This window comes from Topomyia yanbarensis, chromosome 3, assembly GCF_030247195.1.
Source record: "Topomyia yanbarensis strain Yona2022 chromosome 3, ASM3024719v1, whole genome shotgun sequence".
Classification (NCBI taxonomy): Eukaryota; Metazoa; Arthropoda; class Insecta; order Diptera; family Culicidae; genus Topomyia; species Topomyia yanbarensis.
Genome location: NC_080672.1, coordinates 377,590,844 through 377,662,932, shown reverse-complemented (window position 1 = coordinate 377,662,932; position 72,089 = coordinate 377,590,844). Strand labels below are relative to the sequence as shown.

Genomic DNA, 72,089 nt, shown 5'->3' with positions numbered 1-72,089 from the left:
CCGACTACTCTTATACAGTCGAGCTCACTCGAAACAACACGTGTCGGAAAGAATTCCACATAAGTCTGAGAAGCCACCTAGCCAACCACGAAAAGACACAATATTTCTTGTAATCCCAAAATTGGGCAGCAGGTTTTGCCAGCTTAACATCCGCATCTCACCACGTTAAGAGGCACGCCCTGACTCACTCCATTCAGGAACCACCGCGGCGAACGAAAAATAATCCGATTTGCATTAGGGGGCATTACATCGGTACCGTTGAAAATAAAATAAAAAAGTAGTAACAAGAATCCAACCGACTCGCTGTCGATCAATTGCCACACGCTTGTTCTTACCATTTTCGTGAGTAGGATGCGGACATGATCGTTCTGGGTATTCTTGAAAGCAGACATCCGTGAACTGTTCCAAACGATCGATAATGGAGTGGTAGTGCAGTATATTGAAGGGGCAGAGTCACATAAAAGGATTTAGAACGAGTTAATGGTATACAATAATTAAATCAATCATCCCCCACTATGTCCGTCAAACATTAATACGCGGATATGTTGCTAATACAGGTAATATGGCGTAACAAGTGGAACAGTTAATGGCAATCGCGGCAGCAAAGTGCTACTCCAACTAAATCAAGCCAACATGCAAATTAGAGCTAACACGCTGTGAATTTATAGGAACACTGATCTACTTAAATCAATAATGCATCCATGCAAATTTGCAACTAAATCGCTGAGATACTTTTAACAGCCATAATCACTTTGTTGTACAGCTGTGTTGTGACTAGACCCCGATCGGCGCTTGACGCCTTCCTATGATACCTTATAAGGTTCAACTGAAAAAGCTTTAGAAAGGGGCCATCGTTGAAAACGAAAAAAAAGCAGATTTTTTCGCTATTATTAGCACAATATTCCTGAAAATCAATCAATGTATTTTGGGCGTTGTTGGAATTCTATTGACTCATTTCCATGAAAATGTGCAAAAAAGCTGCTTTTTTCGTTTTCAAATAACGCCACTTTTCGAGGCTTTCTCAGTTGAACCTTAAGCTACTTTTGATGCTTGCGCAACCTGCTCCAATTTAAAGTGACCAGCGATGATAAGTTATAATATATAGAGGAAAATGCGCTGTTATGGACACTGCAGGATGGACGTTTTGCGCCACAAACAATGGAAAATGAGACAAAAACGGTTCTAGAAGATTTCAAATGCATTTCAACAATACTGCACACCAAAAAATTATGAATTTTATCATTGACGTAATTGCAAACATGACACAATTTAACAACCTGTAATTCTCGAAATGACGAAACATTACCGTGTTCCGTTTAATTTTACATGAAACATATACTTTACATGCGCAATGACACAAAATTACACTTACTGCCATTGAAAACAAACGCCATATGTTGAGTAAAATTACACGATTTACAAAAATCAACGTCATGTAAAATTAAAACCAAACGTAAAACTAAGTCATTTTTGATGCTCGTATATGTCAGGGTCAGGAGACGTTAATTTACACGACTTTTTCTAGGTGTGTGTGTTGTGATACACCGTTCATGGACGTCCTTTACAGATTACTATGATTTCAGTTATTATTGACTTGTTTGTTTTGATCTTTGGTGAACACAGTACAGATTATAAAAAGCTAGATCTTACTATCTAAATTGCTGAAAAATTTATTAGGCGTGGAATAGTTTGCATATTTAATACCAGTGCAGAGGTCGTTTATAAATAAAACGAAAAATAGTGGCCCTAACTGGCATCCTTGAAGAACTTCGGTTTCCATAATAAGCAAACCAGAACGTGTTGAACAAATTTTGACTAAAGCACAACGATCAGACAGATAGGATTGCAACCATCCAAGTCTCTGCAGTTTCAGAAGTGGTACTTTATCGAATGCTTTTGAAAAATCAAAATATATTGCGTCCGTATGTGGAAGCATCTCGACAGAGGGGACTAAGGCGTATACGTTATCAAATACACCCCCACAGCATAGTGTTTCGATAGTGTTTAAAATGGGATCAACTCGTGAAAACGCCACCATGGAAATCATATGGTGATGCATAGTCCGGTAGATCCCACAACAAGCAATATTTTTCTATATTTACGAGTTTTTAAATCATTTTATAGTGTTTTGATGGTTGTGACAGTTAATATGGTCCATATTTATGGTCATTTTAAGGGGCTGTATGGTGTTTCCTCGGAGTTACAAATCCGTACTGACACTCGTCAATGCTATGAGAAGTAGCACCGTACATATAATTGTAAATTAACTTGCCAAAGACTTTAGACAAACAGTTCAAAAGCGAAATTTTTATTGTTTATAACATTATGAATTTCTCCATCCTTGTGAATTGGAATTATAAGCTTGTTTCCATGCACTCGGAAAGACGTTTTCAGTGATTGAGTGGCTGAAAATTTACCAGCAATGACAGCAATCGGGCGCATCCTTTTATGAATACTCTCCTTTCAATTGGTCGACATTATAACAAAAAATTGCAGTACGTCGGTTTCACTTATATTCAGGCAGGGGAGACTAAAATTGTACGATGGTAATGTTTCCATATACTCTTGTAACGAAAAGACAGCTGGGTTGTTAAATACCCCAGGAAAGTGTTTTGCAAAAAGGTCCACGGATTCGGTTCTGGACTGCGCGCTCGGATCCCCAAAATAAACATTTACGGGAATATCACCAGCACGTTTCCTACTGGTAACAAGGTTCTAGCATGTCCAAGGGTTGTTCCGAAGGCAGCTTTGAATATGACTAACATTCTCGCCGAATGTATTATTCCGGATCGTTTCGAATGGACGTTCGGTTTGGCGATGAATGGCTTCATTGTTGTCGGTCTTGTGACGGAAGCATCGCTTGCGTTGTTTCCGAAGGATGTTGCGTAGACGACTATGTTCGGAATTCCATCTCAGATACTTAAGTCCGTCTTTTTATTCACTCGTTTCTTAGGAACTATACGGCGGAGTATCTTGTACACAGTTCCGTAGAATATCGTGACTGAATGGTCTAGATCGTTTCCGCTCAACAAGTTACACCAGTCAACAGCATCAAAGGTCACGAAAACGTCATTAAAGCTGCAACAGTTAATGTCAATATACAGTGAGTGACTCGGAAGTAAAATACCCACCGTAACTTGTTCCAGCATTCAAAACAAGGTAATTTCAGTACAGTGCTGTGATATTATTTAAATATTATGATTTGCCGCGATTAGAACGTCGCCACCGCAACCCGGTTGACTAGAAGAAGCGTTGCGATCACAACGATAAATTGTGTACTTCATTAAAAGTTCTGAGTTGACTATGTCAGCGCTCAAGCAGGTTTCTGTGTGGACAATAACGTCGTAATCGCAAGAGAAGAGGGCCGGCAAGAGGTCCTGAGTTTTTGGTCTCATTCCTCGTACTTTTTGATAGTAGGACGGACAAAAAATTTACTGCCGGTTATCGCGACTGCGTCGGAGCGCTCTAGACTTAGTACAATATAACAGGCGTTCCGGTGATGACAGCGCAGCGTGAGTTAGTTGGAGCAGACTCGGTGATGACAACGAAAATATGCCTGGTTCAAATAACGGCAGTACAACTTAGCATCTAGAACCCGATGATAGCGCAGTCTCGGCAATGGCAGCGTAAATGTCCATATAGATAACGGTGCCACGTTATCTATATAATTGTATCGTAAAACGGGGTATCTTTGATCACCGGGGTAAGTTTGATCAAATGAGACTTTTTTCATTAACGTACGATAAGATGATTCCCTCTAACAAAATCATCGAAACAAAAATCAAACCATATTCTCAACGTTCAGCATCTATCACTAATGATTATTTCGTCTTTTTATGTATTATTATTTATTATTGATGAACACAAATTCAAATTGAAAATGATACAACATATATGAGAATATCATTTCAATCTGTTCAAACAATACCTTGTATATTAATGAAATCAGTCAACATCAACTAAACTGATAATTCTTTAGGAACTGTAAATATTTTTGTTGAAAAATTCATTTCAGAAATTCGAGATTCGTTGCTAACTATTTCATTTCGAATATTTTCCTGAAAAAGAACGATAAAATTTTGTTCTCGTTCGAGACGTCACAATATCGAGCCATGAAATTGCTTGCAGATATACAATTTACACAACATTTCAAGCGTTATCTCTCATTTCGATAGACATATTTTGGTGATCAAAGTTACCCCAAAAGCAACGAATGAAAATTTTCAATAAAGTCATTTTATTTTTATAGTAAAACAAAATAAAATACCCAACTATTTGAACATTTTCAATCTATGATTGCCAGTAATTGTTTTAAAAATGCAAACAGTTACATCTACTTGAAGTGAAGATAGTTATTCGAAAATCTTTTGAAAAAATGATCAATGCTCCCCGTTTTACGGTATGATGAATTACAGCAGATGCGGGGGAGCGCAACCGGATTGGGATAGTGAAATTTCAATCGGTAGGTAATCTTCGGTGAAACTTTTGCGACCAGCGGCTGACTGTGATGGGAGGCTCTCTTGAAGCTAGGCAATATCTCGAGTATGTGTGAAATCATTGTATGGTTCAGATATGTGCGGGCATAGAGATTTTTCGATCGCATGTATCATCGCGAAGGCATTGAGCATTTGTACGTTAACGTGTTTGTTGATGGCGCTACCTCGAGCGACAAACATCTTGGCGATGATATGCAGCGCGACAACCCGATGAACGTGGATGGGCAAACTAGTGATAACAATCAGAACGTGATAGCAATCAGAACGGAGTGAATTGATCGATAGTGCATTTATATATATCTATGAATTTATTATAGCTAAATACCTATTTATACCTATAACTAATGGTGTCAAGGAGATTAAGATAAGAGCGCTAAAATTGAAGATTTCACCCATAGATTACAACTGATCACCAACGTGTTGGCACTGATTATCCGTAACCAATCTGAATTTTCTTAAGGACGGATTAAAGTAGAAGCGTCGTAGGCTGGCTTAGCATCACGGAGGCTAATTGATTGTATTTATAAGAGAAGGCACTAAACGTATGTACACATGAATTAACTGAACTGCCTCACCAAACTATTATTAATTGTAGGAGATTTTTAATCCCGCTGGGATTCCAATACACCAGTGATTAACAACTCGGAAATCGCGTTTTCTTCCGATCAAATAACAGTGTTTAATCGCGTGTGCGCTTGTATGTTGCGTGTGCTAACGTGTACATAACTTCGCGTGTATAAATTTAATTTCATAACTGTGTGCCTTTCACATATTCGCGTGTGTTCTTGGATGATCGCGCGCGGACCGTGAATCTGATTCTTAAAGAAGAAGAAAGTAAAAACTTCCATATCGGTCATGTTGCCATGGAACGTATTGTCTAGTGGATATGAGCTTTATTTTTTGATTAGTCCAACTGAACATATGAACCTAAGAAGGGAAATAATTTCCGGACGTGACCGATTCATGATCGCGCGAACACGGGCGTTTGTAGGTTTGAGTTTGAGACCGCGTTTGAAACTTCGTAGGTGCCAAAACGTTTATCTTATTACCGGGCTGTTATTAAGTTTGCGCGATCGCGGGTGTAGATGTGCGCGGTTGATCGCGAAGGGCTTAAGCGTTTGTATGATAACGTGGTTTGTCTCGTGTGCTCGCGTGCCTATGTCTTCGCGTGTACACTACTCGATTTTGTAACCACGTGGCCATTCACATATTCGCGTGCGTTCTTGGATGATCACGCGGACCGTAATTCTGATATTTAGTTTACGGTGTAAAATTCACAGTCTTACCCAATATCACTGAAGTTACCGGTCATGACGCCATGGAACGTGTTGTCCAGTAGATATGAAAGCTTTCTTTTTTTAATTGGTTTAATTGAAGGCATAGATCTGTTGATACCAAATATAGAAACTTCCGGAAGTAACCGATTCATTATCGTGCGAGCGCGGGAGTTGTTAGGTTCACGCTTGAGACCGCGTTTGAAAATATATAAGCGATGAGACGTTCACCTGATCACCGGGATGTTATCATGCTTACGTGATCGCGCGTGTAGGTGCCGTGGATGGTCGCGAAGAGCTCAAGCATTTTTACGTTAACGGGTTCAAATTTCAAAAGACAGTCTACATCACTTTTGTAAAAAACAAAGTATACAAAGTGGCTTTTTGTGAAAAAGTTTCATTAAAATCTGAGAGGGTGCTGCTAACTCTCAATACGATTTAGCGCGAAATTCGTCTTTTAGTAAAAGCTTTCAAACCATGAAACTTTGCTACATTTTTTGAATTAATGAATATTTCAACTGTGACATGACCAGTGTAGGCATATATCAAATATTCAGGATTTCCCTCTATCTTGCAAAACTTTTCCATATGTGGAATTTACCCTCTTATTCTAAGGTGGAATGGAATTGTAAATGATGAGAATGATTTCAAAACCTTTCTGTAATTAAAATACCCAAGTAGCACGCTTTGTTACTGTATAGTATTTGTAACTCTCTTGGTAACAACTATGTTATGGAAAAAGCGCACATTGTTTGTATGTTGTGCAACATATTCCTAATTGCAGCAAAATAATGAAAACAATAGCTGTACCATTTGTCGAGCACTCGGTAATTGGATAGTTCTGTTTTAGGATGGAATGGCAAACAAAGAGGCATTTGAAACTTGTTAGACTGTTTGTGCAAGTTAGCAAAGTTTCTGATTAGTTTCACAACTGTTATTGATGTTTGCATACTTAACACTATTGGCCAGCTAGTTACATAGTTGCACAATCAGTTTAAAAACCACATCGCGACCAAGTTGCGTCGTATAGTAGACCAGGGCCCCTTCTCCAATATTCATTGACGTTTTTTTTCTGGAGAATAAACATTATGTTTTTATTAAAAAAATACTGAATTCGCTAAAAAAAATTTGTTTTCTAACTACATAGCTGAAAAAATTCTCATTTTTTTTTATTGAACACCCGTTATATCCAAGGACTCTGATTTTGACTAGCATATTGTGCTAAGAGTTAAGAAGGAAACTTAAGGGTTAAGTTTTTAACGTAAGGGAAAGGGTACAAATATACTCATTTGCACTTAGAACCTATTGCCGTGTTTATCTAGATTCCTTATGGAATACAAGGCAGAATGCCATCAAATTGCATAACTTCGGGCTACTTCTTACTAACACAACATTGTGATATGCCAAAAGATAAAAAAAAGGTTGATCTAGTTGCGTTTCACTTTTTATTGTCCGATAACCATCTGTACCGAATGCACGAGTCCTTCTTTCCTATCATCTTGCCCATCCGAATTTTGAAATGACGGTTTTGTGCCTCTTTTCTATATTAGTTACTATATTAATGAAGGAATACTAGGGATACGATCTCAACCTCAAATTGCGAACAATGCAATAATGGACGAGTAAAATTTCTAATTTTTCCTTAAGATGTCCGTCTTTATCTACTTTCCCCTATAGATGGTGCATAAAATGTTCACAGCGATCTGGAGCTTTCTGCGTGAGTGAGTCAGGGGTGTGTTACCTACGTCACTGAGTCTACTTGTCTTGCTGACCATGACTAGTTCAATGTATGGAGCGTTTTTATATAGGATGTAATCTAATAATTCTGAACAAGGGTTCATGTGTGAGGATAGTTGGCGGTGTTTTCAATTTTCATTTTTTACCCCTTTGATTTAAGTAGATCTTGCAAAATAGAACACGCTGCATTAAAGGGCAGACTATTGGCAACATCTCTGATCATTTGTCTTTTTAATAGACATAAATGTGTGACGAGGAAATCCCGCCAATTTAGGTAAAAATCGGCGGCGAGCCGGCACCACGCCGGCATGCTTATTGTTTTTACATGCAATCGTCAGCTTATCGTGGCGGCAGCGGCACAGAGCGCGCCTCTAGTGTGGAGTAAGTTGACGGTACGAAAATAAGAAATCAAATGGAAATTCTATTACTTTAGGAGTTCTTGTGACACGTGTGGAATGTCTTTTCAATAAAACTCTATATTAGTCAACACTTGCCCATATATTTCCGTCTCAATTCCCCGGTCTTTTTAATTTCAACGCGTACTCCATGTTCAAAAGCAAATTTTCGAAAATTTTCAACGATTGGTCAAAATAAGTATCTTCTGCATTAACGATAATCTCAAGAAGAAAATTCTCTTGCTTTGAAGTGGATTCCAGAAATAAAAATAATTAATGATTTGCATATATTTTCCGCAAAGGAAAAAAATGGATGAACCAATTAGCGCATGAGGGCACAGCACTTAACTTAGAAAAGTTGGATTTGAATGTTTCGTGCTCCACTCGTCAGTAACTGACACCAACTTGCAGCAGTTGCTTTAGGCGTTCACATAGGCGCCAATTTGGTATTAGCTTGGATATATAGTCTAACTGACAGCAAGTTGGTGTCAGTTACTGACGAGTGAAGCACAGATCATTTAAATTACTTTGTTAAAGTATTACATACCTTTTTCAGATCATTTTTAATCGAATTATAGTTGCTGACCAATTCGTCAAAAATTAGATTGTTCATCAGTTTGTATCATTTTTAGTATTGTTCAAATGTCTAAAGTACCACATAGAGTAAAACATGTAAACTAGTTATTTTATGAGACATACGTTCTAAAAAGTACTAAAAAAGGGTGCTATGGACACCCATAGTGATTATTTTAGTTTTGATCGCAAATGACAGGAAAAGACTGGTAGTTTTTAAAAATCGATGAAAATCTTCGAAATCAATACTAGTATGAAATCTACAAGATGTGTTCTGTCTAAATACTTTTCCTGATTAAGAAAAATAAAAGCAAAAACGTCCTCAAATAGTACATCTATTACCAACCGGATCATATGGTACCCAAGCATGCAGTATAGCTGAAACCTGCCTTGAAAGGAATTTTGTCACAGGCTTCCACCAGTAGCCATATGTATATCCAAGTTAGTAAATAACCCAATCACATCGTGCTCGGACTCACCAACCACTCACCCAAGCAGTTTAAGCTCAATGATCGGAGCACGAACTTGATCGTTTTTAGCGCAATGACGCATCGATTTAGCGTGGAATTTATTGTATCCTTGTGGTGTACCTGGACTACTAGAGGCTGTCGCATTCTGCGCTATTTACAGGTGATGCAATAATCGAAGATCACTTAAGTTTCTAACAGCTGACATTAAATGTCGAGCAACTTTTTTCTGTCGACCACCATACATTTTGTAGTAATCCCAGGAATACCGCACAGGGAACGTGTGTGCGGTGAGGAGTTTTACCATTGAGCTAATATAGCTCAACTGAACTGAAAGCGGTAATGAAATTGAGTAGCACTCGGCATCATTCATGACAGCAGTAGTGCGATTACTGGACATCACAACACTCTGAGAGAAGCAGGTTAAGAATGTTTACCACCATGAACGGATAATTGTTTTCTAAGCAGGATATTATAATTAGTGTCATAACCGCACTACATTTAATTCATCCTTACAGCAGCGGCAAGATCGGTTCGATCACGACCAATGGATTGATGTGAAGGAGGTAATTCATCTTACTGGACGGAGGAGGGTTGAAACTAGACGACAGCAAAATTATGGTTTCCATAAGGTAATAAATCAAAAAGTGTTGGCCCCCATGGCGATGAGAACTGATCGTGGTACCGTACAATGAGGTTTCATCGGTTTGCAAAAAAAATTTGCTCAGTGTATTGCTGTTTTATGATCGCTGGATCCGAATGTTTAATCTAGGTCGAAATGATTAACCAATGAACTTGTCGAACAAAAAACTCCATTCGACGGTGATCTTAATTAACCAATAAAATCACAGCACGTTGCGTCGGAGCTTGTTGGGTTAAAAAGCATGTGCATAAAAGTACAAGAAGTAAAATACTCGATGTTCACTCTCATGGTTTTGTAGGATGGCACTGCTATGCGAATTGTGGGGGTATTAAAACAGATTAAATTGGTTTCAGTTTTCACACCAGAAACAAAGCTAGCTGGATAAGTCTATTTAAATCATAGTTGTCAACTGTCCGCACTACTTTTTTAACAATTTGTAAGCGAAGCTAAAGTATCAAAGTATTTTTACTTAAACATCTCTATAATGTTGAGTTAACAGAAATGTCCCAATTTTCTACAAAAATGAATGTAAATGCTCTATTTTGTGCATACAAAGGGTTACATTGCCGGGAAACTAAGCTTACACATATAACCCTATTCCACCCTTTTCTAATCTTTCTTCCTTCAACGCCTTGCTCTTCTTTGAGTACTATGGCTCTTAATATTGAAAAATATTTCACTCCTTCCAGTCCCTTGCTAATTAAATGTCGTTATAACACAAAAAAAGAATATATGTTAAATTTCCTACTCCTACAAACTTAGTAAAGTTTGTCACAACAAACTTTGTCGAAGACATCAATTCTTTGCATCGAACTGTCGTCGAAATCGCAATACTCATAATTCACTTGAAAGAAGATTTAAATGCAAAACATTTTAAGAGGGAACGGAGACATTATAAGTTGAAATGAGCTTTATTTGTGATACTCTGTGAATAATAGCCAATATTCATCTAACACAAACAAATAAACTAAAAACACCAGCCTATTTCCAACCATCAAAGGTATCAAAGGTCACGATACTCACTGTGCTTCTCCTTCTCTTCGAGCAAAGCAGTGCAAATCAAACGAAAAAAATAGTTAGTACTGTGCATTATCTGCATTTCATCAACAAAACAATCTATCTAAAGCGGCTTTGAACAAGTTCATAAGATTGCTCGCAGCAACCTTTATACAAAGAAGTATCTTGTCTACGTACCCGCCCGGGAAGTAGAGATTGATGGTGTAGTCTTCGACATGACCTTTAATTACGAAGATCTGCTGAAGTATTGGGTTGGTTCCTTCGAGATCTCGAGAACTGTATTTTCATTTTATGTGACTGTGAATCCATTTAAACTCAATTTCTTCACTGGATGAAGACCGGTTTTCGCTGAAAACCAGTTTTCGGGTTGCTGGTGACCAGTTAGCCGAAAGCCGGTTCTCAACAAAAATCGGTTTTCATCCAAGTGAAGAAATTGGCCGTTAGTATTCCGCTATTAAGAGTCTGGACAAACGAAGCTCAATCGAATAGGTCAGTAAGAGATTTGTATTAAGCGGTTTGACAATATGTACTTACACTATCGTACACTTCTTCGGAACGTTTCTCGCATTTGCAGACTCGGTTGCGAAGTCTTCCAAACTTAGAACGAAAAGCTAGGGCCAGACAGACTCATATCGGCATGATGGAAAGTATTCCGTTCTAAGTTTATAACTGATTCACTTTAAAACAATAATTTTTATCCGGGGGATTTTCACCCCTGTTATTCCAACATTCCCGTAGAAATATTTTATCTGTATATTGTTTTAGTGTCAAGAATTCCGATGCTGGCAAAGAGCGTTCAGGAACAAGTTTCTCATTGAAAAAGGTATAATGCTCATCGATTGGTTTTACTTTGTTCTCATATTCACATCATTTTGTCTTTTCGACTTTCAGCAAGGGGTTACATTTTGGTCATTTTTCGGAAAGGAGTGCACGGGACGAAAAAGTTTGAAAACCACTGCTCTAGAATATCGGCCTTTCAATATGTATATCTTTCGTTTATCTACTAGTTTCGCGAGTTTTGAGTTGTATTCCGAGCAATTTCTCATGAGACACAATACAATATAGATGGGCCATTCGTTCGCTAACGGTTCAAACGAACTGGTTCTTCAAAAGGAATGAGCGAACGGAAGTTTTTTAAAAGAATGGTAGTTCTTAATTCTCTTCAAAGCGAATGAACTGAACATCACCTAAAACCGATTGTCGAATTCCTCGGACCGATTTTTAAGCGAACGATTTAATGAACTGACTTGCCGTTCCATAAACCGTTGTCGGTGCTCTCCCAGTGTGGAACCGGACGAAGAACGACACACAAGAAAAAATAATCTCTCTTTCAGTCATTAAGAACTCACCATCCTTGGTGAACCCGTTCTGCATACAGAGATAAAACAGTTGAGGCAGCAAACCTTCTGTGAGAGCTCTCGCTCAGAAATTGTATTGCATCTGTTGCCTCTCTCAGATTCGAATGTTTTGAGAACCATTCGTTTGATACAAATCAGCTGAACGGAAGAACGGTTCGTGTGAACTAGTTCTTTTTACAGAACTATTCAGTCGCGAATGTTTCTTAGAAGTGAAATGTTTTGCCCATCTTTACCATACAACCCTTTAAAAAGGCTCTAAATATGATTCGTACCAAATTTACAACCATGAAAACACCATAAAATGGTCTCAATAACCCATAAATACCTCAAAATATGGTTGTTTGCATGTGATCTATCGGGCCATGGTGATGGTGTTTCCATGGGTTGACCACATTTAAAACGTTATTAAAACACCATGCAGGGAGGAGGGTTTAAATTGGACCATGGCCACGGGGTATAGTCGGCTTTTCGTTTGCTCGGGATTGTCAAGTAGGAGGGAATATTTAAGTCTTCGCTAAGTGAATAGTGTAACGAATTCTACTTTTCTGTATTGCGACAGGCATTTTACAATTAGCTTATGAGGGGTATGCGGTGATAGGTTATGTAGCCTTACTTCTATATTGTCATTTCTCATGTACACGAGAACCTTAATACCTACGTTATCATTTTCACGAATCTTTCTGCTTGGCCTTGGCGTGTTAAATGAAATGAGTACTGCTTTGCACAGGTGATGGTTCTGAAGATAGGCGACTTCCGTAAGACTAAGCTCCATTGGAAAGTGGTGTAGATATTTTTAACATTTTTGCAAATTATTGATTTTAAAGGAACGCTTCAGATTCCTCCAATGCTGTTTGTATGCAGGGCTTTTAAGTATTCCCAATGCAAGAGTTATACTGATGATTCTCTGCGCAATTGTCTCACCGAGCTATAGTGTTACAAGTTCCCACTTGCTTGTATAGAGTACAATGATGCAATGCATGATGTGCAGTACAAACAGCCGAACAGGCAGGCGATCCTTGTAGAAGAAGACGTCAATAAATGCAAAGCAATCCCTTCAAAAGTTACCCGATACGAGTTTGAAGCGACACACAATTTAGACCCGTCCAGCACCACTGCCGTTCAAAATCTTCGCTCTCAAGGGGTCATTGAAACAACCAACTACGTGCTTCACTAGGTTTACGCATGACAAACTCGAATCAATGACCACACCGTCATTCTCAACTTTATGTATGAGCATGTAGACACGGCAGTCCTTAATAAAAGACTTGTCACCAACAACTTAATCTGCTTGCTCTAGAGAGGATATTATAATTCCGAGCTTATTTGGTATGATTAGCGGAATATATTTAATTCGAAAGATAATCAGTTATGGTCCGACCGAGTTAAATGTGTATGATTTTAAACGGGAAGTCGGAGTCTTTTATGGTGAATCTGTTCAACATCCATTTTACCATCAACTGTGACTTGTAAGGAAAGCTTATTCGTACACGAACCAGAGCACTGCGCAAAATGAAAACTTCAAGAATACGAAAGTAAGGAGTTAAGCAAAAATGTTGCTAAAATTCCTTGTTTTCTTAGCAACGGATACGAAGAATTTCTAAAAACCGTGACCAGAAACAGATAGCAAAAGTATCTTTGTTTCATTCGTATCTGCAAAAGTAAGGGTGAGTAATGCCAAGTACTGAACTGAAATTTCGTGATGGAACTTCAAATCTAACGATACGAACTAAAATTCACAACCAACCTAGGTTCGAATCCTAATTCTCTACAAAGATATTTTTCTCTGGCCTGTAAAAGAAGCTCTAAGATAAAAACCTCTATGATAGAAACAAAAAATGTGTGCCATTTCTTTAGGGGAACCCGGGGCTATTCGGTCCTACTTAAGCAAATCGCCCTTTTAGGTGGATAGAAGTGAAAAAGTTTACCGGTTAAAGGTCCTAATTGCTAGTTTGAAACCTCAGTTACAATTGGTCGGTGTTAAGTCAGACCGGACTAAGTCGCAAAACATCAAAAAATGAGATAACGATAACACCGGATAAAGAATTTCTTCAGCTACATTCGACTTTTGCCAGATTTGAAATACGTAACCATAAACAAAAATTATTGCAAAAAATAATTTCTAATTATAACGTAGAGGATTCTGCGATTCAAACTTTAAACCCGTTTTTCTCGAAATCAATATTTTGTCACTTAGTCCGGTCTGACTTAACACCGACCAATTCAGACCGTCATTTTTCTTTAATTTTTTTTACAATGGAATTATGTTTACCTATGAAATATTTATAAGAGACACTCCTTAAGAAGCAAAAAAATTTCATTACAAAAACGTTCTGGTAAGTCACAGCTGTCGATTGGCGGCCCATGTATTTTCTTTGCTGTGGCGTGTGCAATGGTGCCACAAGCCGCTGAACGGTGGTTGACGGAATAGGGGGTCCTAATAGCCCCGTACGCTCATTTCGCACAAAAGTGGTGAGCGTCTCGGAAATATCTATGTTTTCACCCAAACAAAAATAATTCCATAAAATAGGAGCGTTAAGCTTTCCAAAACACTTACCATTTATTTTTTCACTTTTATTTGTTGATTTAATCACGGTTCTTCCATTATAATGATTTTTGTTTTGAAAATGGCAAAATAACGAAACAAGTTGTATCTCCTTTCTACAAACAACAAAGAATCAAACTCAGCTCTCAAAATTAATGTTTCAGAAGAGCGGTTCCACGGATATGTATGATAGTCAGAAATTCCAGCTATTTTCTGAGAAATAGAGAGGGTCCGAATTACCCCCACTGTCTTAATAGCCCCGGGTTCCCCTATACACACCAAAATTATTGTTCGAAAGTCTCATTTGAAAAGAAAGCCAAAGTAAATAACAAAGAGGCGCAAAGCTGCGTTTAGAACAAAATTCAAAGTCAACGACCGCGGCGTTGGGTCGCATTTTTATCAACTTTACTCAATGATTACAAGAATAAATACATTGTTTCCTTTGATCCCAATACAACGTAAACTTGATAGAGAGGCTTCTAGTTGTCGTCCACTTTGCTTGATGGTGGGACTGACTCGGGTAGAAGTTGAAAATCGGCTGATAATTAGGTCACATTATTTTAACTGAGGGGAACTGTGTTAGCATCGGTATTATTATTAGAAACTCTGATTTGAATTCTCCTTAGCCGTCGCCATTTAGATTCTGTTAAAAATATTTATTTTAATTTTAATAATGTTTTCTCATATATAATTCATTCCAATTTCAAAACCACTGTGTTACACTGAAAGTTATTTATACCGCCAACAATATCGTGATCACCGCCACAGCCCCAATACCTATTAATGGACCAATCGACTCCCAATGTTTCCAATAAACAAATAATCACCGCCCCCTCTCTTCGATTAGCCAAATCTTTCTCGTTGTCTATTTTTAGCTCCAGTGGCTGCATTCAAGCATGGGATATTATTATCACTGCTTGCGTCCCCATTATCTGGCTCAGACACCACCAAACTTAGGTGGTGAATAGAGCTATAGAGAAGCATATTGAAGTCTGCCCTCAAAGCCTATCGGCAAATGGTAACAGCTAATCCACCTGTTGATGGAGGTTACATATATTTCTTGTTTTGATGTGAGTCATGTTTGTCGGACATTTGTGATGACATTATTACAGTTCTTCGATGGCGGAGTGGTTAACGCACCTAACTAGAGACTGGGGAATCGCAGGTTCAATTCGTGCTTTTCGAAGTGCGTCTAATAAAAAAGTGACTTTTCACTGTATCTTCATTCTCACCGTTCAAGTCATTCTTTATCTGTTTATTTTCCATTCAATTAAAAGATTCATGTCGTATTTCGGAGAAGTGAAATCTATTACAGAGGACACATGGAGAAACTACTTTCCAGATATCGTCGCTGTTGTGCTATCTTATGACAAACGCCATTTTGGGGTGAACTGAGTTAGATATGCCACATTACGTGTCGAAAAAATCTCTACAAAGTGGCGTTTTCAGAATTTTAACATTCTGCTTGGTTACTGAGATATTGCGAGAAACGTGCTGAGAAATTTTCTATTTTTTGCTTCAAATGACTGTGTTTGGGGATTGGCTCAAATTATCATGATGAATAAGATGTTTTTATATGTAAAACTCTCTGAGAAAGACAATGGCATAGTCATTTTCAAAAGAAAAATACACGAAGTGTGAGAAAAATGCAGTTATAGTTTTAAACTGAAAATTTTGCATATTTGGCAACACTGTAATCAAAAATAACTATTTTTGCTAAATTCCCTGACTAATTTCCTTCAAAATGCATCTCACCAATTGTTTATAGACTAAATGAAGCCAAAGATATGAATAAAAGTTTATAATTGATGCTTTTTCTCTATGGAAAATTTTCCATGCACGATTATGACACGCCATACAAATTTTGTCATCAATACACACCTATGACACGTGCGAGTGCGACTTTTGTTTACATTTTTAGTAAATACTCGCAACATAGTCAACCGATCTTACTAATATTTGAGAAATTAACACAGAATAGATAGAAGCATCAATTGTTTTCATTGAATTGTTTCTACCATTTATAAGTTTCACAATATTCAATGTCAAACTTTAAAAATCGTTTTTCTCGAAATGTGCTAAATGGCGCTTGTCATAAGATAGCACAACAGCGATGATATGTGGTGATAATGCGAGTAGAATGAGTCGCCCTTCTACCTTACCAATCAGTACAAAACAAAAATTTGTGATACAATTACTGCTATCTTTTTATACGTATCAAGAGCAAACAACTACGTGCCAATTTTGTGAACAAACGGCACAACACAAACAACCCTGCCAGAAACTGCTGAGGAATGCTTATCTCCGGAAAGAAATGCAAACACCCAGGCTTCAATATACCTTTAGCTGAACCACAAATAGTTCTCAAATTTATGGATAATCAAGCAATAATGACAACGGCAAAAGCTGCGCAGCGCACTTCAAACTTAACAACCAATGCCACCAGTGAAGAAGCTACTACATACTAAACATGGAGAGTTCATTCTCGTGACCCGCATGGGAAAGAAGCTAGGAAGAACATCTGATCGGGAGTATCAGTGCAGTCATCAATTTGATGATACGAACGTAAACGACAACTAGAGAGATACGAATGACTCCGAAAATGTAATAGACAAGAAAACAAATATTTTCCCGCCGCGAAAAAGGATCTCCCCTCTCAATGGAATGTCGCGTGCACGGGATTTGACAGGCTCTAAATGAATGCGATTGTATTTTTTTATTTTTTATAGCTTTTAAATATATATAAAAGACCCAAGTAGGTCAAAAACTTTGAGGTTTACTCTAGACTTTCGATAAAATCGATAAAATCGCTCTTCAATTTCCCGTTCCCCAGCATCGAAAAAAGAAAGAAATGAGATTATTAAAAATGCTTTTGGTGATATTTCGTTGAAAACAATCAAATGTTTACAGGACATGTTGATATTCGGTTTATTTACTAAAACTAAATTGCGTGCCAACTAAATCTACAAGTGTGCTTTACCAAGGCCGAAGAAAATAACATGAAAAGTAGAATGTGGAAAAAAAATTGGAATGGATTGCTTCATGTAGCCACTTTTCCAGATGCTTGTAAACCAACTTTCAAAAATAGCTAATTTTTTTTTTTTGATTGATTTTATCTATTGATATTTATTCCCGTGCGTAATTTCTATAGTCAATAAAAAAATTCTCAGCTTTCCAATGAAATCCTAAGTCTTTTAAGCACTTTAAAGTCGACAACAGAAAAAGTTTGCTTATTAAATTTCAAAGAAAAGAAAGGAGATACGAATGTAACGTTGAAGGACAAATTACGGATAGTCCTGAAATTCATCTTTAAGGTAATAGGTATTGGTTTGCATTATTTTGAGAAAACTACCAAAAACCTTATCAAAAACACTAACTTTTGACTACTTTCGCACAAAAAATTGCTACTGAAATATATGCTCAGTTCAGTAGGAAATGTTTATCTTTGCATTAGAACTAAAATATTTAAAATGCACAGTACCCTTTTTGAGTTAGAGGCGTTTAAAGCCAAATAAGTCAATTACTGGAAAAGTCCAACAACTCTGTAAGGTTGAGATTTGATAATATATGTAGAACGATTTTTCCCCAAATATGATTTTCTATCATCCCTCGAGAGATTCCTAACCATGAACGAAATACCCTATATGTATAAGCTCTCATCTTTATGTAAAAAAGGAGTGTGGAAAATTTGAAAAAGATTAGTCTAGAAGAGTTTGAGTTATGATGTACACCGCAAAACAAGTTTTCGACGAGGCACCACCGTAGATTTTTTGCCGCACAGTTTTTAGTATTTTGCAATGAAAATTTAACAAAATATTGTTCAATTGTGGCATCATTAAATGGAAACTGAATCGCCATTTTTCTATATGTGCCTTTTTATTCGTGACCCAAGAAACCTTATATTTTTTCCAGCCATTATGGACTTGAAATCAAATTACTGAATCGCCAACTGGTATTCTAGCTAGTAGCACTCTTTGTTTTCGTAATAACATCTCGCATTTTTGAACTTGATTTGCGGTTTCATACAATCTCAATTATCGTACCAGCCTCGCAATCGATTCCGAACAATATTAAAAAAGTTCATTTTGTTCTTGTACAGGATGTAATTGGTAACGAGGAACGAGCAAACGAACAAGTGCAGGAAGCATGTAACACGCGAATCATTACTTCTCCCACCATCAGTAAACAACAACCAAGTCAATCTCACAGGAGATGCCCATTCCAATGTTTCATGGTCGTGAACGCGACCCCCTCGGTCTCGGCTTTCATGATCATTCGCTGTGTTGAAACTGGTAATATATGCTCCTTTTTTCTTGCACCGCGTCTCACTCTCGACGGCGGCGATCTGCTTAGCCGTGTCGGCACATCTGTTTTAACTGTAACCTCTGCCTTGCTAGATCACGCCAACCCTACCGACCGTATGACATGCTGCTGCCTTGCTACACTCTACTCGGACTCTGCGCTAGTATTTGTCACTAGTGTATGCGCTGGTGCGAAACCCGGTAGGAGAGGAGAATAAAAACGAAGCATGATCGCATTCTTGCGCTGACTGGCGGATAGGATTACCAAATCCACAACTGCCGGGTCGTTCCTTATGCTAGTTATAGTACTTCAATAATAAAAAAGACCAGTGCACGAAAGTACGCGCGCCGCCAGCAAGCGATCGTATAAACGGACAGTCGCGTGTAAAATGTAAATGCATGACTATCGCATAAAAGTAAATCGCACGAGCCGAGAACTCACTGAGCCGGTTGTGGACAATTTCGGTGGGAAAGCAATAAAAGCATAGATATTACAAACGAGATGGATCAAAGCAACTAGTGAAGCAAATTTCTAAACCCACGAGATTTTTTTACGGGATAATGGGTTCGATTATGTTCGTGTTTAATTGGTTCCCGAAATTGACAATTTTAAAGTTATTGGTAGTAAGTGCAATTGCATTACTGTAAATTTATGTGAATTGGGATGCTCCTTTTATGTGCATCTGGCAAGATGTAAAGTTACATGATTTTTTTTTACTGTGTGAGGTCCCGGAAAAACAGAAGTGCTGTATTGCTGTTATCTGCTTCTAAGGAACACATAGTATAATTACTATGATTGCTCTAAATATCGAACTGCTGTTCAATATTCCTTATACCGTAGCAATAATAATATGAAATAGGTCTTGGAAAGTTGTTTTTCGTCGAAACCACAGCTTTCGGGATGACATTTGATCCCGACGATCCCCTCGAAAAATTTGAAATTCCTGCTAATATGGGAACTTCTTCTGTGGCCGATTAATTCAACACGTATTTTCGCAATAATATCGGTATGATCAGTATGGACCGCACGAAATTCAACAGCAGTCTTTGGGTTGATTGTACCTTCCATTTGAGACCAAGGTTGTAAAAATCTACCTATCCGATGTGACTTTGATTCTAGAGTACACCCGAAGCTCGATACTTCCGGTATTGTAGGTATTGTTTAATGTATCCAAAAACAATTCTAATAAGTTTTAAACCTGTTAGGTATTTTGATGGTGTCAGTTTTCATGGGAAACTTGGTGATCGCTCTAATCAACCTATAACTCCGAAACCAAAAGTTTGATCATAATGAAATACGATAGCAGTCAATGAGTGCATCGTTCCTTTCTGTCAAAATATTTTTTTTGAAAAACGGTCGAAATTCTCCGCGAAAGGAACCAAACTCGTCGTGTCCGGTCGACTCTAATAGAGCTCTGTAAATTCGATCAGATTTCAGCAATACTAGTTTGGATTTTCCCCCCTGTCAAGTAAGGTGCGATCAAACATGACATTTCGGTGTAATTCGGGACCAAATTGGGAACTAAATGGCTCACGAAAATGAGCATTGGTATAGGGACAAAAGGCCGGATAATATCCGAGTAGATCTCGATAAAGCTGGGAGCTGAATGGTTCAAGAAAGCGGGTATCGTTGTCGGGAGAAATTCTTCCGTAGATAAACTCTCAATCGGAGTAGGCTGAGTTCACCGTCGGGAGCTATCCGAGTAAATCGTGATAAGGCTGGGAGATAGATGGCTCATGGAAGCAGCAGCTAAACGGTTCACTGAAACGAGAGCTAAATGGCGACGTAACAATTTCAGCTATCAATCAAGGAACTGCAAAGATGCTGATAGATCCGGGCTGTGTAGGTTATGTGGTGAGAAGGGATACATTGCCAGAGACAGCACGGATCAGCCGAGATGCAAGTGAACGTAGCCAGCCATAGCACCGAAGGGTCCACCCGGAAACCAAATTTACTATTATTATTTCATTTACTAATTCTAGTTCTAATACTCAGGATTTACATGGTAGATATTTATTTCGGAAGAAAATAGAGAGAGTTATTAGTTGAGATATTAGAGCATTTGATGAAAAATGTGGCTTCAATACTAAATGTCAAAAAATTTGATTCTTCTGAATTTTACCGATAACGAATCTATTTCTGTTTTGTTCCTGAGAATTGTTTACGCTCAACAAGCTACATTTATTAAAAATTGATTGAAGAATAATGGAGATATAAGCACGAAACTATGATTAAATTGGAAATGAATTACATAACTCCCCCTCTCGTATTCTGACAAAGAATGGCTATTAAGAATCAAGGGTTTTTGGCTATTAAGAATCAAGGGTTTGACTGCCTTTTCCAACATTCAATAATGTATATCAAAATTTGTTTGCGAAACAAACATTTTAGTTCCATTTATACTGACAGGTACGTTGTGTAAGAGATTATTTCTATTCCTATACATTTCAGAATTGATTGTGAGATTTAATGATAGGGATCAAGAGTACCCAGTGTTACAGGGATCAAAGGTTCCTGTTGTATGAGGTGAACGAAATTTATTTTTTTTTGAAGAAGTTGTGTAACTATTTATTCGAAAAACGTGTTTTTCTAGATAAAAGCCCTAATAAAGTAATTGTAGTTGAATATATTCATAAATAATTAGTTCGACGAACTCATACAATCGTTCCAAAAAATCGTAAAATGATCTTCGAGATGAATTTTAACCCATATTTTCAAAAATATGATACAACTTTTCCGAAACAAATGTAATTCATTTGATTTGTTTTTTAAACATCATAAGCTACCAAAAATGTCATTTTCTTTTTATATTGTTATATTTTTTTGTGTTTAGATTATGCGATATGGAAGAGGAATCAAATATCCCCAAGGATCAAGTGTCCTCACTCTCCCCTATGCACAAGAAAGTGCTTCTTGTTTCAGAAACACATGTAGTGGTTTTATGTTCAAGAGTGCCTCGAGAGCAGCAGTAGGTGTTGTCGAGAACGCACCAGTCATCGCCATCAAGACCATCCTCTGAAGATGGTTTAACTTGGATGGATTGTCATGACTTCTCCCTTCTGCCACCAAACAAGGCACCCGTATGCCAGTATTGGTCTAACAATTGTTGTGTAGATCCACTGAATGTACTTGGGTTTGAGTCCCCAAGATTTGATGTAGACGGGCTACATTGGCCAAAGGCCATACAAGCTTTCTTGATCCTGAAATCGATGTGAGCTGTCCAATTAAGTTTTGAGTCGAGAATTACTCCAACGTACTTAAGTTGATCTTCGACAATAATTTCAGAGTCAAAAAACTGCAATGGACGAGCTCCGGTTGTAATCCTTCGTTGCGTGAAAAGCACCATTAAGGTTTTATTTGGATTAACTGATAGTCCAACATGAAGGCACCACCGCTCAACAACACATAAGGCTTGTTGCATCAAATCAAAAAGTGTGTTAATGCAAATACCGGTGATCATTATATGATAATCACCGGCGAAATCATACGTCGGAAACCCAAGCTCATTTAGTTTTCTCAACAAACTATCGGCGACAAGGTTCCATAGAAGTGGTGACAGCACACCACCTTGAGGACATCCGCAGACACTCAGTTTCCTCATCTCTACTTGTCTTAACGATGAGCACAGATGTCGGTTGCTAAGCATTGTGTGTATCCAGTTCGTGATATATGAAGGTACTCCATGACGTCGTGCTGCTTCCAAAATGGATTCGAAAGACACGTTGTCAAAAGCACCTTTAACATCAAGAAAAACTCCTAAACTTGATTGTTTTTGTGAAAATGTTGTAGACAACATTGTGTAACAGGGTGATAGTAGGCTTCCCCCGCTGATATGCATGTTGCATTGCATGCAGCGGGTGCTCGCCCAAGCTAACATCCCGAATGTAGTGGTCGATTAAACGTTCCACTGATTTGAGAAGGAAGGAGGTCAGACTGATCGGTCTAAAGATCTTTGCCTCCTTCTAAGTGGCGCGGCCACCTTTGAGAATGAATTTGACAGTTATTTCCCGCCAGGCTAATGGAATGTATCCTGTTGTAAGACTACAAGTAAGAACCTTTTTCATAATATGCTTGAAGTTTTCATATCCTTTTTGTAGTAGAACTGGAATAGTTCCGTCCTTTCCCGGAGACTTATACGGAGCAAAACTTTCAATCGCCCATTTGTCACAATTCTACGAGCAAATGCCCAAGAATCAGAACTACCGCAGTCGTCAGTGATGGCTCCGAAAAGCCTGGAAAGTGTGTGTGTGTCAAAAAGACAGTTGAGTACTACATCTTCGTCAGACGAGTATTCACCATTAGCAGTTCTAATGGAACTGACATGAAAGTCTTTCGATTTCGAAAGTAACTTATTTAATCTACTAGTCCCGTTGAGACTTGAGACATTTGTGCAGAGGCTTTTCCAACCACTTCGCTCAGAGGATCGAAGGGCATTTCTGTATGCTTTGCGAGCCAACTTAAATGCCTCCCACCCGTCCCTGCGTCTGCGATTCCAAGCTCTCCTACATAACTTTTTGAGTCGAACAAGTTCGGTATTCCACCAAGGTGTTCCTCCAGAAGCACGCATAACTCGAAGCGGACAAGCCTCTTGGTATGCTGCTACTATGAGTGAGCTTGTTTTATCCACGACCTCATCCAAATCACTTGGAGATTCAATCGTCGGAAGATACCCATGAAACCTAGTCGCCAAGCCCTCTTCGTAGAGGTCCCAATTCGTAGATATGGGATTACGATAGGTGACGATATCTAGCGAGACGTTTAAATGATCAAAGACGATGTACTTATGATCAGATAACGACGGTTCCAGCTCGTTTGGTACGAGCCGTTTGTCAACTCATGCGTAATACTGTCAGAGCAGAGAGTTACATCTAACACCTCTTCTCTGCCAGCTCGTGCAAAAGTTGGGCGGTTTCCTGCATTAAGAATGTGCAGATTTGTACTACTTAAGTATTCCATCAATTCGGTGCCTCTCAAATTGATATCAGAGCTGCCTCAAATTATGTGGTGGGAATTTGCATCACTGCCGATTATGAGAGGAAACCCATTTCTGCCACAGTATGATACAACCCTTTTGAAATCATCAGAAGGTGATGGTTCATTATGCGGCAAATATGCCGAACAATAGACGTATTTCTTGTTTATGTTGGCAACAGTCATATTTACCATGACAGTACAAATATCACGAGTTGTGAGGTCCGATATAAGACAAGCGTCAATTGCACTATTCGCAAGTATACATGCACGAGGCATTTCACGTGGATTTGTCATACCATTTTTGTTGAAAGCTACGAAGACGGGGTTAAGTAGCTTTCCAACATAAAAGTTTCCTTTATGGAAATACGGTTCTTGAACCAAAGCTATGGAAGCTTTCCCTTCCTGCACAAGGCGAGATAGATTCATAGTTGCTGTACGTTTATGCTGAAGATTAATTTGTGCTACTCTAACCATATTCGATTACAGCACTACACATTTCATCATCAGCACTTGTTGTACAGCAACTAGAAGATACCAAACACGTTGGCTTATAATCGCATATAGCGAACCCCGAAATGGGTATTAGGGACATGAACATCATTTGAATCCCACGATTTGCGAAGAAACGAACGTCCACTGTGTCAGAGATTCGCATAACACAGCAAGGGTAAGACCCACGACACTCCGTGCGCGACTGGCATATTTTAGTCCTGCCAGCCATTCAGTCCTCTGCACGGAGTAACACCTTGACTTGAGGACTCCTGTTTTCAGTCGCCCCCTACGACATAGGAACAGGAACCCAGTGAATCAATTCTTGGTTGACATACTTCAACCCGCCGGATGCCACACGGCCTCTAGGCTGGTTTTGTCCGGAGAAAGATGATAGAGTTATCAACCTCCTAGTGGACCACAGCCAGTTACTGGGGAGTTCGCCCGGCTCTTCCCAGGCTCCGTTCGCCATTGAGAATATTTAAACCCCCTCAACAATTTTACCCATAGCACGGGTCGCATGACACTATGGAATTTGGGTTCCCTGTTTGGTGTTACCACCGGAACAGGTAGTCCGTAGTGTAATTCTTAGCCGGTTGAAACAACCACTACCGTCACTCCACGGCTTATCTAGGCTGTTCGGAGAAAGAAGCTGACATTGATGGACAGCTCCCATAGATGGCCGAACAGCCTGTCATGTATGATTTGCAGAATAGAGCAGAATGGCTATTAAGAATCAAGGGTTTTTGAGACAAAATGTCCCAATTTTCCAACTCTCCCTATCTTTGAGAAACAAAAGAATTTTCAGCGAGCGAGCGTTCCGCTGCATTCCCAGACTCCGTTCGCCAAAGGAAGATATGTGGAAGCCACGTTGCTAGGCACCGACTCGCTTGTTTACATTAGCAAAAACTGAAATCTGAAGTGAAAATTCAAACGCACAAATGAGAGTTTCCGAACATTTTCCTTTGGTCATCTGCACATTGGCAGAAAATTTGAAGTTTTGTTAGTAAACGATTAAAGTTTCGCGAGTGTTTTTGCAGTGGTTTGTGAAAAAAGTGCATTTGAAAAAGTGCAATGAAAACGAGAACAAGAGTGTTACGAAAAGAAACTCCAAGTAAAGAGGGGTGATATTTTCGCACAAAATAGGAACTACAGATGGCATTCCGTCAAAAACTCGGATTGATTGCATAGGAAAATATTCTAGATTCCTTAAGTAGCAATTTCGTGGCACACCAGCAAGGTTAGTGTGTTGAAAAACGTATTTTTATATTTACTCATGTCAGATACATGGTTAGGCAGGGGAGAGGGGTGTGGCGTAGGAGCTATGTTGTGGCTCGCATGTATAATGTCCTTAAGAATATTTCAAATCCCCCTCAACAATTTTAACCATAGCATGGGTCGCATGACACTATGGAATTGGTGTTCCCTGCTTGGTGCGTTTTTGCTACCGGAACAAGATGTCCGTAGTGTAATTCTTAGCCAATTGAAACAACCGCTACCGACACGGCTTATCTAGGCTGTTCGGAGAAAGAACCTGACATTGAAGGACAGCTTCCATAGATGACCGAGCAGCCGTTTGTGGCCTTTTCGAAGACAGATTCGTCAACAGTACAACAGTTAGTATACAGTTTTTCGTCAAATCATTACCCGAGATTTTGGGATCAGACTGGATTCTCCGAATGACCATCAGTTATTCGAAAGTGTTGTTGACAATAAACGGCTTCACTCCGATGCTTCAATTGAAGTATGAGGGTAGTTTTGAGAGTTTTCTTCTACTTTTCAATCACTCTCGTTGCTCGCAATCAAGGAAAAAATCACTTCTCAAACCGTTCTTTCGCCATTGACAAGACAGCTTACCTCACCTATTACACATTCTGCTAACATAGCAAGTGAAGCAAAGCAACCTGGCGCAGCGAACACACCCGAGCCGATGCTTCAACAACAAGTAAAGAAGCAAATCAATTGTTCTGCTCCATCCATTCCCAGAACGGATGGCTTTTCTCGAGTGGCTCGTAACATCAGTATTTCATCAATAATTCTATTTGGATTATATAATATAATTTAATCCCACAATACAATAAATCCTTGGATAATCATTTATCGTTTATTAGACATTAGCGTAATCGTAGAGAGGCTAATGTCCACTAGGAGGTTGATATTACAATTATCTTCTTCCGGACAAACCAAGCTTAGAGGCCGTGTTGCATCCGGCGACAGAAACCAAGGAGTGATCCACTGCATTCCTGCACTTATGTCATAATAAGCGATAAAAACAAGACAAATTCTTCATTACTTATAACTTTGAGACTTTCTAATTTTGTGTATCAAATTAGTAAAATATTTCTTATATTCCTTCTTGTCTATTCCCAATAAACCTACTTCCTTCTTTTTCTGGTAGCTGGTCTGTCCTTAATGCAGCTGGTAGATAGTATGTGCATCATTCAAAGTAACTTGCAGTTAATGCACATTTCGGGCCGCTCAAAATTATTTCCTATTCTCGTCGCGATCACAAAAGATCCCAAAAACAAATAGTGGATTTTGGATTACCAGAAGTTACCAGGAGTACATTGAATGATGATTTGTTACTCCCAGACATTAGTATCTACTAATTCTCTGTACAATTTCAGCTCTTCTGGATCAGTAATAGAATTGAAACCCGGCCTGTTTCGCCCAAGCTCATGCTATTAGATATCCGATAATGGTCGATTTTTTAGATTAGCGCTATTAAAAGAATTATTCTGACATTACAGTATAAGTCCTAGTATAACCTACCTGAAATGCGATTCGCCAATAAATAATCGTTTAATAAAAATATTGCATGCATGTCATGATCGTTCGCAAGCAAAGATTCTACGATGTTCTTAGCAGTTCCGGTTTCATCGTTCGTTTGCAGTTCGCGTGAAGTTTTTTCAATCCATTTGATGGAGTTGTCAGTGAACACACTTTGGACTATTTTGTGAACAACAGTTAGCAGCTGCCGCAGGCTTTCACGTGCTTGGTTGCAAAACTGGGCATAATGCAAATTACTGTCTTTTTAGTATACCGGTCTTGTTGCATAGCCCCGGAGTAAAAGCTCTGTCTTATTCAAACAGCTAGCTACCAATGATGGCATGGGCATCTATTGAAACATTTATCACCATAAAGTAAAACAGTATAAAGCACTATTTACATCTATCCGATCCGATTCATTGACGGTTCAGTACCGTGCATGGACACCAATATTTTTTCATACACATCAAATGCGAGCATTCACACTTGTCCGGCACGGTACTGAATCGAACCGGAAAGCTGTATATATGGCTGGACTTCCGCTAAAAAATTGTTTTGCTGCGTGCTTGATGGTAAATATTACATGCAGATGGAATTGTGGAAGAATATACTTTTATTACAATGAACGTTTCATTGAAAACTCACCTTTCATAGAACATGCTACGAAACAATTTGGAAGCTATCCCGATCAGAAAGAAATAACAAAATTATAACAGACTGTGTTACTTTGTTATCATAACAAGTTGTGTTATAACTCTGGTCTCGTTAGTTGGTAAAATAACAGAAAACATAACAGAAATTCTTCTAGTATATATCAAAATTATAACAACCTGTGATAGGCTTCTATCAGAATTATAACAAATTTTGTTAGGTTCTCCCTCGGCAAATATAGCTTGTATTACCTATTGTATAGTATCAACAAATTTAGCGTGCAGGTCTAAAAATAGAATAGAATAGAAAAATATAGCATACATTAAGGCGTTTTCGTTTGGAAGCAAAAAGCTTCTTGTAGCAAAAGCTTTTTATAGTTTGGTCAAATGATTGCATACATGCTGGCTGATTGTTATTACGAATATATGACACGCTGATGGTTATTTGTGGATTATAAGCGATTTGAACCTGGGTATTCTGAGTTTTATGTGGATGCTTCCTGCATGAACCAACGACGTTGCTTTCGACTGATGTTTAATGTTAGCATAATATTCCTCGCATCCGTCAAGGGCAAAACGATTATAGATGCATCTTGTTTCCAGAACGCACACATTGAACTTTGCCAAAGCCTAAGGACTGTTTGTTTTCCTTGTGTCATACGCTTTGTTTTCATGCAGTTTTACTCACTACTACAGCTGCCTATATTACGATAGACTGAATAGCTTTATAGTATCTTTGCAGATTAGGAAAGTGGGGCTATTTTTAGATTCTGAATAGTGCACTTCGGCGCTTCTCTTGTACGTTATCATGTTTTACACGATTTATAGTAATAATGTCGATGCGATATGGTAACATTGAACGGATAATTTACATACATTATTTAACGGAGAATACGACAAATGTTATTTATGATTCCGAATAGATTCAAAGAAACAAATATCAAAGTTTTGAGGTTTGCATTTTGAGATTTCAAGAAAAGTCGCTTTTGAGGTTTTGTTATTAGCACTTTTAATATGGGGAAGATTAAGCAAACCAGTATAATTATCTCAACCAACCAATAAATTCCTAGAAATACTAATCTTTTACGGTAGGGCAATGTATCAACTGCGAATATTATAACAGATAATCAGAAAATTCGAGCAATTGTTGAGGACTCTTCGGTGTGGCGAATTCTAGAATAGTTCATGTTTTTCTAAAATACATTTTCCATTCTAAATTTTATTTTATTTTAAGAAGAATTATTCAATGCTTTTACCTTTATTTTATTTAGCTATTTCAAGCATTATTTAAAACACATTTAAATTGTAACAGCGAACAATAATACCAGCTGGGATATGTATATAATCATATTTCTAGGCAATTTTGAAATATTAATAGCTTTATGCAGCATACTCACAAATATTAATCTTTCAACAATTTGAACAGGTCGCCTTATTTTTTTAACTATCTACAAAATGAATCAAGTATCTTGACTATTACGAAAATTTGTCAGCTCGATGATTTTTAAAAGGAACGAAAACCATCGAATACAGCGGAAACATTAGAACATTGCGCATTCAAAGCAATTGTTAGTTCAACCGTAAAATGTCAAAGTTATCTTACATGGAATGAAAAGATACAACAATCAAGTAAATTCAAACATTTTTTTGCGGGGCTTAAATAAAAAAATTGCAATGCTTTGGTAATTCGCAAAACGCACAAACTGGACAATTTTAATTGTTTATGAAAAACCCGCATAAATTGGAGAAATCGGACTGAAGATCCTCGAAGATCCTCAAAATATATAACGATATTGTAGATATCAGTATACATCAGAAAGTTTTTTAGCTCTGAAAATTCGTTTTCGCAATATGCATATCGATTAAAAGAAAATTAATTATATAACCATTTGACTACACCATAACAAATAAAAATGCTTTTTTATTTCAATTCGCGTTTTATTATTTCATCTGGAGTGCTCGATACTTCCTGCATCTTTTTCAAAATAAGTTTTATATGAAAATTATAATCTTTAGAATATCTTGATGATAACTTTACGATTCCAAAACTTTTTGAATAAAGGCATTGAAATCATTAGCCCCATATTCGAAATTGTGTGTCAGACGAGTGTCTCAGAAAATAAATAATCTGTTAATCAAAATGCAACCAAGTAAGTCGAACACCTTACTGACAAGTTTTCCGACCACTTACATCTAAAACTTCGAAAATTTGCTTTAAAAAGTTGAATAACGACGCATGAAAAGAAACTTCAGCGTATTAGTAAATAGACGGTCATTTGTGTAATGTAACAATCATTCACAGTTGATTGATTGATTTGTTTATTGGGGCTTTAACCAAATGGTCATTTGCCCGCTTTACAGTTTACCGTTAGCGTTCAAAGATAATTGTGAAAGAACATATGTTTAACTTATTATAACATCATCGTTATATGCGTACATTAATATCATATTAGCAGTCCAGTGATATCACCAGAAGATATAATCTTGATGTATGTTTGGTTGCCTTGCTGATTGGGATATCACAAAGATAACACAATGAGTAATAAATATCAACATGAAATATAAATTTGATAGCTTTCTGTTATGTCGTTCTGATCGGGGTAGCAGATACCTGATTCCGACGTCAAGCCAACTTGACAAGTCTTGACACTTGACGTCTTGAACGCAAAAACTATGCCACTGTTTAAGTTCCAAAAAAATCATTCCGATTCTGACGTCGAAAATGTAAAATTCAAAATGGCGGATCCAATATAGCGACTGTGCTTAGCTAAATTTCTTATTTTTTATATTGGACGAAAACATCTTACAAAGGGGTTTTCGGGATCGCTGATTCTGGTTTTGACATCAGAATCGTAATCAGCGATCCCAAAAACTCTCTTATATCGAGTTTTATGCTCATTGTAACAAAATTCGCAAATTTCGTAAAAAAATAGCTGCCACTGTGTAGCCGCCATTTTGAATTTTCAAATTCTGTTATCAGAATCGTAATCAGCGACCTCAAAAACCACATAATCTATTTTTATGATAGTTGAGAAGTTATCCCTGTGTCTCAGAATCTTTTATAAGCCAACATAATAATAAACTCCATTTTTGTATATTTTGATAATTTTTTTTCGAAAAAGCTGACCTGCGAAAAAATCTGCAAAAAATCTATTATTTAGTTCAATGTTTGAGATACTTGCAAACAAATTTGTAAATCTCTAGGACTTTTAGTTCAGACACAGCCGAATTTATTGTAAAAAAACGAGATTTTGGAGTTTTAATTGTTTCTAACTAATAAGTAATTAACAAATTCACATAATTTTTCGTGCTAGTTGTACTCCTTATATCCCTAAGAGTTGATTAAAAGAAAGAATTCGCATTAATATGTCATCGCTAACTAGAAATCCAACAAAAACGAGAAGTAGGTGGGACGTATACGTCCCACTGCGTCGCAAAGGGTTAACTTGATGTTTTTCGGAGTGATTGCTTGGCCGTTCTATATGAACTGTCGATAAAAACTACATACCGGAAATTGGAAGGTGTTCCACGAGTTCCAGATAAATTTCCTAGAATTGATTTTGTTTGAACTTTATTGAATCACTTTCTCTTAAATTAACTACGAATTTGGAAGGCTGGGATTTCCATCAAATTCCGAATGATAGAATTCCTAATTTTGTTATTATAACTAATTCAATATCATGCGTAACATTTCCAAATCTTCAAACTTTTAGCTACACTGTTTTCCGAACAGGCAATTTCTTTTCAAAAACGTCATTGAAAGACCTGATCAGCTTTTTGATTAGTTTTTTCGAACATCCGTGGGAGATTTAGAAATGGAAGCCTTTCTTATCTTTTATCAATTCAATGACTGTCGAATCAACGCCACTTAGACTGACATTTCTTAAACATTTACGTTAAAATGTTCGTCTAAATGTAATGTAACAGGATCGTCTCACGGTATTGGAAATATTTTCAAATGGAAAAATCCAATCCAACAAAACATTTCGAATGACTGTAAGGAAGAATATTTCCATCTACTGAGAACCACTTACATTAAATCCGATGACAAATTTGGTTCGTTAAGATCGTACCAATGGAAAATATTATTTACTGCCGGCAGGAAAGAATCAAAATCATTATTACACCACGCGGGCCCAGCACCTTGTACTAGCTCGGGGCTCACGAATATGCGAACACGGATTGCACTGCAAAAAGCTTCTTTTCAGCTCGAGATTTTCCTTCTTTGCGCCACCCCCAGTCCAACCAATCGACAGCATGTTAGCCGATTCGGTGGACAGCATAAACCGGACAATTCTTGGCGGTAGGGCAGGCAGCAGCCCACAACCTACACTTTCGTGCCAACTCTGGATCACAGTAAAAGTGGTTGTGGTGTTGCATGTATGTGCATTACCCCTTCAACACAACACCATCGTAAAATTAACCCCTTCTGAAAAGCTTTCTGCAGCTGGTGTGCTTTTACCTTCGCGCGGTGGCTCGACACCGGTAGCTCAATGAATAGCTAAATGGAGCCCCAGCGTCACAATACCAAGAATCCAGGGTATAAAAGAAGCTAGCTGACTCAGCTAAGATCATAGTTTAAACCGTTCGTTCTTCAACACAGACCTCCTGCACAAATTCAACAATCAACCTTCTTTTCAAAATGTTCAAATTGGTAAGAACTGATCCTGTGTTATAAAAAAAAAATTTTGATCATTCGAATCCTATCCGTCCATTCCAGGTGGTGTTGTCGACATTGATTGCCCTAGCAGCTGCCCGTCCCGGATACAGTTATGCCCCACTGGCCTACCACGCACCGACTCTAATTGCCAAGCCAGAGATTTACTACGAAAAGAGCATCATCGAGGAACCGGCGGTCGCACATGTCGGCACCGTTGTGAAACACATCCCGACAGCCGTTTCCCACCAGAGCTCGACCGTTGTGCATAGTTCGGCCAAGTATGCCGAACCGATCTACGCGCCAACTGTGAAGCATACCGTCGTTTCGACTCCGGTTATCAAGACCGCTTACCATGCATACCCGTCCTACAGCTATGCCTTTGCTCCGGCGTTACATTATGGACATGGACACTACTGAAACTGACCGGCGAGGAAGCGCTCAGAACCAGGATGAATGCGGACCAACGGGATGTTACGTGATATGTAAATTATTTGTATTCCAAGATGCCATCGGCGGCTAGCTGCCGGCCGTTGCCGAATATGGTGTATGCTGAATGTTCAAAACGTTTGCGGTGTTCCTGACTGACCGACGACGGGCAGATCAAGCTTCTTTTGTTCACTTTGATTGTTGGTGAAAGATGAGAAGATTGATTGGAAAGCTGCGAATAAAAGTGAGCCAAAAAGTTGAGTTGAGATGTTTTCATTTATCTACTATACTGGCCATGATCGCAAATCAGTCCCATAAAGATAGGAAATCCCAAAGAAAACGATACATATATGCGATCATGGACAGTATATATATAGAGAACAACACCGTATTACTGCTTCATGTTCCAGTAGAAATTAATTGTTGGAATTTAATCGAACTATATGGTTAGTGCAATATAGCGCACGATACGGCTAACCTAATCCAGAATATAGCATTTACTAGTGGTTGGACCTGTTTTATCATGCCGGTTACTATCTACGGTAAACTGGGTGTGAAGATATATGGGAGTTCAGAGAAAGGAAATTAAGTTGGTTCAATTAGAGGTCCGAGACTGTTCATATATAGTTGAAGGCATTAGTATCTTGGTCGATTGTAATAACTCAAAATACAGGGTGTTTGGTTCATGGTTAAGAATCTCTCGGGTGGTGATAGACTGTCATATTTGGAGAAAAAAAATTGTTCTACATATACCATCAAATCTCAACCGTTACAAAGTTATTGAACTTTTTGTGTTAAAAACTTATTTGTCTTAAAATACCTCTAACTCAAAAAGTATACTTTTTATTTCAAATATTTTAGGTCCACTGGGAAGGTGAGAAATCGCATTGAGTGATGCCATCACATGTTTCAGCTAATGAGCTTAAGTAGCCTTTTCAAAGTAATTTATTGAAAATTAAACATTTTTAATCGATTTTTCGTTCATTTCTTGAAAATCCTAATAGTTAACCTCATCATTTTAATAATCCAGATTGTTAGTCTTGATGAGTTGCATAATTCGTTTTTTGACATGATACACTTACCTTTTCTTATTTTCATGAGTTTGGGTTATTTAACTTGGATATTTTTTATCTCATTTTCACTAATAACAGCTCTAATTGAAAAAGTATGGTACTTATTGTATTATTTTTCTTTTTATTCGAAAGCCAGGAAAATTTTACAGAGAAAAATGTATTAATACCTTTCAGTTAAGTGAATTTAGTATTCTTTTAAAAGTAAATTAGTTTAAAGTTAGTGCTATTATTAGCATTTTCGTTAATTTTCTTAAAATTGTAAATAATAAACATCACCATTATTATCATCAAAATAATGCATTACAGCAAGTTCTACAGTTCTTTCTTAGATTCCATCCAATTATCTCTTTTGGTTTCGACGCAAAATCGTTTTTATCACATCGTTTCATATGCAAAAATAACGATTTAGAACCCACTACATTTGTGGTGAGGTCATGCTGTGTTAACTATTAAATTGCAGTGAAATGAAAAGCGATAGGGATAAAGTGTCAAATAACAAGTTATAGAGAACATTAAGGGGCTTCAAATGAACAAGAGTAACGATAAATTTTGTTGATTAATAATTAGAATAATTAAAAAACTCTCAAAAAAAACACAAATTATTAGATATTTCGTTAGTAAAAAATCATTTAGTACACTTAACTAAAAGATATTTGTACATACACTGATAGGACATTTTCTCAGCTTTCCAATGAAATCTTGTAAATAACGATATAAAGCATATTTTTAGATTAGAGTCTTTTAAGCACTTGCAAGTCGGTTACAGGAAAAGTATAGTAATGAAATTACAAAGAAATGAGAAGAGATAGGAATATGATATCCAAGAACAAATTATGAATTGTCCTAAAACCCAACTTTTGGATAATAGATATTGCTATAATCATACTTCATTATTTCGAGAAACCTCCTCAAAAACACTAACTTTTAACTACTTTACAGCTAAAAGGTAATTAAAACTAATTAACTAAAAGATATGAGAACATCGTTCATAGGAAATTTTCTCACCTTTCTAATGGAACTAAAACATTTAAAATACAAAGTATACTTTTAAAGTTAGAGGTATTTTAAGACAAATAAGTTTTTTACACAAAAAGTTCAATAACTCTGTAACGGTTGAGATTTGAGGGTATGTGTTGAACAATTTTTTTCTCCAAATATGACAGTCTATCACCCCTCGAGAGATTCTTAACCATGAACTGAATATTCGAAATGTATCTGGTTACGTTCTTTTGAAGGAAAGGCTATGTCTGCAAATTGAACCAGTCCGTTTCTTTTTGTTAACTGGTTTTGTTATGGATCAAAATATTAATTATCTTTTAGATAAATCGTTCAGCTCACACCTTTGTGGGGGTATGAGGTGGGACCATCATCATCATCATCATCATCAACCAAACACCCTGTATGTTTGCCTTTCTTATGTAAAAATGTTATGCAATCGATCCTAGATTCGACTTTTTAACGTTGGCCGGATGGTCGAGGTTCGTATACCATTCGATTCAGTTCGTTGATATCGGAAAGAGGCTGTGTGTGTAAATGAATGCATGTGTGTATATGTATGTGTATATGCGTAAAAATCCCATTTTTGCCAGAGATGGTTAGACCGTCATGGTATAATTCGGGTTTCTTCAAGAGAAGACTCTAATTTCTACAATTGTCAAGAATTAAAGTATTGATCAAAAATAGTGTGGAAGGCGGGAGTAGGGGGAGGATTGCTTCTCTAATCTTCCAGGCCTTCACATCACATGATTTGGTATTCTTAGTATGTATAACAAACATAAATATGTGACACAAGGTGCTAAAATCCTGTCAATCCTATTTTTCATTGGCATGTCTGCTCTAAACATATCACCAAGGAACCGTTTATAAATAATGTCGCGTATTTATAGTTGGTAAAGAGCGTGACGCAACATTCATAACCGAGATAAAAACTAAAAATAAAACGAAAAATTTGGAATATGCTTGAAGTGGAAGGACTTTTTTTTCTTGCGAGTCATGGTTTATGAATGGCCCCATAAAAACAATAATCCATAACGAATACGTGACATAAACCTTCCTGATATAGCCCTTCCCCTTTAATCATATTCCAAACATTAACATCGATGACAGAGCAGTGGGATTAAGGCCAAATTCCGTCTGGGGCGTGAAAAACTGAGAAGCAACATCAATTTAGGCACAGAGAACAGACGACCATCTCAAGCATAAAAGTTTAGCAAAAAAAAATTACGACACTTTCAAAGGTAATTGTGATGTTACCCCCAGAGGTGGTTCTGTCGTTACTCCGGTTAATGTGTGAGTTTTACTGAATTGACAGTGGACCACTCAATTGATATCCAAGTGATCGTCATAATTATAATGGAATATGCCAATATGGTGAGTGTAGTGTACTAGGGGGTATTGGTTTAAATGGCAAAACAATCAATTTAAACTTGTTTGTTCGAACCTGGATGTCTGTTTTCTGAGATTTAGTTGTAACATATTAAAACTTTAAATAGAATAAGCAAGAAATACAGCCGAGGGTAGAGGCATTTAACAAGGTTAGGATAAATAGGTAAGAGGAGGAGAGGACCCAAGTTGTGGAGGATCGTATTCAGCTATTTCCAATATATGCAAAGAGATGTTACAACATGATAATGCAGCCTGACGCAACAACCATAAAACAATCACTAATACACAATAGAACAGGATAATAGCTGGCAGAATTGTTGCAGGAAACGTGGACAATTGAACATAACGATTACCAACGCTCTCTGATTTACTTAATAGTCGATTGATCCGTTTCAGACCTGGGAGACCCAAGAACAGGCTAGGAAGAATACAGAAGCGCAATCAATGCGAAGTTTTGGATCACTAAAGTCTTAGCACGCATTGTTAGGAATACGAACGCGATTTTTTTCATGCGGATTTTCCAATTGACGCGGTTTTTGCAAAAATATTCTAAGCCCTTTTGAATGCAAAAAACTTAGAAGATTTTCGGAAAGATGAAAGAGACGGGTCTGGAAGACTTCTTATGGGCCGCGCCTCAACAATTTGGGTATTTCCGGAATGGTCTTGACGAGTGGGTGCCAGAAATATATTTTGACGCCATTTTGAAATTCAAGATATCAACATTCGGCTCAAGATGAATTTTTCAATTGAAGCGGTATATCCCGCATAAAAAAACATGGCTAATCTTCCAAAACTTCCTCGAATATTAGATCTTATCATAAACCAGCGATCCGCAAAACTTCCAAAAATATTCTAAGCCTTTTGCTGTGGGCTTTTACGCGGATTTTCCAATTAACGCAGTTTTTTACGCGGATTTTCCAAATAACGCGGTTTTTCCGTGCGATTTTTTTACGTGGTACGTATCCCCCGCGTAAAAACAAACGGCTGTTTGAAGTTCAAATTGCTGTAGCTCAGGGCAAAAGTAAATCACTCTCAATGGCCGGCTATCCCGAATTTAAACACAAGAGAACATAACTAAGTATCTTTTTGCTTTGAGTATTCATATAATCAAAGACTAATCATCCCACTTCATAGAAACATATTCATTTCGTGGTCGTATTGCCTGCTTGTGGCGAATTCTAGACCTATACCTATCCTTCAATCCAACTCCGTAATACCTATGGAAGTGCCAACGAGTCGGTGGCCTTCCTTAAGTACGTGTTACATCAACATTTCATGCCCTATCCTAAGTATCGTTGAAGATGGCCGTGTCAAGCAATGACGATTCTAATGCTCTAGGTTTACTGAACTCAAAACGTGCCATTTGAGCCAATATATTCTGAACTCTGCTAGCGCGTATACCATACTATTTGATGCAAAAATAAAATTGTATACCACACCCCAGACAAACATTCTCTTATATATGTGATATCCAGAACACGTCGACCGTTTCGACACCATTCCAAACCAGTTTTGCCTTACCAAGCCCTAATGCGGGTGGCGTCGTGAAAATTTTCGAATAGGAGATGACAACAGCTTAAAGCTACAAATGTGTATATTTATTTTAAAAGTTAACATGCCTAACATAAGATTTTCGATTAATTCGAGTAAAAATACAAATATGCCCTTGCAGGAATGGTTTCAAATAAAAAAATCGATTTAGTGCACCTGGTAGAAAGATGAGACATTTCTTAAACACACCTCTATTTGCTGGTGCAATAGTCCACAAAACTCATACATAGTACCTACGCATTCAACCAGAAAAGCGGTGACCACAGTTTCGAGAACAACAAACAAAAATTATAATAAATATACCAAATAAATATAAATAATGAAATTAACAACGTGAAGAAAATAAACGAAATTAAACAATTGAAAACTGAATAAATTGACAACATTAAGAAAATGAGTAAAGAAATATGGTTTTATGCAATGACAACAATAATCAAATTCATAAAGTGAGTAGCATGAGCAATATAAAGCAAATTATTAAAATTAAGAAAGCGAATAAAATATTGCCTGATTAAAGTGGAAATGGATAAAATAAATAAAATTGTGAGGGACGGGCATGGCGTGGTTGGTAAATCGATTGCCTTGTACGCAGCTCACCTGGGTTCGATTCCAAGAAATTTTTCTAAAACAGATTTTTCTAACCCGAAAAGATGCGAATGATTCTAAAGTTAAAACCTCTACAATTGAAATAAAAAAAATTAAATTGTTAAAATAAATTAAATAAAATAAATAGCTTTTCAAGATGGTTTCTATGTGTTGGAATAGTAGAATTATATAACAACATCACAACGACTTCAAAAAGCTAGACACAACTTAACATATCACAATAAAAAAGAAACTCGTTTTTTGCAAATTTACTTACGTTTTCTCTCATGTTTGAACTCAGAGTGCCGCGTATTCGGCAGTGATTAGCGTTTCTCCACTTACAGACATGGTACGATTACGAAATATCATATGGTTTTTTATGGTTGAAGTAGATGTGTGAAGTCGTCCCTGTGCTACAATTCAAACGTCGCAAGTTTGAATCCGAAAAATGTAGAAAATATAAAAAAAATCAACACGGTTGTTGTATGCTTTTCAGCGCCCTTCATCCATATACAAAAATGTTACTTTTCCTGTATTTTTTTGCGTATTTTCGCAACGTTGGATAACGCGATGCTACAAAATAAAAATAATTGAATATAGTAAAGGTTGTAGGTCTAGTCAAATACAACACGAAACCACGTTTGATGAATTTAATATACCATCAAAATCTTGATTTATAGAAAAAAAAACAATTTTTCGGAACTTTTGGCACAATTTTTTTTTGCGTGGTCTTTTTCTAACTGGTTTTAAATTTTTAAATGTTTTGGAAAGAAAGAGAAATGACCTTTCAACGATATGCTATGTTTTGTTAAGAGTACTATGCGGTTTCGGGACAACAATATGAAAATCATCATTATTCTGCTATTTTTTTCAATTAAAATATGAAAATTGCTCAACATTTGATTAGGAAGCGTCATTGTTTTAATAAAAATTTAAAGAAAACATTTAATTTCGGAATTAAATTTTATCCTTAAATTTTTTTAAAACAAATACGTTTTCTAATAAAAATGGTGAGCAATTTTTATATTTTTAATGAAAAAGTAGCAAAATAATGGTAACTTTCATATTGTTGTCTCGAAACCGCATATTATTTTTAACGAAAGAACGTAACACAGCATACCGTTGGAAAGGTAATTTCTTCTTCTTAAAGAAAAACACTCAAAAAAATTTCAATCGGTTGAAAAATGACCGCGTAAAAAAAATTTAATGCCAAAAGTTTCGAAAAATGGTTTTTTTTTGCTATAATTCAAGATTTTGAGGGTATACAACATTTTTCATACATTGTTTTGTGTTACATTTGAAGAGATCTACAGCCAATACTAGGTCTCTTAAAAAGTACAAAATCACTGTAGCACCGTGTAATTAATGTAGGCAATTATTGTTTTTACTCAATGCCCTTCTTTACCGAAAAAATGTTTTAGGCGCATATGCTGTGGATATCGTGTGCCTTGTGAGATTCTGTGGCATATGCATGCGTATACGCATTCTCTAGAATCGCTTTAATGTTAGAAGTTGAAGCGTTCAACATGTATATTGTTGACAGAAATCCTCAATTTCAGTAAATAAGTACGTATATTGTCTCCAGCGTGCCACGTATATGGTGATTTTGTGCATCTAGTACGACATTTTGTAGGTAGATAAAGGTAAATAAAGTAAAATAAATAAATAAAACAAATTAAATAACGTAAACAAAATAAATCGAATAGATAAATAAAATAAACTGAACAAAAGGTTTATATTAACCAAAAAAAAATGAAAGTAAAAAAAAAATAAAATATAACAAATAAAATGAAAAAATAGGATAAACAAATATGGAAATGTGGTCGATTGTCGGCACCTTTTTGTCTTTGGTTCATAACATTTCTACAATTGCATAATATAGAGACATAAGCATACTAAGGTATCTAATAACTGGTGAGGGCATTTAATTTATTCTATTAACAGGACAAATGTTACTGACAATTTCGTAAAATGATCACTTTTTAACATTTAGGAAAATTTGGTCGGCATCCTAACAAAATTTAGTAAAAATGACAGAACATGAATAAAAATGTTGGAGACGCAAAAAATTTTTTTTTTGCATTCTCATTGTGACAAATGTCAAAGTAAGCTCAGATGCCAAATTTCACATCATTTGGACAATTTTAGACTTCCGCCCATTTCGCTTGAAATTTTTTTATAACCCCAACTTCCCGTATTCGGACAAAGGTCAAAAAGGTTCCGTTCGATTCCTGAGATTTGTTCACATTAGAAAAACTGCAAAATATGTATGATTTGCATCACAAAGCAGAAAAATTATGAAAAATAGGAGATTTTGGGGCCAAAATGACTTAGTACCCCACATTCCCCTATTTTTCTCGAAAGATGAATATCTCTTTTCAAAGACTTAGGTCATTTCCTTTTAAAAGAGGTATAAATTATAATTTTCTGATTCCTACTTCAAAAATTATAACATTTAGTATATTTTTCCTCTATATTTTCCCATAGTACCAACTTCAAAAATTTCAAGCAAAGTGGGCGGGAGTCTAAAATTGACCAAATGATCTAAAATTTGGCATCTAAGCTTACTTTGACATTTGTCACAATATGGGAGAATTTAAAAAAAAATTGCAATGCCCTAACGGACAGTATCAGCATTAGGCTACAACTGTTTTGTTTGGAACGATACCTTATTTGTTTCGGTAACTCGTCACAGTACACGAAACAGCTCTCCCTCGTATCAGACAGTTTCTGTAGTTGTATCTTTGATGGCCTCAAGAATTTAATCATTGAACTGAATAATATGAGAAACAATCAATATAGAAGCAGCAATACTCGTATATTCATTGAATGAATAATAAAATGCATCATTCTTTCTTTCATGAGCAGTTCTTCACGGCATATATTTTCTTTTTTTCTATGCACCAAGCATGTATGTAGGAAATTAATCTACGTTAATGTCTTAATATACCAGCTAACATACATTCTCGAAAAAATTATTTGGAGAAAATATGACAAATATTATCACATGATACCCCATATAGATTTTAGTTTTATTATTTTCGAATATTTTCCATTCTAAACATAAAACGAGTTATTGTGATTTTATCAATTTATTGATATGCTAAATTTATAGTACAACTTGTTTTGGAAACAAATTAACTTATATGGACTCTTTTACATTAAAATTGATGCTGCCCCTGATGTACTCTACCAAGTCTAGTAAGGGACCATTAATAAATTACGTAACGCAAAAATTGCCCAAAATTGACCCCCCCTCCCCCTATGTAACAAATTGTCACAAATTTTTCCATCCCCCCTCCCCTGTTACGTAACAAATTCCAAGAAAAAATTTTTTTTCTTCGATGAAAACATGTTACGTAACCATCTAGTTAACACCCCCTCCCCCCTATGTCACAACTTGTCGTACCCCCTCCCCCCCTAAAAGCGTTACGTAATTTATGAATGGTCCCTAAGAGGCTCTGAAATACCAAAAATCATCAATTTACACCATCGTGAAATTGAACAAAAACTAAAACTTACGTTGAAAAATTTACCAGATTGAAATTCATTTCACTTCTTCCATGTTCACTTCTGCTAGTTCACACAGGAAATTCACTTTCACGATTCATTATCGCATCACTTAAGGGTCATGTGTAAATCCGATAGGCTCTACAGGATGTCAGATGTGGTTTACGGGAACCACGTGATGTCTTTCAAAATTTATTGGTGAAATTTATTCATTTACGTGAATAATTACTTAAAATCAAGGTGGTTTATTTGTTGAATGTAATTCTACAACATCCAAAAAATCAAACATACAGGCTCGTACCACCCGAGTCCATCACTGCCGAATAATAAGTCCCTCTAAGTGATATATAATAATTTATGCCAATCGTCCATTATGCCTAACGTCCATTATGTCTAACATATATTATGGTTATCGTCCATTATGCGTAACATCTTAATGCCTAACGCCCACTATGCCTAACGTACGAATGCCAAACGTCCGTATGCCTAACGTATTTATGCCTAATGGAATACACCCAAAACATACACATTGATATTTATTCGGATCAAAGGAAGGTAATCCGCGAAGTATTCCTAAAATTTCCATAGAGCTGACGCAGGAATATTCAGTCGTGAAATCTCGAAAGTTTCCCCAAATTACCTCAGAGTTGTGATTTTCTGTCTAAAACAACGTTACTAGCGAAAAGTCATTTGTGAAGTGCTATCCCATCTACATGCCCGCCCATCTGGTTGAGATCGACGGTGTAACCACCAATTCCGGTTTGTTCTTCTGAAGTACGGCGTTGGCTGTTTCAAGGACTTGGGTCGGAATTCTGAGCGGATCCGTCTGGCTTGACTTCGCAAACATATGTAGTGCCCAATGGTGATTTCGAATAAGTAGCATCGAAACAATGCATCGTTGTTGTCACAAGTTGTTGCCGATCACGACAAGCGTGCTGCAGGATACTACTTTTGAACACACTTGGTGTTATTTTTCCAAAAATATATTGGGTAAAATTTTGCTGTTTTTTGGCAAAGTTGGTTGTGAGGTAGATAAGTAGACCCCATATAGATCAGCACTCTCCCTTGACATTGTATACTGCTCTAAACAAGGTTTTGAGCTATTATTAGGCATTTCTAAGTAAGCAAGTAAGCTTGTCCTCCTCGGTAACAGATGCCAGGTGGTAGGATACTTTAATTTTTTATATCGAATGCTTCAGGCATACATATATGGAACTGCCATCTGAACCAATATATTCAGGAAACATAAATTGACACAAACATGACGCATTTATGGTTTCGATTCATTTTTTATTAAAACTGCAGCCAATGAAATAAAAAAATAATTTTAATTTCTATACATTTGGATTGAAATATATACAATAATGTTACGCATCAGTAATAACTAACCACAACTGGAGCCTCGTAAGAAGGCTGCGAAAATGCCCACGGTTGTCTGAAAAAAGCAGGTTTTCCGTAGTACTCCGAGGTTCGTTGTCTTTGGTGTGGTCTAAGTGGGATCACGGTTGGTTCCGGCACTCGCAACTGTTGTTGATACAGTACCTGTTGAGGTTGCCGTGGAAGCTGCTGAATCCTTGTTGGAGGCGAAGCTGCTGGTGGTGGTGGTGGTGGAATCGATTGTGGAGGTTTCTGCTGCTGGTTTTGACTAAGGAACAAGTCACTGTGGTGTGAACTACCTGGGAATGGAGGCTCTTCAGTTGAACTCTCCTGAAAACGATGGATGGTAGCTGATGACTGATACGATACTGCTCCCGGGCGTCGCTGGAGCAATCTGGTGATGAGCTGACAACTTTGATCGGATGCTACATTTTCAGGAGAGTACGGTAAACTGTTGACACCAGCTATCAATTGATTGGTAACTTGTTGAGACTGCTGCATGTGGATTTTCAACCAGGTTTGAAAATTTTCGGGTCGCCTGTACATGTATCCCGGACCTAAATCGTTACTGCTAGACGCCGGCTGAGTTGAGGTGGACGGTAGTATTCTCGGGCTATCAGTAGTTGGAAGCTCTTCTTTAACCGTAGTTTGATCATCTATCGAATCGATCTGATTTCCAATGGTCGTACTAGATACAGTTGTGGTCGTACTAGGAACGGTTGTAGTAGTACTGATATTGGTAGGTGTTCCCCAGGCCTTTGGGACTCTCCCCGACAACCATAATTGGAAATCTTCCTCGTTTAGATCAAAAATATCTTGAGCACTTACCGTGCTAGTTTCATTATTAGATTCAGGTGTTTGACCCAAAACATGGGGCAATACAGTCACGATTGCACAAAATGTCACCTATAATAATGAAGCACATATGAATGATTCGCTTTGTTCCAGCGTACAAACACCAACTATTCGAAACATTTTTCCTTCTTCAAACTAATCCTGTTGTCGTTCCACTGGTTATTGACTGCAACAGACTCACGGCGAAAATGTCTCAACTCTGCGTATATATACCTTCTCCAAGGTCAGACCGTTATCGTCATCTGTATACGAACCGATTTGACATTATAAAACGAAATACACAAACGCCTGTCAACCGCTGCTGCCATGTTTTTCCCCCGGATCGAGTTCTTAGTCTTGCTGCTTATTTTTAGTTTCCTAGCAGAGCTGGACTTGATTCGCCAGCACGGTCCGAGATGCATCTCCGTTGGCTAGAATAACATCACTTTTTCCAGCGACCAGCTCGGATATCCATCCACCAACGGCAGCAAAGGCCGGTTGTCTTCCTTGTTCGCCCGCGAGATCACATTTAAAGTGGCCATCCTTGGGATAGGCCAATTTAAAGAGCATCGCGAAACAATTCGCCTTGCCAAAAGTGAAAGTATTGCGTTTAACCCTGCACCAGACACGGATAAACCTACGAAAGGGGAATGATCGATCGGTCGGTAATACAAGATGAGCAATTGTGTCGTAATTTTATTTTGACCTGGGGTAATGGTTGACTGAAATTCGAACCGAGAAGCACGAGCAATAATTGCAAAGATTGAACACACCGACTGTGCAACAAGGCTCTTTGCCACATGAGAGTTAAGTTGAACTCGACTGGAAAACTTCAACGAGACGCACGCGACAAAAGCTACTAGGGCGATTAGACTAATTATACACTGTTAGGGACATCGCACTATTTGGTGTATTACTCGGTCTACAAGCAATGGAATGCTTATAAATTAGCACCAATATCTGCTTGGCTTCTAAGAAACAGTTTAATAACAAAACTACGAAACATACTAGCGAAGAAAAGTTTGAATTGAGTATGTTCGAGATGGGTGCTGGTTCACCGGATCGTGGTAGAAAAAAAAAGTGAACTATATCGGTGGTGATATCGTGGTTAGTGAACACTCGCTTCGTTACTGTGACTAATATAAAAAGTACTCCATACGTTTATTTTCCGCGATAGACAAATGCGATGTATTACGTTTTAATGGTTTTATTCGACTGACTCTCCCTGTCCTATTAAACCTAGGTCAGAGCGATGAGAGCTAAAGGGAATCAAAATCTCCTCTGCTTTGTGATATGCAAAACGAGAGCGATAGATCAAATCTCTGGGTAATTAATTTAAGGTAGACTAACAAATTGCGGCGTGCGCGTAGACATACCGCCCACCATTGAAATTTCAGTTTCAATTCAGCCTAACTCTTTTTGATGGTGTTGTCTAATTCTATCTACTCTAACTATAACTGAACAACTCAAAATTCAAATTTATTCTGATGAGATATTATTCGGATCTAGATGCAATTCCTCGACCAACGGTTGTGGGTAGATAGGTCGGATTTAACTATCGGCTGTGGGATGGCCAATCGGTGTGCTTCCATTGCTGGACGCCGGTATGATGTTAAAGCTGCTACACATTTTCGACCGACGGCTGGGGGCTGATAGGTTTGATGTGTTGAACCTTCCTCTCCTCCACTGACGTCGAGCGTATAGGTCTGACAACAAACAGCAACTTTAGGTCGGGAAACATTTGGTCCAGAAAATTTATGGAAACTTAATACTTAACTTGTGAGAGGACCATAAGGCCCCCTCCAATCCAACATTGCCTGGTTTTCTGGGACCTCGAACAACTGGAACTAGACTATCTCGTTATGAGGTTGCTGGTTGTCTTGAATCGGCAATACGCAAATACGTGTAATTGCCCGTTGATAAATGCCGTCCTTGGTGCGGATGTTGACTACACGGACGTGTCCGTCGGGTCCGGGTGTTGAGTCCACTATTCGTCCGAAACGCCACTTCATTGGTGGCAAATGGTCGTCTTTGACTAGCACCATCGTGCCAATGTGGACGTCGTTTCGTTCGTGTGTCCATCGAGTCCGCTGCTGAAGGCCTGACAGGTATTCACTTGACCACCGCTTCCAGAGGCGACGGACGAATTCTTGAATTGTCTGCCACTGCGACAAACGATTGGTAGGGATTTCTTCGTAAGACGGTTCCACTATAGCAGTCAGTGGACGGTGTACTAAAAAATGTCCTGGCGTTAAAACATCCAAGTCTTCCGGATCATTGCTGAGTTGCGTGAGAGGCCTAGAGTTTAGGCAAGCCTCAACTTGCGTTAAAACAGTCTGCATCTGTTCGTTGGTCACCAGGGCATTCTTTAGTGTGCGATAGAGATGCGTCTTCAGGGATTTGACCGCAGCCTCCCAAATACCACCGAAATGTGGCGAACGTGGTGGAATGAATCTGAACTGAATGCCTTCGTCCGAACACAGTCGAACAATTTGATCTCGGTTCTGTTGGGTGTGAAAGAGCTGCAAAAACTCGTTCAAGGTTCGTCTGGCTCCGATAAAGTTGGTCGCATTGTCGCTAAATATGGTCTGAGGGACGCCACGTCTGGCTGCGAACCGTTTCAGTGAAGCGATGAAAGAATCGGTGGAGAGATCTCCAACGACTTCTAGATGCACGGCCTTAGTTGACATGCAGACAAACACTGCAACAAAGCATTTTTGTGGAGCAGCCTTCCGATGCAATGGCCGCAGGTGAAATGGGCCACAAAAGTCTACTCCCGTATTGAGGAATGGGAAGGTTGGCGATACGCGGACTGAGGGTAGGTCTGCCATTATTTGCTCCGAAAGATTTGGTTTACAGCGAAAGCAATTCAGGCAACGATGAGTTACGGTGCGAGCAAGATTACGAAGTCTAGTAGGCCAAAATTTCGATCGCACTGCTGCCATCAGCAGCTGAGGTCCTGCGTGCAAAAACTTAACATGATAGTGTCGTACTATCAGCAGCGTCAAAGGATGTTTACTGTCAAGAATCATCGGTTGTTTTTGGCTATATGGAATTGGAGCATTGTTTAGGCGGCCTCGAGCTCGTAGTATACCGTTGACGAGAATTGGGGACAGCGATTTGAGCTTTGAAGTTGGTTTCACTTGGCCCGACGATTTTATGCTTCCAATGTCATTAGGGAATGATTCCTGCTGTGATACTCGTACGAGGTTTTGGAGAGCCATCTCCAGCTCTACTGTGGTGAGTAGTCCATTCTGGCGGGATCTTCTGTCCTTTTCTCTGGCGTTAGAGATGAAACGACGAATATAACCTACTATACGAACGAGGTCGGTCAATGATGATTTCAGCTTGAAGATGCTCAAGGCTTCGTGCACAATTGGTAGCGAGGTTGCGGGTTTCTCCTCTAGTTGATCTGCGTCGAAGATACAGTCGGATGTCCGAACAATATTTGGCCAGAATCTTTTCGGTTGGTTCAGCCACGCCGGACCTTGCCACCAAATGTCGAAATCGACTAGTAGTGCTGCACTCATACCACGTGAAATAGCATCGGCTGGATTTTCGATCCCCGCCACGTGACCCCAGGTTCCGGGTGTAGTGGTCTGTTGGATTTCGGCTACTCGGTTAGCCACAAACTTTTTCCATCGGTTGGGTGATGCGGCTAGCCAATGGACGACTATCATTGAATCCGTCCAGAAGAAAGCACGAGTGGAAGCTGGAAAACTGCTCTTCACTTTGTCATACAAATGGCTGAGCAGTAATGCCGATGAAAGTTCCAGGCGAGGTAAAGAGATTCTTTGTTGGCCCTTTCCAGTGTTTGCGGGAGCTACCTTCGATTTAGCGGTTAACAAATTTACCGAAGTCGATCCTGTAGCGGTTACAGTCCGAACGTATAGACAGGCACCGTAAGCGCGCTCGGATGCATCGCAAAACCCATGCAGTTCGATGGTTGCTGGGTCCGCGTAAGAGACCGCCCACCGTGGAATTGAGAATGTCCGTAATACCTCCAAATCATCGCGAAATTCCTTCCAGGTATCTTGAAGTGTATCGGTTAATGGCTGGTCCCAGGAAAGCTTGGACAACCACAACTCCTGCATAAACAGTTTGGAACGCAGCACTGTAGGCCCCACCAGACCGAGGGGGTCGAATAGACGCGCTGCATCGGACAGCACCAGCCGTTTGGTGATAGGCGAGTCCATGGTCCACCTTGGTACCTGAAAGCGAAAGACGTCCTCGTCAGGTTGCCACAGAAGCCCTAGTGTTTTGACGGATGATGACGATGAATCCAGTTCCAGCACATTTCGGTCATCTCGCAATTCTGTTGGAATGTTGTTTAAAATGACGGGGTTGTTCGATGCCCACTTGTGCAATTTGAAACCGGCCGATTGCAGCAGACCGATCAGCTCGTTGCATAAATCAACTCCTTCTTCTTCTGTCGTGACCCCACAGAGCAAATCATCAATATAAAAATCCTTGACCAGAACTTTGGCTGCCTTTGGGTATTGCGATTTCCCGTCTTCAGCGAGTTGTTGCAAACAGCGGGTTGCGAGGAACGGTGCCGATGCTGTACCGTAGGTTACGGTCAATAATTCGAATGCTCGAACTGTTTCGTCCGCGGAATCACGCCACAAGATACGTTGCAAGTGTCGATCGGATGGATGTATCCACACTTGCCGATACATTTTCTCCAGATCAGCTACAATAGCGAAACGTTGAAGCCGAAATCGGAGAAGCATACTGTATAGGTCGTCTTGTACGACCGGCCCAACCAATAAAGTGTCGTTCAGGGACAATCCAGTGTCACTAGCACACGAAGCGTCGAAAACGACTCGTAGTTTCGTTGTCACGCTGTCCGGTCGTTCAATACAGTGATGAGGCATGTAGTAGGGTTTTTTCCCAGGTGGAAGGGAATCGGTTGTGGGGTCGATTTGTACCATATGCCCAAGTGCAATGTACTCGTGAATGAACGCTGTATACGCTTTCAGAAGAGCCGGCTTTATTAGCAGCCGTCTTTCCAACGACAAATAACGTCGCAAAGCCGTAGCATAAGATTCTCCAAGGCTAGTGAGAAGGGTTTCCCTTTTGGGCAGTGATACGACGAAGCGTCCGTTTGAATCTCGGTATGTTGTTTCCGAGAAATACGACTCACACTGGCGTTCCTCCGTCGAAAGTGTGTTGTCGGACCGACAGGATTCGAGGTCCCAAAATCTTGCCATTTGCATTTCGAGATCGGCGTTACTACATACCAGCATGGTAGCAAGTGGTTGGCTGGGGGATGTGTCACATTTCCCGGAAACAATCCAGCCAAAAACGGTTTCCTTGAGAATCGGCAAGTTTGGACCGAGTTCAACGAAACCATCCGAAAGTAAACGATAGTACACCTCTGCTCCAATTATAGCGTCAATTCGATTGGGCTCGTGGAAATTTGGATCAGCTAGATGCACCGATGTAGGAATCTTCCAATCTGCGACTGGTGCACGGTTTGAAGGAAGGATGGGTTTGAGTTCAGAAAGAATGTGAAATTTTAAATCGATGCAATAATCTGTGCAACGGGAAAATACTCTTGCCGTTGCGGATTGTTTGGAATTAGCGAGAGCGGGTCCAACCCCTTGGAACGAAAGAGGATCATCTCGTCGATGAAGATCGAGTTTTTGTGCTAGACGTTCACTAAGTAAATTTCGTTCGGAACAGCAGTCCAAAAGAGCTCGTGCCAGATGAGTATTTCCGTGCAAATCTGCAATTCGGACTACTGCCGTTGAGAGGAATACTACGTTACTGGTAGCGGACGAACTTGCAGGAAGGGCAACAGGCGAGCGGCTAGCAGAGGCATTGGGTTGGGTAGGAGTTTGTGGAGGTTGTAACGAAGCAGCACAAGTTTGCATTGGCGGTTCTGCTATCTTTGCCGGAGGGTTGGATTGAATCTGCACTGCGGAGACGTGTTGCGATGGAATCGTTTCTTGATTTTGGCTCGATGCGCCATTGGGTGATCGCAAATGTAGCATCGTGTGATGCCTCTGACCACAAACTCGACATGCTGAGCTCGGACAAGCCCGGACCAAATGGGAAGAGGAAAGGCAATTTAGACAAAGACCAGCCTTCTTTACTGCTTCAAGTCTTTGGACAGGATTCATTTTGTTGAAGGATTCGCATTTGAAAGGAGAATGTGACGGTTTTTGGCAGAGTGGACATGATCGCTTTGAAGAGGTAATTGTCGTTAGCGTGGATTCAATCCTTTGTTTCGTTGGGAGCTTCAACGAATCGTGACGTTGGTCTTGTGCCCGATGTTTGATAGTCGCAAGCGGCTGAAGCGTAGCGAGATGCTCACGCAGAAATTTAACTAGTTCTTCATAATTCGGTGTCTCGCGAGATTTGTGACATCGTTCCCAATGCCTTTGAGTATCTGCATCCAAACGTTTATACAGCAAATGCGCGAGTAAGTGGGACCATCCATTGGTTGGAAGACCAAGTTTCTTCAACTGAAGCAGATTGCGTTCGTACGAGTCGATGAGTGTCACTAAAGTATCATACGATTCCTTCCTCATCGGTTCAGCATCGAGAAATCCGTCCATCAAAGTGCGGGCGATGATCTTCTTATTTTCGAAGCGTTCCTGTAGCATGGTCCAAGCCACCTCGTAATTTGCGGCTGTTACCTCGATAGATTCCACAAGCGTTCTGGCATCTTTAGATAGCACCGTCAAAAGGTAGTGAAACTTCTCAATCGCCGTGAGGGAAGCGTCCTTTTCGATCATGCTTTGAAACGAATCCCGGAAGCTCAACCAATCTTTCACACTACCGTCAAAGGAAGGAATTTTGAACACTGGAAGGTGAATTCGGGAAGCAATTGATTGGCCGGGCGGAGTGGGGACAGTGGATGAGGACGAGGCTGCAGCAGTCGGTGGGGACTGACGAGAAACGAGAAAATCTTTAATGTCAAAATACCTGTTTTCGAGATCCAATCGAGACTTTTTGTTTGACGCTTCAACATCCAACTTCACTTGCTTTTCCTTAGCGTCCGACGGGTCAGTAGTCAACGCCAAATCTTGTTCCTGTCGTACTTCCATTTTCGCCCGATTTATGCGATACTCCGAGAAAACAGATTCTAGTCGTTCCAAACGTGAATTGATTTTGGATTTGTCCCTTGCTTCATTGTACTTATCTACAAACGATTCGAGATTAGATAGCGAATCAATGAGACCACGCTCGATTTTGGTTAGCTCCCGCAATGACGCCATTTCAACCAGAACAATAGCCAAGCTATTAAACCGCCACAAAAGCTATGTAGTCTTCACCGCGTCGATTGTTGTACTTTATATAATTGATTGTGTACTCACGCTACCAGCCTATTGTTCGCCAACCCAAGCCACGCCGAAATACCCGTGCACTGGAGGATGAAATGAGCAGTTGATGCTCCCGTTGATAGCTCCGTGTTCTGGTCCCAGAATCCAACTTTGGCGTCGACTCGATGGTGGTAACGTTGATCCAAATAGCTAAATTGCTAGCGATGGCGTCGTATCACCGTGGCACTCGATTTGCGCCGTGCTTTATCACACTTTTTAATTCGCCTATTTTCGGCCACTATTTTCACAATCCGGTCCTTCGAAGGACCATTAATGTTCGAGATGGGTGCTGGTTCACCGGATCGTGGTAGAAAAAAAAAGTGAACTATATCGGTGGTGATATCGTGGTTAGTGAACACTCGCTTCGTTACTGTGACTAATATAAAAAGTACTCCATACGTTTATTTTCCGCGATAGACAAATGCGATGTATTACGTTTTAATGGTTTTATTCGACTGACTCTCCCTGTCCTATTAAACCTAGGTCAGAGCGATGAGAGCTAAAGGGAATCAAAATCTCCTCTGCTTTGTGATATGCAAAACGAGAGCGATAGATCAAATCTCTGGGTAATTAATTTAAGGTAGACTAACAAATTGCGGCGTGCGCGTAGACAGAGTACTTCAAATAACAAGTTCAAATGTAAACGTTGGGTGAAAATCAGCGCAAAGCCCTATAGGAAATATGAGTTAGTTCAGATATTTTCAACCGTAGCACATTCATCGGAGGGGTGCTTTCCGTGAATACACTGAGATAATCTATATTCGTAAATCTACTACAAATAGGTTTCGTACAATCACTTCTGATAAATATACGATTTGTTGTATAGATGAAGTTTTTATTTAAATTAGTTGTTCGTGAACTCAATTTCCACCAAATTATTTCAAATCTATTTCAAAAATCGTACAAATTGTTTGATGAAAATCGCAAATAACATCGTTAGTAATATATACGAGTAATCTTCAGAATTATATATTTTTTTATTTCATCAAAAAATTTGTAAAATTCACGAAATTGTTATCAACCCACGAAACTCATTTTGCGAGTAACCCGTAATAAAAATAAAAGTAACTTGATTAGAATATCAATTTTTGTCTACCCCCACTTTTATCAGCTTTTTGACCCGATTTTGTCAGCCTCATATGAAACTTGATAGTTGGTAGTTTTATGGGCTCTATCAGATAAACCAAGTTGAATTCGAGTAAATCCTTTCTTGAGCATATTTTTCTTATCTTAGAGAACCGAAATACGCAAAAATAAACTTTTTTTTTAATTTAACGCTGCCAAATCCTCAGGGAAATTTAAACTAAATAATCAGAAAGGGATATGAGGCTATATCTAGGGCCTAAGGAAGAATATTTTAAGAGCTTTGGTTTATTAAAAAGTAAGAAAAAAATATGTCCCTATTGACGAATTTCGCACTAAATCGTATTCAGAGTTGGCAGTACCCTCTTAGATTTTAATGAAACTTTCTGTACATGAAGACTTTGTCACAAAGAGCCACTTTGCATATTTTGTTTTTTTTTCGAAAATGATGTAGACTGTTTTTTGAAAAAGATCAATCTTTTCTTACATTTTTTTTCAAATAGCTCTGTTTAAAAATGACAAATCCTACAAAAAATGTTGTCGGAGTAATTTTTACAAAATTAGTCAAATTTTTGAATAAAAATATTGAAAAAATTCTTCATCGGCTACTACACTGAACAAAATCGATTTTAAATATTCGATTTACAGAAAAACCCCATCTTTGATTTGGATGAAATTTTGTTCCAAGGTAGGTAATTATGTTCCATACCTACCGTCAGAAATTCAAGTTGGGCACTTTGAAGGAAAAAAGTTTTTTTAAAAAAATTCTCCTTGTCCAAACTGAATTAATTTTTTCAGTGTATTTTTATTCAGGGTCCATAGCGCAGAGACCAGAACCCAAAATCCCGAGGAGAGATGTCAGACTCCAGGTTCCATAGCCCAGAGCCCCGAATCCAGATTCGCGAGTCCTTAACCCAAAATACTGAGGCGAATCTAGAATCCAAAATTCAAAGTTCAGTGTCGAGAGTGTAGAGTCCAGAGTCCATAGCGCAGCGATCAGAACCCAGAGTTCCGGAGGCAAAGCTCAGAGTCCATAATACAGAGTTCCGAGTGCAGAGCGCAGAGCCCAGAGTTCAGATGCCAAAGTCCAAAACCTAGAGTCCAAAGACCAGAAACCAGAGTTCTTATTCCAAAATACTGAGCCCTGAGTCTTCAGTAAATAATCCAGAGCCCAAATTCCAGAGCCCCTAACGCAAAATAATGAGCCCAGAGTTTAGAGTCCAGATTCCAGAGCTCAGAATCCAGAGTCCTTAGTTCAAAATAGTGAGCCCAGTGTCAAATGCCGAATTCAGAGCCCAGAGTTCAGAGCACAGAGCCCAGAAACCAGAATCCAGAGTCCCGAGGAGAGAGCCCAAAGTCCAGAATCCAGAGACCCGAGTGCACAGCCTAAAGTTCTCGAGTGCAGATTCCAGAGTCCCGACTGCAGATTCCAGAGTTTAGAGTTTGGAATCCAGAGTCCAGAATCAAGACCCCAGAGACCATAGTTCAGAGTTCATAGCACAGAATATCGAGGCCAGAACCCGGTGTCCAGAATCCAGCGTGAAGAGTGCAGAGTTCACAGCCTAGAATCTAGACTGACTGGGTATTTTCGGAATAATATTGACGAGTAGGTGCCAGAAATTTATGTCTAACGCCATCTTGAAATCCATGATGGCGACTTCCAGATGTAAATTATTACGATTACACTTCGGATTGTTTATCTTTGCACAGCACTTGATACTGTTTAACTTTGATTTATGCAATTGATTCAAAATGATAATTTTACCAGAACTGCTCATCATAACTATTGTTACTAGACTGCTATACGGCCTTAGTTTTAAAGTACTGTTATTTGGCAAAATGAATATTGATGCAGGTAAGGTACAGGTAACCAGCGTAATATGCCAAATGAATACCAAATTCGTTACTGATACATTTTTCATGGATCAGTCATGCAGCAGTTGGGAAATTGGATTCTGAGATGATTATGACTTTCATTGGTTTAGTTTTCGATAAAAATACACTGAAAAAATTAAGTCCAGGAAATTTTTTTTCCAAATAATTTTTTTTCCTTGAAAGTGTTCAACTTAAATTTTTGACGGTAGGTAGGGAACCTGATTACCTATTTTGGAACAAAATTTCATCCAAATCAAAGATAGCATAGCATAGCACGAAAACCTGCACAAATCGTAGATGGAGTTGCAGAATTGAACATATCCATTGTCATGTCAGACCTCGCCACGATCTACAATGACGTAGACCCGCTCAACTCCACACACCTGGCCACGTCCTTACAAGCGTTTCTATTTTATAATAGTCATATCATCTACTTATGGAAAATGCTCGGAACCGAAACAGTTTTCATAGATGACGGAGATATCAAAAGGCGAAAAAAATGTACTGCTAGATACAGGATATTTAAAATATTTGGAAACCTTTTAAAACGGACTCACCGGTACTCAGTATGCGAAGATCCTTTCTATACCCTATGTACCGCCAAAAACAAGTTCCACGTTGCTTCCGGAAGTGTAATGGGCTACACGTCACTCTCTCTATGCAACTCAGTTTGATGACCAGAACGTACATTTCACTTGACTTCGTGCGAATCGTACTTCGATGAAACCGCATTTGGAATTTCAAGTTCTATTATTTATTCAGGAAAACCATAGATGATCCAATCGAAAAATCACAATTGAAAGACGATGACAACTAAATTTTTCATGGAGAGCGAAAATTACTTAAAATATCATCCAAATCAAAGACGGTTTTTACATTCCTTACAAAAGAAATGTATAGGATTCGCTCAAACTTTGAAAACTTTTTCCGAGGCCCGGAGGGCCGAGTCTCATATACCAATCGACTCAGCTCGACAAATTGAGACAATGTCTGTATGTGTGTGTATGTGTGTATGTATGTATGTACAAAATGTCATGTAATTATCTCAGCAATGGCTGAACCGATCTTAATGAAATTAGTTTCAAATGAAAGGCCTAACGTTGCCGTTTGACACTATTACTTTTGATTTTCGATATGTTGTTTACTTTCTGAGATATGGGCGATTTTGTCAAAACACGGCAGGTTTTTCGCAAATAACTTTCAAACAATAGAATTTTGTCCCACAAACTGCACATAAATAGAAAGCTTGTAAAAATACCTTTCTAACAAACTATATATTGTCTAAATCCGTGCACGAGCGGCGGAGATATTGAACATTTTGTATTTTTAGTCCGCGCTTACCAATTTCCCCTAACTAAAAATGAGATTGTTTCATACAGAGTATTGCTTTACTGGTGTTTTAGGGGCAAAACTAAACCGATTTTGTTTTGAATATCGGGGTATGAAAACACATCTACGTGATTCAAGGAATTCGATGTTGAGAACATTTTGTGAATTACCTTTATAATAAATTAACTATTTCTCAAAAATCAATATATAAGTTCACTTCAAAGACAAAATAATGTGTTGATAAAGAAACAGTGAGTTCTAGTATTTATTCCTTGGATTAGGCATTGCGTTCAATTATGAGGTAAATGTTGGATTGTATATCAATACACAGATCAACAAGTAATTCACCTAGTAGTGAGATAAAAGATTTCTCATATAATTATACTCGTGGCGTCACCGAAAGCAACTGTATGTTTGAAGCCCAAAAATCTAACGAAAATTTAACTCTTTTGCAAGATTTAGGTTATACTGGTTATGGCGCAAAAATTACTACTTTCAATATTTATGATAAGAATGTAAGAAATCAATATATCATAATAATATACCTATAAAAATAATGTCACTGCATTAACCATCATTTGCCATTCCTCACACGCCCCCCTCCATCTCTCTCTCCCTCCCCCCCTCTCTCTCTCTCTCTCTCTCTCTCTCTTGCTCTCTCTGTCTCTCTTCTATCGCATCTATCTTACTATTTCTGTATCCATTTCTAAGTTGTGTGATAAGATCTGTCAATCTGAAACTATTATTAATTGTAATTGCGAAGGTTTGAGAAAACAAAACTATTTCTTGTCTGCTGCTACATCAACTCAACTTTAATTCAATTCTATTCAAAGCCACTATAATTAAGGAAATTCATGGCTATATCAGAAAAATATTTGGCTTAACTGGGTAATATGAAAGTTTGACGATGAAAATTTTCAAAAGAGACGTTCCACGTGCGATATTTAAACTATTCGTATCTCTATTGAATTTTGAATGAAATACATGCTCAAAGACTGAAAGCTGAAGCCAGCAGGATTGGACTTGCCATCAACGTTTCGAAAACAAAATACATGAGAGGAAGAGGTTCTAGAGACGACAATGTGAACCTCCCACCCGAGTTCGGATTGACGGTGACGAAATCGAGATGGTCTACGAATTCATGTATTTTGGTTCACTGGTAACCGACGACAATGATAACAGCAGAGAAATTCAGAGACGGATCTTGGCGGGAAATCGTGCCTACTTTGGACTCCGGAGGACGCTCCGGTCGAACAAAATTCGCCGGCGCACGAAGTTGATTATCTACAAGACGCTGATTAGATCGGTAGTCCTCTACGGCCACGAGACCCGGACTATGCTCGTGGAGGACCAACGCGCCCTTGGAGTTTTCGAACGAAAGGTTTTGCGTACCATCTATGGTGGCGTGCAGATGGAAGACGGAACGTGGCGCAGGCGAATGAACCATGAGTTGTATCAGCTGCACATTCGTTGTATTGGTACGAACTTTCATGAAAAATAACGGATCAAAGACCAAAAATATCCACAAATTAGATCCAGGAAAAGAAGTCTCCCAAAGTACCCACTCTCGATGGGGGATGCAACTACAATGTGTCTTCTAACTTTTCGTCGTCCATATGTGGATATACTGAGTAGTTTGAAACATTTTTTTTCACAGTATTGGTCTGTATAGGACTTATTTATCCATATTTCCTGCACGAGAATTCCGAACGAAACAATATGAAAGCTATAAGGATGAATGGAAAGAGACTGCATTGCAATCAACTGAATGCACGGCTTTTATGCTATCGACATAGCCTAGACATTTCACACTATACTCATTCACGAATCGCATTCTCCCTGTCGTTCTTTATTCAAGAGACTTGAAAGCACATGTGAGCTTGTCTCACTTTACTGTATTCAATTGTGCGTTAAAATACTGGACCTGTAAATTCTATTCTGTACATAAATCTTTTTTCGGGAATATGTGACCAAAAAGTAAACTTCGAATTCCAAAGCAAATTGAACATTCCAGGTTCCTGATAACTAATTAAGGTACAACAATAAAGTAGAAACACCAGATAATCTTAAAACGACGCCGTCAAGTAAAGAAGCACGAAAACAAAAAGAATAAAACCAGAAAAAGATGGAAGCCCTAGAAAATCCATTGCATATATATTAGCCTTTTCTCGGAAGATGGGATTTTCAAAAACATTTCAAAACTTTCTGATGCAATGGTTCTCAAATTCGTACAATCCGGTTTATTCATTTTCTTTATTCAAAAATGTTTTCAGCTTCAAATATATGACCATTTCATTTTAATTAATTATTTCATTCAGCATCTTTTTATTCGTTTTGTTCATCTGCGTTCATTTTACTTATTTTATTCGTTTCATTCTTTGGATTCATTCTGATCAGTTTACTCTTTTTGTGCATTTTACTCATATCATTCATTTAACTTATTTTATTCATTGTTTTCATTGCATGCATTTTATTCATTTTTTCCAGTTTATTCATTTTGTTCAGTTTCTTCATTTTAATAATCTGACTACTTTTTCAGTTTTAATCATTCCATCCAAATAATTTATTTGATTCAATTTATTTCTTTATATTAATTTATAACATTTTACCATTGTTCAATTTTTCATTTTAATCAATGCATTTAATTCTGCTCATTTTCTTCTTTTTATTCATTTTATCACTTCAGCTCATTTTGTTTATTTGATTCGTTTGTTTTATTTATGCATTTCATTTATTTTTTACTTTATTCATTTTGTTCATCCATTCTTTTTATTCATTTGATCCATTTCATTAATTTGATTCATTGTATTCACTGGATGAATTAAATCAATTTGATTCATTTAATTCATTTGATCAATTTGATTTATCTGATTTATTTGATTTATTTGATTTATTTGATTTATTTGATTCATGTGATTCATGCGATTCATTTGATTCATTTAATTCATTTGATTCATTGATTCAATTGATTCATTTGATTCATTTGATTCATTTGATTTATTTGATTCATTTGATTCGTTTGATTCATTTGATTCATTTGATTTATTTGATTTATTTGATTCGTGTGATTCATTTGATTCATTTGATTCTTTTGATTCATTTGATTCATTTGATTCATTTGATTCATTTGATTCATTTGATTCGTTTGATTCATTTGATTCATTTGATTCATTTGATTCATTTGATTCATTTGATTCATTTGATTCATTTGATTCATTTGATTCATTTGATTTATTTGATTTATTTGATTCATTTGATTCATTTGATTCATTTGATTCATTTGATTCATTTGATTCATTTGATTCATTTGATTCATTTGATTCATTTGATTCATTTGATTCATTTGATTCATTTGATTCATTTGATTCATTTGATTCATTTGATTCATTTGATTCATTTGATTCATTTGATTCATTTGATTCATTTGATTCATTTGATTCATTTGATTCAATTGATTCATTTGATTCATTTGATTCATTTGATTGATTTGATTGATTTAATTTATTTGATTCATTTGATTCATTTGATTCATTTGATTCATTTGTTTCATTTGATTCATTTGATTCATTTGATTCATTTGATTCATTTGATTCATTTGATTCATTTGATTCATTTGATTCATTTGATTCATTTGATTCATTTGATTCATTTGATTCATTTGATTCATTTGATTCATTTGATTCATTTGATTCATTTGATTCATTTGATTCATTTGATTCATTTGATTCATTTGATTCATTTGATTCATTTGTTTCATTTGATTCATTTGATTCATTTGATTCATTTGATTCATTTGATTCATTTGATTCATTTGATTCATTTGATTCATTTGATTCATTTGATTCATTTGATTCATTTGATTTATCTGATTCATTTTATTCATATCTTTAATTTTATGCATTTCATGTTCAGTCATTCGTTTTATTTCATTCAATTTGTTAGTATGAGTCAATTTATTCTATTAATCTTATAACTATTTCTAAATATAATCTTAATTTTTATGTAATAACCTAATCTAATTTGATTCGTGTATATTATAATTTTGATTTCCATTAATTTTTCTACTCATTTTATGAATTTAAAAACCTATTGTTTCATTTTTTGCTTTACTTTTTTATTTCGGTCGTTTTGTTGATTTCTATTAGTTTATTCGAGATTTTATTCGTGCAAGACTAGAAACTGTTTTCATCCCACCTCTAGTTGGGTGCCTACTTCTCGTGAGTTCTGCAAACTAATCCAATAGTGAAATGTGTAAGAAATGTCTCATCTCACTGCTAGGTGGATTAAATCGGTTTTTAGACTTATTTCGACGTAAAGAATTCGGTTTGGATTTTTCCGAGTATTAAAAAATTAATATTCGAACGCTGTATCCCCTTAATGATGTCCAATTGAGCTAAAATAAGGCGTAGAGTTCTTTTTCGATTTAATAAACATTTTATGTAAAACTTTATGCAAAAGTATAAGATGACCATTTTCCTTGATATCTTTCCTATAGAACCACCCTAGTTCTCCATACAAACTCTAGTTTTAAACTGTGAAGCCCCGTTCCAATTTTTTTTTAAATTTCTTCTCCAAGAGTTACCTTGGATACCAAACTTACGTCATTTTTTTCGTTCTGCTCTCGGATCTTGTGTTAAACAGTGTTATCTGGAAAAATCTCCGAGTTTGCGTTTTGTTTTTGGTAGTCCAAAAAGTGTGGAAATAACCGAGAAAACAACTTGTTCGTTAACCAGAGTCAAATGATCTTAATGTTAAAACTTCTATAATTAAAGAAAACTTTGCTAGTAGTGTTTAGCGACTGAAAAAAACGCTTGCTGTCAAGGTTGGGCCACTCGTGTTCTCAGGGCTGGGTCACTTTATTTTTTACCCAGAAGGTAAACTTACAGTCTTAAGCCAGTTTTACGGACCGAATAGCATTAGAATTGCCACAATAAAAGTAATGTTTTATCAATGTACAGTGGTCCAGGAAGCGAAATTAACGGGAAACAATTAATTACGCTTTCATCTTTAGATTTAGAGATTTGGTGTCTTAGAAACATTTATTGTGTGTAACAAACTGCATCTTTTATCTGAAACAGTTTTAGGGTGGTTCTTAAAATGTCAAAGTTGTAGAAATTATTTTACATTCTAGTTGAGATAGAATGATACTTTCCTCTGCAATATTTTAGAACAATCAATTCTGAGCAACTTTGTTGAAGTTTCTAACTTTGTATCGCAAACAATTTTCATTTTATAGTGAGTTCCATGTCATAACTTAGAGTGTCTCTCAAAAAACAGTTTTCACCGTATAGTTTTTTAGTGTGATTTTGTCTCACAAAAGTACTCTTCTGTGTTCTTTTAGAGCATGATTAGGGGCAACTTTTGCTGAAGGAAGAAAATTTTTGTCTTGTCTGGTTTAAAAGTTATATATAATTTTTTATTGAAAAATACGCCCTTTTCAAATGTCGATATCTCAAAAGCAAACGAAAATTGATAATTTTGATTGCATTTGAAAGATTGTACTTGTGTCTGTAATATATTAAAAAAATGGAGAACGCTTTTTTGTCTTTCTCAAATAAACCAATATTACGTAGAAGCATACATTCCTAAAGTACTCATATAAAAAAATATTTGTTTTGCGGAGATTCTGGGAATTCTTGCCAAGACTTTTCAAGAATGCAGGCTGTTTCATATTGTAGATAGGATAATGACCCTATATTTGGCCTATTCGTTAGAGTGCCGTTCTATATCACTAATGACGACCTATAATTTGCTTCCAATCAATCGCCAAGATTTCTTAAAATCTGTACACATTTACAAGCTTTTTGAAATACAGATATGTTCCGATCCATAGTTTTATATTACAGATGAATACGAAGATGTACAGATGTATGTCTGTATCATTCACTGAAATTTGATTTGGTGCATAGATATATATTGATTGTTTGGCTTTGTGACCAACAAGCTGTCATTAAAATTTGTTTTGATTAACTTCTTATCTTCAAACAAGTTTCAATTAAACTCACTCGAATTTTCAAAAACTATCGTAGATTTGGTAAACCAAAGCGCTTGAATTGAATACATCATGTGCAATACTAAAACTAAGCATGATTTTGATTATCAAATGGGGAACTGATGAGAGTTCGACTCATGGTAGCTAAGATGTTTGTTAACGCTTTCCGCTATTGGACATCTTTAAAATACGTGCTTATTGTGGATTTTAAATCTTCAAACATAACCCTCTACCACAAAAATGAATAGGTATGATCAAAGCTTCATCGACGAAGATGAGAGAACAGAGAATTGCAGAAATACAATATTCCCTTCCCCCTTTACGTAGGGGATACGCGCGTAAAAGATTTCAGTGTATATTTGGTATTTGCATTCTCGCTCAGGGATGTAATGCACCTCAGAGCAAATAAAGAGAAGAATAAAAAACGCTCTCTGCACTTTTCATGCGAACCACCGCTCTTCCCTTTCACAATATATCTCTTCACTCTGATGCGTGTTACACCCATACGTGCATTCTACTCCATGGCTGCACACCTCAAAGAGTAAAAATAAAGAGGCTCTTTAGAGTAAATCTTGGTCCCACACACACGGAAGCAGAGAAGGCAATCAAAAAACATTTTTAAAACGTTCTTCCGATCAATCTTTATCTAAATTTGGTTCGCCTTCCTACCCGATTGCCACTGAGGGGAGGCACAAAAAGTGGCACTTCAAGGTGACTCTTTGTGCGAAATTGTGCAGCTCTTGGTGCACAGATCTTTCTCTTTTTCGTTTTCAAGTTTCTCTTTGTGCGGTCCTTCTGCACATCGCAGTGTTTTTGTGATGCTCTATTTTTCATCGGTGTATTTCGCTCTTTGTGCACATTGTGTGAGCAAATAACAAGCCTGCATTCTCGCTGGCTCCATTATTGTTGGTGGTATGGTAGGGTGGAAGTAAGAGGAAAGCGATTCTAGTTTCTATTGCGCTCGTATACAAGTTTTTTTAATATACAGGTTCTCAGGAATAAAGCAAATATTGACCCTAACGCATGGATCTTAATTCATATGAATTTCAACGATTGTACATATGTTGAGTAATTGATGATATAGTGTGGCACCCTAACGAATAGGCGCAAAATATGGTCATTACACTATCAGCAATATGAAAAGCCTGCAAATGTATGTGGTCCTTGAAAGGTCTTGGCAAAAATTCACAGAATCTGCGTAAAACAAATATTTTTTTTTCAGAGCCGTAGCAACCTAAGGGGCAAGGGGGGGCTTTGCCCCCTCACGCGTTTTCTGCCGCACCACGTATGTTTCTCATGTATGAAATCGATACAAGAACGAAATTGAAGATTATTTAAATAAAAAGCATCAAAGAGTGAGTAGGAAGGTCTGGTTTGTATAGTTTATACTGTATAAAATTATTATCGTCACCAAACTTCACCGCCGTGAATTGTTTCAACATAACAAGGGACGGCGCATGTTTATATTGGTGGTTACCCAGTAAACGACCAGTGGGCGATATCTGGCAATTATTCCACCGACCAGATTGTGGTCCAGTGGAATGCCGCCGTCGACCCTTGTCATAGACCAGTATATCTGGGCGGTGGTGCTGTAGGTATTGTTCCAATACAACAGTGTGATCCCAGTACAGCTTTGCCAGAACAGGCAGTTCGGCACAATCTCCAAAAGACCATGTTACAGGCGCAAACTCTTAGCAACGTTGTTGTGATGCTCGGTATTGGCTGCAATGACTAGTACGCAGCAACCTACCATAATGTGGTCGCAGGTCCCGTACGGTGAATGGCACATCCGGCATATATCCTCGATATCTTGGTGGCAAACATACCTCCTGCAATTCCCCGACGGCATTATCCTGTCGTGGTTGGCAGTCATGTCGGATTCGATCGCAAAGAGAGCTTACCTCGCTTGAACCGCAGGTTAGATGCAGCCTTGTCGACGTACGGCTGCTCCAACTGGTGTGGATGGGCACCGTGCGCAGCTTCCTGCTTCCACTTTGCAATCTTCTCCGCTGTAGTCAGCAAATTGCAGTTAAGGTTGCTTGGTATACTCCATGTCGATTGGAATTTTCCACAAAGTATTCTCGCAGTTGTAGCACCTACACTACACATATTGCCTGGATGTCGTATTCCTTGTCCTCCTTTATCCCGTGGCAATTCTAAATGCCTTCCTGATGACGCCGAAACTGTAGGTCAGCACGGGTACAGAGCAATCAATTCTGACTTTATTCCCCGCGTTCAAGATACAGTTTCAAGATTTCAAGATACAGTTCACTTGACTCAATACCGTTATTTCGGAATTTAAGCTTGATGTCGGTGTGGCGAATCCCGCGGAGCTGCAGGAATCCTATACTATACTTATACGATTCGCCACGAATCGTGTCCAGAATCATCTCGCCTTCGTCGATATCGCAGCCTCCTGTGTCGACCAATCGCACTGATAGTAGCTGAACAGATCGGCATTTTTCTAGACCAAACGCCATGCCGAAGTCGCCACTAATTCTTTCGACTAGTTTGAAGACTACACCCAACCGTTCTGTCGAGTCAGCATAGATCTTGATATCGTCTACGTTGAAAGTATGGGTCATCTCGTCCGGTGAGCTTTCTCTATACATTATCTGATAGTCATGCCCTTTTTGATTGAACGGTTGGACGAGCGGGATGAAAGAATCATCTTGAAAGTTCCTCCGCAAGATGTATTCTAGACCGCAACACGTCTTTCTCATTTCTGAGCTGAGCAGTGTGTCGTCCCCCTCTCCATCACCTGCCGCAGGAACCGCAGACTACAGACCTACTTTATACATATTCAACACCTTAATAAGGAGTGAGTGCGGTATGGAGTTGTATGCCTTCTTGTAATCGATATAGGCCATACTAATGTTCCGTTGGTTACAAACTAATTCTCTAATATTGACTGTATCGATGATGGCTTGATCTTTCCAATCTAGTGTGTTGTTCATCTCTTCCTCTTTCAGGATGCTATTTTTCTCACAGTGGGCCTTTACATAAATAGTGATGAATGTGCTCATGATCTTGTGCAGACTTGTTAGACAGGTGATTGGTATGTCCTTGGTGATGAAATCCGACGATAAGCGGGGTTCGCGTAACGCCCAATTCCCAAGGTACCGCGTACCCTCGCGTAAATAATTGATTTCGACGGAGACAGCTGACATCTCGCCGATTTCTTCACCTGCTCATTTCTCCTCGCGCCTTAGCCACGGTTGCCCTTCGCAATATTGTCCGGGGCCTCCAAATACCGGTTCAAAAGCTAGTGAAATCGTTGATATCCCTGCTCCAGACCTTCGCTGCAATTGAGCTTCTTGTGGCTGATTTGGTCATAGAAGTGTAACGCCTTAGTCATTTTGATAAGACACTATTATACTATTGCTGTATTAGTGTGTCGCGTTTTTTGTCAGCTGGTGAGCTCCTAGCATGCGAAGCTCAGTAGGAGTAATAATCGCACATAATTTCGCTGATCTTTTGCCGTCTCTGTATGCGGTCAGCCTTCCAATAGCGGCACGGTTATTCGATATCCGACTCTCCAATCTCTGCTATAGGTTCTGGCTTTTTCCGGTGATGTTGAGACGGATCCCCTCTAGGGGTAAGTCGGTATCCTAAACATCTTACGGTTGCCACTGCAGCACAGAATGCTTCCAGATTCTGCACTAATTCTAGGTGAATTGGAAGCAAGTTACCATTCATGTTTTGAGGTTCACAGATCGACTTTAAAGAATACTGCAGCTTCGGGATCCTGGGGTGCAACATTGTATCCGTGTCGCGACGTTGCACAATCACCTCATCCACATTAAAAACCAAATCGGCTAGTAGCTCTTTTTTTCTTTTTGTCAACGATTAAGTGTGAGTAATTTTTTTGTTTTTATCTTATAACGAGCGAGACGATGAAGGAAGGAGGTTTAGAGCAGCGTGGAATAATGTCATATGAGTAAGCTTAAAGTTCGCTGACGACGTAACCCTTTGCGTTCTACCGCAGGCAGCGATGCCAGATTTACAGACATGTCTGTATTTTACAGACTTTTGATGTCTCCTACAGATGTAGCCAGAGATCTACAGACTTTTAAAAGGGTAATAGTGTTTAGTAAAATTGCACTAGAATAACTGTTTTCGAATACGAGTGATTCCTTCACAATAGAATTCTACTTTTAATCTATTTTTAAAGTAAAATTTTAATGAAACTAGGATTTACACAACCATCTACAGAGTTTTACAGACATTTTAGTTATTCTTCTACAGACATTTCAAAAAACATGTGGCATCGTTGACCGCAGGAGTCAGGACCGTCTTGAGTACCGTGGCTCTTAATATTTAAAATACTTCTTCTTTCAGGTCCTTGCTTTAAATATACGTTAAATTTTATCAAAAAAATATTTGCCCCCTCACGCAAAGCAGGATTGCTACGGCTCTGTTTTTTTATATGAGCGCTACAGGAATGTATGCAAAAATGCTTCTACGTAATTTTGGTTTATTTGAGAAAGACAAAAAAGCGTTCTCCAATTTTTTAATATATTACAGACATAAGTACAACCTTTCAAATGCAATTAGAATTATCAATTTTCGTTTGCCCCCTTTTGAGATATCGACATTTGAAAAGGGCGTATTTTTCAATGAAAATTATATATAACTTTTAAACCAGACAAGACAATTTTTTTTCCTTCAGCAAAAGTTACCCCTAATTATGCTCTAAAAGTACACAGAAGAGTACTTTTGTGAGAAAAATCACACTAAAAAACTGTGCGGAGAAAACTGTTTTTGAGAGACAACCTTAGTTGACATTGAACTCACTAGAAAATGAAAACTGTTTGAGATACAAAGTTGAAATCTTCAACAAAGTTACTTAGACTTAATTTTTCTAGACTATTACAGAAGAAAGTATCATTCTACCTCAACTAAAATTTGAAATAATTTCTGCAACTTTGACATTTTAAGGACCACCCTAAAACCGTTTCAACCAAAAGATGCAATTTGTCACGCACAATAAATGTTTCTAAGACATCAAATCTGGAAATCCAAAGATGAAAGCGTAATCAATTGTTTCCCGCTAATTTCGCTTCCTGGACCACTGTGCAATGAAATCAATCAAACAAACTAACTAAAGCGTAACACCTCGAAGACGGAGCGTTCAATCTCAAACGAAAGACAATTATCCTGCTGAACGAAGTAGCCCACCGAAAAACTGTAGAAATTGATAAATAAATAAATAATAATAAAAATATCCATATTTGTGTATTAAAAAATATGTTTGGGTATTATTGGCTTTCGCAATCTTGTATAAATATCAAACGCCTTATTTTTGGATTATCGTTCAAAATAAAAAAATAAGGCGCTTGAAATTTATACAAGACAGCGAAATCCAATACCCAAACATAAAACACCCTCAGCCACATAAAAATATTTTAGTACATGTTTCGTCAGTTAGGCCACTACAGAGCACCTTAACTGCAATGGCCCAACCTTGACTACTTTTTGTTTCTCTTTTTGGTAAGTTTTTTATGACTGTGCAAAACTTCAGATTATTCGTATACAAACAAAAAATTCAGGACAAAGTTACCATGACAACATTGCCCTATTAATACACCCTAACACATATGTAGACGGGAAATGCTACATGCAGCGCCTATCTGGTCAAGTTGATATGCAGGAAGAAACGCTCCAAAGAGTTCAGAGAAAAATACTGAAATTATTATTAAGCATGCCTGGTTCAGCACAAGTAAGTTACATATTCTCGTAAGTATTGACACAATGGAAGAATTCAAACAATTTCTGGCATAAAACATGAAGCAATCATCAATTGCAACTATTAACTCTTTTTCTATATTTATAGAGTTAACTTAAAGATCCGTTTGCCTTCATGCTTATATTCATATTAAATTAAAAATTTGATGAAAATAATAAAAAAGAAAAATCAAATTGAGTATGTTTATAGAGAAAACTGTCTCAGAATTGTAGATTATTGGAGCACTGTTTTCAATGAGACCATTGTTCTACCCCTGCAATTGTTCTGGACGCTGAGAATCGACTGCGATTCGCTGAAAATAGAATCACACTTCCGCACCTCGATGTATGCAATACCAACTTTATACAATATCAAAACCAATTGCTACTCTTCATCAAAAAGATTTATTTCATCATTTTCCTCATCTTTCACTAGAAACAACCAAAGCGCGAACAAAAGAAAAATAATCCGACAGTCACCGCCATTTGATTTAGTGGTGGGCATACACGGCAGGGGCTGCGCCGTAGTAACTGCCGTGGTAGGAGATTGGGGAAGCGGCGTAGGTCAGAGCTGGGGAAGCGGCGTAGCTCAGAGCTGGGGCAGCAGCATAGGTGTAAGCAGGAGCAGCAGCGTAGGTCAGAGCTGGGGCAGCCTCAACATAGGCATGCTTGGCAATTGGGGCAGCAGCATAGGTGATGGCCGGTGCAGCAGCATAGGTCTGATGATAAGTGGTCTTCTCGATTGGAGTCGACACAACGGTCTTCTTCACGGTCGGAGCGTAGATTGGCTCTGAGATCTTGGCATCATGGTGCACCACCGACGAGCTGTGATGAGAAACTCCAGTTGGGACGTTCTTCAGGACAGTGCCTACGTGAGCAACGGTTGGTTCTTCGATGATGCTCTTCTGGTAGGAGATTTCCTTCTGAGCATAGATGGTTGGCTGGTGCACCACAGACGTGTATGCCAGCGGTGCCGAAGCATATACTGTTGCGCTAGGGGCGGCAGCGGCAACGGCCAGAACAGCAGACAACACCACCTTCAGTTAGGACACAATAGAGAGAGAAAAAATAGATCACATAAATTAATTTGTTCGTTAGAAAAAAGAACATTTTATCCTCATCACTCATGCCTTAGCATAAATCACGCAGCTACTGTATGATTGAAAGGAAAATGTAGCTGAAATCACTTCTCAACGATAATTACCAGTTTGAACATTTTGAACGATTGTTTCACAAAGGTCTGTGTTGAGCAGTTGCTGAATGATTGAAGCTGTATTATTTGACTGTAACTATTCGCTGACCCGACTACGCCTTTTATATCACTCAAATAGAACGACCAAAGAGCGTTCGCGGATTCCGGACTTCGTTGCGCGTGAGTAAAGCTTCTCGGGAGGACCGACGAGACATACGACAGCGCACGGGTGAGCGGCCGGCCGAAGTTTCGCACTACTTCTTCTCTGTCGTTTTTACTATTTTTTTCCCAACGGCCGGTAGCTTGGCATCGGTACCGCGTTGTACCTTCGTCGCACCTCTTCATCCACGGTCTTTCCAAACCTACGATCGAACGAAACGGCGCGCGTGGATTAAACTTAAGAAAATTGAAAAAAAAAACTAAGAACTGACCACTGGTGGTTGATGCCGTCGAATTTTTTATATTCAATATCATAAGCGCTGTTTTACAACACTCTATACAATTGGATCATGTACAAAGAACTTAGCGTAGAACATTCAGAGAGAGAGAGAGAGAGAGAGAGAGAGAGAGAGAGATGAAAAAACACAAAAATACGCACAGTCGAATCCTGTTTCAATCTTTTTGAGCTTTTGATCAATCTGTCTCCCTATCCATTTGGGATCCGGTCCAAAACCTAAACCGGATAAAGGTAATTTTATTGCTGTATGGGTTGGGTTCTGACATTTCCCGGGTTATGGGGCACTTGGAATGGTAGAGAGTTACGGCAACACCCGTGACATCAGCAGTGGACACACGGGAATATTGGAACGTAACGAAAATGTCAACCAGAAATCAAGGTGTAGCTTTATTTGATCATATTCTAGTGGGTTGGTTTAGTTCGGGTTTGTAAAAAAACTCATTATGTTTATGATTCGTGAACAAAAAAAATTAAATACCGAGGTGAACGTGAATTCATACGACAGTTGATTAGTCTTCAATTCTAGCAGATTTTTTTTAACTAAGAATATAGATTCGAACACCTTTCCAATTGTTGCCAGTTTTTAATGCTGAATAGAATTAGGATCCATTGTAAGTGCGTTGTGACAGAAATATTATTGGAATCCGATAGTTTCTCATCTAAGGTAAAACAATTCCTTATACATATTAATTCCCAAATGGGGAAATTTGATTAAACTAATTTGCGCATTAAGGGCACAAAACCTAACTTAAATTAAGTTTGATATTTTTGTGTTTCGAATTCATCTCGTCAGTAACGAGCACCAAATGGGTGTCTAGTTAGACGGTGTATCTAAACTAGTACCGAAGATAGCACTAGTTAACTAGTTTTTACAACTTTTTACATTTCTTACAAAAGAAATGTATAGGATTCGCTTAAACTTTGAAAACTTTTTCCGAGGCCCGGAGGGCCGAGTTTCATATACCAATCGACTCAGCTCGACAAATTGAGACAATGTCTGTATGTGTGTGTGTATGTGTGTATGTGTGTATGTATGTATGTACAAAATGTCATGTAATTATCTCAGCAATGGCTGAACCGATCTTAATGAAACTAGTTTCAAATGAAAGGCCTAACGCTCCCATTTGACACTATTATTTTTGTTTTTCGATATGTTGTTTACTTTCTGAGATATGGGTAATTTTGTCAAAACAGGGCAGGTTTGAAGCGAATAACATTCGAACAAGGCAACTATATCGCGTGAAATAAACAGAAACAAAAATTTTATGAAAATACCTTTCTAACAAGCTATAGATTGTCAAAATCCGTTCACGAGCGGCGGAGATATTAAACATTTTGTATTTTCATTCTTCGCTTACCAATTTCCACTAACTAAAAATTAGACCGTTCCATACAGAGTATTGCTTTACTGGTTTTTTAGGGTCAAAACTAAACCGATTTTGAATACCCGGGTATGCAAACACATCTGCGTGATTCAAGGATTTTGATTCCGAAAACATTTTGTGAATTTACTTAATAATGAATTACCTATTTCTCAAAAAATTAATAAGCAAGATCATTTCAAAGACAAAATATGTGTAATGTGTAAATTCACTTCAAAGTGCAAATTTGTCCAGAGTTTCTTATGAAAAATTTCTAACCCTATGTGCGGGGTCGGGACTCGAACCCAGGTGCGCTGCGTACAAGGCAATCGATTTACCAACTACGCTACATCCACCCTCATTGTCCAGAGTTGATGTATTTACCCGTTGGATTGAGCAATGCGTTCACTCGTGAGATAAACGTTGGATGGTATATGAATACATCAAGTAATCCTCCTAGTAGTGAGAAAATAGATTTCTAATATAATTCATATTCATATTCTACTCGTAGCATCACCAAGAGCAACTGTATTTTTGAATAACAAAATTGCAGTGAAAATTTATCAGTTGCATTATTGAAAATAAAGATTTAAGGAATCAAAATTTCGCACTATAAACAAAAATAATGTCACAGCTCTAACCATCATTTACCATTCCTCACAACTGACACTGAGTTGTACTGAAAACCCCAATATACATTTTTCATGATCAATGTGACTAAAAGCATATTTATTTGCGAAAAAATACGACATGTAATTTCAAGAATGTTCGTGTCTCAAAGGAGTCCAGAGGTACTTTCAATACTAACTGGCTTTTCGATGAATTTAAGTACTTAATCTGGTAGTTTGAACCATTTCTTTGCAATGGTATTGCTTTGTATAGGACTCATTAACCCATATCTCCAGAACGAGAGTTCCGAATGAAACAATTCGCAAGTAATAAGGATGGGTGGAAAAAGACTGCATTGTAATCGACTGCATGTACGAGTTTTATGCCATCGACAATAATATAATTGCCAACATAGCCTGGACACTTGACACTCTTTTCTAGATATTTCAATGGCAATGAATACTATTTACTGGTGGCCTTTTCTCAGTTTACTATTTCTAATTACGTGTTAAAATACTGGACCTGAAAATTCCATTCTATACAAAATCATTTTTCAGATGTCTGTAACCAAAAAGATATCTTTTAATTCCAAAACAAATTCCTGATTTCTATATTTTCTGATGACTAATTAAGGACCATCAATAAAGTAGAAACACCAGATAACCCTAAAAATTCCGTCAAGAAAAGAAGAACGAAAACGTGCTCTTTGCAATGGGATTTTCACAAGCATTTCAGAATATTCTGAAACAATGGTTTTGAAATTCGTGAAATTCGTTTTATTCATGTACTTCATTTCAATAACGTTCTTAAAATATTATTAAATATTCTCATTTTTTCCAGCTCATTCATTTAATGTATTATATTCGTTTGGTTTATTTTTTGCATTTTAAAAATTTTACTAATAATAAATATGTGATCATTTCATTTTAAAGATTTTTTCATTTAGCATTGTTTTTATTTATTTTGTTTATGTGACCTAATTTTATCTATTGTATTCATTTAATTCTTTGTATGCATTCCGATCAGTTTATTATCTTATGTAT

General features: G+C 38.0%; 4 protein-coding genes across 4 annotated transcripts; 1 reads left to right on the top strand and 3 right to left on the bottom strand.

Moving 5' to 3' along the window:
- Positions 1-32,274: 32,274 nt before the first annotated feature.
- LOC131689724 (retinin-like) lies at positions 32,275-33,033 on the top strand. The gene is made up of 2 exons (XM_058975013.1): positions 32,275-32,340; positions 32,407-33,033. The coding sequence occupies exons 1-2, from the start codon at positions 32,329-32,331 to the stop codon at positions 32,761-32,763; spliced, it is 369 nt and encodes a 122-aa protein (XP_058830996.1). The 5' UTR covers positions 32,275-32,328; the 3' UTR covers positions 32,764-33,033.
- Positions 33,034-43,183: 10,150 nt separating this feature from the next.
- On the bottom strand, positions 43,184-44,588 carry LOC131690580 (defective in tip formation protein A-like). Its single transcript, XM_058976474.1, has 2 exons — positions 44,217-44,588; positions 43,184-44,159 (listed from the first exon to the last, which is right to left on the bottom strand). Exons 1-2 carry the CDS (start codon positions 44,226-44,228, stop codon positions 43,251-43,253), a joined length of 921 nt encoding a protein of 306 aa, XP_058832457.1. The 5' UTR covers positions 44,229-44,588; the 3' UTR covers positions 43,184-43,250.
- A 1,346-nt stretch (positions 44,589-45,934) lies between these two features.
- Positions 45,935-50,833, bottom strand: LOC131688257 (uncharacterized). Its single transcript, XM_058972444.1, has one exon. The coding sequence runs from the start codon at positions 50,831-50,833 to the stop codon at positions 45,935-45,937; it is 4,899 nt and encodes a 1,632-aa protein (XP_058828427.1).
- Positions 50,834-67,813: 16,980 nt separating this feature from the next.
- Positions 67,814-68,763, bottom strand: LOC131692413 (cuticle protein 16.5-like). Its single transcript, XM_058979443.1, has 2 exons — positions 68,632-68,763; positions 67,814-68,464 (listed from the first exon to the last, which is right to left on the bottom strand). The coding sequence occupies exons 1-2, from the start codon at positions 68,641-68,643 to the stop codon at positions 67,919-67,921; spliced, it is 558 nt and encodes a 185-aa protein (XP_058835426.1). The 5' UTR covers positions 68,644-68,763; the 3' UTR covers positions 67,814-67,918.
- Positions 68,764-72,089: the final 3,326 nt, after the last annotated feature.

Excerpts from the sequence above, each read along its gene's own strand:
- LOC131688257 (XM_058972444.1), bottom strand. The coding sequence starts at position 50,833 with ATGATCGAAAAGGACGCTTCCCTCACGGCGATTGAGAAGTTTCACTAC.